This window comes from Calidris pugnax, unplaced genomic scaffold (assembly GCF_001431845.1).
Source record: "Calidris pugnax isolate Ruff unplaced genomic scaffold, ASM143184v1 scaffold41, whole genome shotgun sequence".
NCBI classification, from domain to species: Eukaryota; Metazoa; Chordata; class Aves; order Charadriiformes; family Scolopacidae; genus Calidris; species Calidris pugnax.
In genome coordinates this window covers 4,432,334-4,504,422 of record NW_015094509.1, presented here as the reverse complement: position 1 = coordinate 4,504,422, position 72,089 = coordinate 4,432,334, and the positions used below count along the sequence as shown (strand labels likewise).

The window sequence follows — 72,089 nt, the reverse complement described above, 5'->3', positions numbered from 1 at the left end:
CAGGTACTGGAAGGCTGCTATTAGGTCTCCCCGGAGCCTCCTCTTCTCCAGGCTGAACACCCCCAGCTCCCTCAGCCTGTCCTTGTAGCAGAGGTGCTCCATCCCCCTGATCATCCTCGTGGCCCTCCTCTGGACCCTCTCCATCAGGTCCATGTCCTTCTTCTATTGAGGGCTCCAGACCTGCACACAATACTCCAGGTGAGGTCTCACCAGAGCAGAGTAAAGTGGCAGAATCCCCTCTCTGGACCTGCTGGCAACGCTTCTTTTGATGCAGCCCAGGATGGGATTGGCCTTCTGGGCTGCAGCTGCCCACTGCCTGCTCATGTCCAGCTTCTCCTCCACCAGCACCCCCAAGTCCCTTTCCTCAGGGCTGCTTTCCAATCCCTCACCCCCTAGTTTGTATTGGTGGCGAGGATTGTTCCGGCCCAGGTGCAGAACCTGTACATTCACTTCTTTTCTTGAAATGGTAGCAGATAAAAACTGAAGACTGAGAAGGGGTGATGTTGGGAGCAGATAGATAATGAGTAGGCTGGCTTAGAAGTCTGGGGAGACAGAGGTCATGGAGAAGGAGGGACTCTGGTCCGAGCGTGTGAGAACACGTGGTGGCAACAGAAGAGTGCAGGAGCGTAGCAGCTCACCTTAGGGCGGGAGGGAGAAAGAGAATAGGGTCGTCTAGAAGGCATGAGGTGTGGGGAGGGCATTAAAGTAAGGGGAGGGGAATGGTTTCTTTCATTCTGTTTGTATTTCAGTAGCAAGGTATTTTTTGTATTTTTTCCCCAATAAACGGACGATGAATTTTGGAAAAGAAAATCAAGAGTATGGCAAATTATTTTAGCCTCACCTCCTGTGGAAGCAAGATACATGTTTATTGAGTGTGTGTGCAGTGACCAATTACAGAATCCCAGAATCTTCTAGGTTGGAAGGGACCTTAAAGATCATCTTGTCCAACCATCAACCTAACTGACAAAAATAGACACCCACACAACAAACAAGGAGCATCATCACTAAACCATATCTCCCAGCACTACATCAACCCGTCTTTTGAACACCTCCAGGGATGGTGCCTCAACCACCTCCCTGGGCAGCCCATTCCAATGGCTGAGAACCCTTTCAGTGAAAAAATTTTTCCTAATCTCCAGCCTGAACCTCCCCTGGCGCAACTTGAGGCCATTTCCTCTTGTCCTGTCGCCTGTGACTTGAGAGAAGAGACCGACCCCCACCTCTCTACCCCCTCCTTTCAGGGAGTTGGAGAGAGCAATAAGGTCTCCCCCCAGCCTCCTCTTCTCCAGGCTGAATAACCCCTGTATCTGCATAATAACTTTTTTTTAATTCAATGTCCAGCTGAAAGACTGATCAGTTCCTGCAAGCTTTGAGTAAATAGATGGCAGAGTATAGTAGAAAACTTCTGTAAATGTCCCCTGGAAGGGCTGCAGAGAAAGAAAAAGCTACATCATTAAATTGCACACTGTTAACCACTGGAGAATGGGAAGCAGGGAAAGAAAGAGTAAACAATAAACCAGCCAGCCCTTATAAATGCCTGCCATGAGAGAAGGCTTCGGTTGGAGTTTGCATTCTTAGGCACCAAAGTCAATCAACCATGAAAAACAAATCTTTAAGAGACCGAGCTTCATTAGTTCCAGTACTCACTGGGTGATGTGATTTAATTGCAGCACCACCTAAAGCAATGTTATGCAGCCCATGGTCTGTGGATAGTGGACAGTCAACAAAATATCAAAAGTGAGCTCAAAAGCAAAGGCAAACCAGACAATCCTGCACAGCCATATTCCGCCATACATGCAAGCAAAATGGAAGAGGAGAAAAAAGATTAGGATAAATACGTGGTCTTTATTTTTGTTTATTTCTAAAAGGAGGCCATTGTGACTGCTTCAGCACAGGAAGCGCAAGATGGTCTCCGAGTTGGTTTTCTTTCCAGAGGTGAAGTGTTCCTTCATTAAAAAGGTTGAGAAATATATTGGCCTAGAGACCACAATCAGAGAATCCAGGTTCTGATTGTTGTAAGAGACCACGTGTCCTTTTTCCTTTATTGCCCTTTTTAAGGTAGCATAACGGAAAATGCTCAAGTAGATGGAATTTGTGCTTGTCCTTTGTGAGAGCAGGGCACAAGTGAACCAGGGTCAGCCATCAGTTTGAGCTGCAAGTTACTCTTGTCTTTGCTTGATCCTCCTCTGGGCATTTATCAGAAAAGCTAAGAAATCCCAGTCTTCCACTTGGTATTTTCTGAGACTTAACCATCTTTTTTTTCTCTTAACAATAGAGTGGTTGTTGTAATGTTCATGATTATTCCCGAGCTCTCTGCTCTCTCCTCCTGTGAGACAGCATTTTGTGCATATTGCATTTCTGTGCAGGACTCTTGCCGTGACTTTTTTTTATTCTAAGGAAAAACAAATGTCTTGAACCTCAGCTTTCTCCTCGGCCTCTGTCACCTTTCTTGGATTCTTACCTGCAGGCCTTTTTTTTCTGAAGCTCTAGTATCCTTTTGTCTCTGAAAATCCTCTCTTATTTTCCTGAACTGGAAATAAGAATTAGAATAAGTAACTGTACGTATATCAGTAAATAAAATGCATGCATGTGTTTCAACAACTTCTTGTGAAAGTCTTTTTTTGTCAAGTATTTTCGATATGGTACTGTTTTGTTTCTTTATGTATAATTCTAGTGTTTATTGTAAATTAAATGCATTTCAGTTTTAAGGCAACACACATCCTTGGCAGAACATAGTAATCTTGGTGAACGGTTCCTTCCATGACTATTTAAACTGTTAATAGGGATAGACTAGAGAATGTTTAACTTTGTCACTTTTAACTTTCTTATTATTCTCTGGTTTAATGCATTTACGAGACATTGTCCCCAGATTGTGATTAAATTTTCACTAGCAATTTGGGCGTGTTGTGTATTTTAAAATAAGATATAAAATTTATACTTATGTATACTTAATTTGCTATTTAAATTTTTCTAGGCACAAAAGGGAGTAATAATATTTTTAAGTTGTTACTTTTATAGCTTTTTTTTTTGTTATGACTTATACAGGAGAGTTTTAACCAATTAAATATTAATGTAGAACAACACTTGCATGTTCACTGTAGAAATCAGTGTACTGTTGCTCTTTAAAAGCATTTAAAAATGCATTGCAGTTTTTCCTCCACATTCTGCATATTCAATTTAACATGTAGAATTTTTCACACAAATCTGATGGAATGACAAAAGACACTTTTGAAATAGAGCTGCCCCTCCGCTTTCTTTGGTCTTCTGCATTCACCTAGATGACATCAGTTGCCTTGGTGGCCCAGTCTGTGACATGGTCACTAAAATATTGGCAAATGTCATGAGTAATTCAATGAAGTCTAAGTCAGTATTTCCTGCTGTACCTTCAGTTAGTTGTGGTATAGGGGGGGGAAAGTGAGCTTTTGCTCTGAGTGAAAACCCGTGACTTTTAGTTCAGAAAATACAGGTTTTTCCGTAGTTCTTTCTCTGATGTGAGACTTTGAAGAAGAGGCTTAGGTCGGAATTTTCAAGCGCACATATCCCTGTATGCAAAGGTATGTGGAAGATATATGTGGAAGATAAGCTCAAATAGATGTGTTTTGTTGTGTCTTTAGAGGGTGAGTCCTATCTTGCACATCTCGGTGTGTGAACTGTAGGCGTCTCCTTTGGCTCTCCACCAAGCGCTGAGTGAATTACAGGGCTGACGTGAGATACACTGTGCACCAAAAACTCTGCTTGATGAGTACGGCCTCAGGGATGGCTCCTATTTTCAGAAAATAGTGCTACCCATCAGCCTTCTTAACGTTCACTGAGCGGTTGGTAGGAGAAAAATGAAAGCAGGGTTGAACGGAGAAAGGTAATGGAAGATGGATTGTTTGGAGTAATAGGAATCTGCAAGATTAATGTTCATATACTACATCATCATCACTATGACTATGACTATTACTACTACCATTACTACTACTGCTGCTAAGAATAACTATTCCCGAGTGAGAAACAAATACAACAAAATACATATGGCAATGAAACATAGACCAGAATCCTTCTTTTTAAGGCATGTTGGTTTTCCTCTCTGGAATGAAAAGTACTGCTTTGGTATTCATGAAGGAATGATGAATACTAAAGGGAGTATTATTTACATGGAATTTGTTAAATTTTACAACAAGTGTTGCGTTCAAAAAAATAATAATTTTGTGACACAAATGTTGTGGCTTGTTTTCAGCCCTTTTCCAAAAAATTACTAGGAAAAAAAGTCTATTGAGTGATGTAACACTTTTTGAGACAGCTGATTACTGTATTTAAGTCTGCACTATGTTCAAAAATGGTTTTCCAGCAGTATGCAGTGATGTTTCTTGATACTTGCTTTCAGTAAAATAACAGTTTATTTGAAAATGCTGAAACATTCTAACGTGCGTTGAATACATATAATACAAAAATGTCCGTTAGCAAGACCAAATTCCCTAATGATAGAGATTTTATTGTGAACTAAATCAAAAACTACATTTAGGAAGAGAGGATTAACTTGCAATTCTCAAATACAAGTCTTTTATTTTCTGTTTCCCTAGATGTATCACATTAACTTTGTTAAGGAGCATTCTAGTCTTGCCATATTCAGGGAAGTCACAGACCAATTTTGTTGATTTGTCTTGGGATACAAGTTTATTTTCATATTTATTTTATGAAAGTGAGATGCAAAGAAAATGAGAGAGAAGTTAACAAAAGTAGAACTCAGTGAAACAAGAGAGGTAAAAAATTCATGTAGCGATGGAGTGAGGACTCATATGATTTTGGATACATAATCTTTTTTTTTTAATGGTAACTCACTGAAGGTTCAAGGTCAGTCACTATTTGAAAGGGAAATGGTAAGAAAAACAGAAGGAAGTGGAGATATTTATGCGTAAGTAATATCCCTTCTAAGGCAGAGATAATCCAGAGTTCTTCTGAAATTGCTCGTTCACAGCAAACAACTGTTGGGGCTTTCTGCAAAGTATGGCAATCTGTTCTTGTTCAGTTCCATTAGCCTCTTGGTAGTAATTGAATCAGATTGCTTTCCTAAAATGTTAAGCATAAGAGTGATCCACATACTTAGCCTTTGCTGTTTCCAAGGTATTACTTTTATTTTTTCAGCAGCTGTGCTTGCTGCACTACCAGTGGCCAAACAGCAAACACAAGACTTGGACAACAGCTAAAATGTTGTAATTCCATTTTCAGTCAGTCTGGATTACATTGTAATGGAGATGCGAAGGCATTTTCTTTTAAAAAACAAAGCTTGGATGTATAGATTTAGCATAAAAGTTCAATTTCTTTTCTATTTAAAAGAATTCTAAAGTTTCACTGTCTTTTTTAATATACTGAAATACAGGCAAATAAATAATTGAGAAAAAGACTGAGCTGCAAGCAATTTTTTTTTTTTTTATTGCAAGTAACATAACTGACAAAGCTGGATCAGTTCCAACCAGAAGACTCAAGTCAAATGGTCTTTGGGAAGTAGTTTAATTTTGTAATCATTAGTTAGTGGAGTTGAGTCTTTGTCCCATGATGGTCAGTTATTAAAATCTCTTCTGGTCTTCAGCATTGCCAGTATTTCAGTTATGAAAGGGCTGTTTTCTTGTCCTGCTGACCTGGAAGTTCTGTGTGAGTTTAATAGATTATTTTTCTGCATGGTTTAATGCCAAATCTGCCATCTAACATTCCAAAATGTTTTTATTGTTGTTGTTTTTCTCTTATAATTAGAAAAAAAAAACCTTCAGAAAATCACTGTTAGCAGATTATAAAGCAAGTGTAAAGTGGATCAGGGAAAGTCACTGTAAGGGGAGCTTTTCCATTGAGTTCAGTCACTCACATGCTGAGGATAAGAACTGACTTAGACCTGACCAGTAAACTGAGTGGTTGTAATTTCTCTGATGTATGTGACAGTATAGAATGTTGTCAATTTTATGAAGATTTCTATAAGGAATTATCAACATGTGCAGCAGTAGTGTTTGGTTTGGTTTTAATACAAAATTAGTTTATTCTGGTTTTTTTTCCTTCTGTGTTTTTGCTAGATCACTCATTTTTTAACTAATGTAGTTCTGTCTCACAAGGCACTATCATTCCCAAGTATTTAGCTTTCCAAAAGCCAAAGAGGCCAACTTTAGGTTAAATTCATCAAGTCTTATACCTTGATTGGTACACATACATTTCTAAATTCACTTTTACCCAGTGCTCTCTTTGAGAGAGTAAGCACATGAAATATGATAAAGTTAATTTTTCTTTGCTTTTGGATGGGATCAAGACACTTACAGCTTGGGAGCAAGTCATTAATTAAGTTCATGTGGCTTACAGCCTGGAAAAAAAGTGGGAACAAGATTTGTATTAATGTGGCAAAAAGCAACACTAATTGTGTTTCTTATTATTGATAATGACCACTTATGTCTTTGTACAGGCCATAAATACCTGAATCTTTTATATAGGGAGGAAGTAAAAAATACTTTACTATTGGTTTAAGGAGACCAAAAAAATGTGGTTTGGATTTTGCTTCACAACTTAAGTTGTATCTTGAAGAAAGGGGGGTTGTGCCACAGAAGAAGTTTTTTTTTTCAGCTTAGCAATAACTTTACTGTTGTCTGGTTTTCTTTCTGAGGTGAGATCCCTTCACTATTGACCATGGCTGTGGAGGGCAGGCGGAGCTATATCATGCACCATGAATGCATAGACATATACATGACCATTTCCGACTGTCAGAACTCCCATTGGGTTGGTGGATCCCTTTTGTAACAGGGAACTGATAGATTATTTTCTGAAATTTTGGTACTAGTTATGTTAGGATTCGTCAATTCCTGTGTTGCAGGTAGAGAAGCCATTGAGCTGATTGTGAGCATCATTTTTCTTAGTGAAGGAGAAACTACACCTAAATACATTTGGACAAAATATGACTTGGTCTGCATTACTGCTTATCTTGTAAAAATCATGCTATTGCAGCTAGTATTAACTTTGTCTATGTTAGCAGATACCTCCTGAGAAACAGCTGTTTTTTCCTCAGATTGAGACACATTACTTGAGATAATAACAATACCATCTTCAAGCAAAATATCTATAAAGTTGGACAGTTCTGAGCTGGTATCAGAGCACTATTGGACTACGTCATTTTACTTTTTCAGGTTTATGACAGGCTTTGGTATTGGTCTGTATATTTCTGAATTTCTGATTTCACAGAGACAGACTGTCTGGTTTTCTCTCCGTGGGATTAGATCATTGTCCCCATTCTGGATGCTGTGTGTGACTTTGCCAGAGTATGTCCGTAATTTGCTCTTTTGGTGATTTCAAATACTGTCTGAATAATAATCTGACTTAGTTTACCAGCATCCTTGAGTAGGTGATAGAATTCTTTTGGGAGACTTAAATGCCCAGAAGGATTTCTTTATTTTTCTTTCCGCTTATATTGTGTACTTCATAAGTGCACAAACTGAAATGTTTTGAGAGAGTTTTTAATAATCATTGTGCTCATTAATGTGCCTGGTGCTGTGCCCAAAACTAATCTTAATTGGTGCACTTCAGAAGATGTGTACTAATTGGAAAGCGTCCAGAGCAAACCAACAGATTTTATCAGACATCTAGAAAATGTGATCTACAAGGAAAGACTGAGTTTGTTTAGGCTGTTTAGCACAACGAAAGAGAAAACAGAAAGTCTTTTCAGGGTAGTTATTCTTTGATCATAATTTGACCTACTCTTAGGAGGGTGAACTATGCGTTATTGGTAAGATTATTTGGGAAAGAAATCTTTTTAAAAGAATCTTCTGCTACAAATTCTGAGCTTGAGAAATGTGTGCTCAGTTCTTGTCTCTTTTGCCAAAGTGGCCTTGGGAAATCACTGTTCTTTGATCCGCCAGCACTAACGTGTTAATATTTTTCCACTCTGTGTTGTTTATAGGGCTTAAACCAATTAGGACTTTGGCACCGAACAGAGAACCCTGGCAGGCTTGAAGCTTTTGATTCTAAAATTGCTCCAAGCAAACCTTGTTCAGCTTCTGACTCTTCAAAATGTCTAAATTCACCTGTCATTTGATTTCAGAGTTTTCCAGTTGGTTTGCTGGACTTCTGCCTTTTTCTGTCTTTTGCCCAGTGTTGTCTCAGTCTCAACAAGTCAGCGACTGAGTCTTGCTTAAACTCACAGAGGAGCAGGAACTGGTGCAACTCCAAGTTATTTCCTGTCATGCAGAGTCAATGTGTACATCTGCAAGAAGTCTAGAGACCTAAAATCCCTTGGTTTCAGGGACTACTTTAATCTGGCTTCCAGTGTCTCAGGCTTGCAAGTTCATACTTTAAAATTATGCTGGTTAGGACATTTAATTGAGCCCGGGTTGTTCAGCAGCTAGCCAAAACCGTTTCAGCTCTTTCACTGTTGGCTATAGATAAAGAAGTGGTTCTGGCAGCAGACACCAACCCCGAGATCTGCCTGCTGAGACGTTTAATTGATAAGTTAATGCAGTCGTTGGCATCTATACCTAGGAGCAGGCCTCCTTTTTCAGCATTGGGTAGACCACTTAACGCTCCTGAAAAGTATAGCTGTGCCCTGTGCTTAGCATTTGTGTATGTCTGTCAGCCCAGCGTGTAGGATCCATTTTGTGTTGCTTAAACTGTCCGGACAGTACGTGGAAAGCAATAAATCTGACTCTTAGGGCAGCCTGTGAAGTGGCCGTGTACTTGGCAGGCTTTCAGGTTGTAGCTCTGAGACTGCCCGCTCTGCCGGTGGGTGAAGGGAGTCATTATCTTAGGAGCTATAGGCATTGTAATACAAATTAAAACATACCTACATACCGAGGTACCTCACCTATTTTGTCAGTAAAATCAAAGAGTAGAACATATTTGAAAGCTGCTACATTTTAATTGCTATCACTTCATTAGGATACAAGTGAGTATTGTTTGGTAAATACGTTTTCTCTGCAGCATTTCAGAGGCTCGTTACTTACATGGGACCGTCTTATCACTTGTATGCCCTAAGAGCACAAAGCCTAAGTAGAAGAAAAAAATGTTGCAGTAGTTTAAACCTGTTAGAAGGCAGAGAGCTGGTTCAACTTTGTCCTCTTATCATCCTTCTCAGATGGTACGTTCCCCATACTACTGATCTCAACATTTAAATAAAAGCAGCAGCTGGCTGAACCTGAACCTAACCGTGATTAAGGTAGTGCTGATTATGGCTGTACACGTGTGGATCCTGTACCTCCTTGCCTGTTGTTGCTACTTTAAACTCCTCTTCCCACCCTTCCCAGTGTGTACACCCACAGTTAACTCTTCAGTATTAAGGGTTCTGCTTAAAAATACTCGGGGATATTAAGCCCTATCTGTGTATTTCACATGCAAAAATGAGGGTCTCTGTATTGTTCTGAGCTGCCATTTACAAAATTTAATTGGCTGTTACTTCTCACCAAATGGCAATTCACTGCTTGTCCTGCTGCTGAGAAACCATAGAAACATCAGATGAGCTTAGTTTGCCTAGTGATCAGTAGTCTTTAACTCTCCTGTATGTGGAAATCATGTCTGATAACCATATTTAAGAACAATATGCATCTTCTCATAGCAGTGATTTTCTTTTGGAGTTCGAAGTCCTGGCTGTCAATTAAGAGGCTTCTGAGATTAATCCTTTATGTAGTTCCTTAAGAAGGTAACAGACTTTTTTTTTTTCATTCTTGAGATCATTAGAGCAGCATATGGACTACTTAGTGTCATTCCAATCAATAATGCTCAGTAGTAAACCACTCCTCCCACCTTCAGTTTGCTTTGTGTTGGATTCTAGTATTTGCACTGGTTTTACAACCCTAGAGTTTAAATATTCCACTCCTAAAAATGCATATGCCACCCATAGTTTTTTTCCAGTGCACATGGAGTACAGGAGCTTGCATCCTAAATAGTACTTATAAGAAAGAACCTTCTAGTCTCTTGGTATCCTGTTTGCTGTCCTGTTTTCCTGCTAGGTCTCAAATCCAGTTTGGGGCTGTAGAGTTCACAGTACTCCACATTTTTGAATGAATGGTTGCAATCCGCTCCAGTAACTGAATTTGGTTTTTGGGAGTTAGTTTCAAGAAGCATGGAGCTGCCCACTTCAAGGACAAGACTGGACAGCTGGATGGAATGTTTGCTCAAGGACTGGCCCACACCTCTTGAAGATTTGTGCAATTAAACGTTTGATTTGCTGAGAGAGACTTAGATAAAATAGCATTTAGTGCACATGTGATTAGAAAGAGTAGGTCTGATTGGCATTTTGATCAGTGAGGTAATACTTTTGGCAGGGGTTTGTTTTAATGCAAAACTCGGCTTGTGCTTCGGTAAGGATAAAGTCCTGAGAGATTAAGATAAACTACAAACTATAACTTATTTGTCACGATCTAAAAACCACAGGAGGAAAACACTACTCTGATAGGATTATTGCAGTGGCGTTGGACTAGATGATCTTTAAAGGTCCCTTCCAACCCAAACCATTCTATGGTTCTTTGATTATATTATTACCGTTAGACTGACAGCCTCTTTCGCGGTGGAGGTTGTAAACTGTTACTGCTCTTTTTAAGGGAAAAACATTAAAGCTCACGCCTTTGAATGACAGACTCTTTGCATTAGAATAATGGAAATAAGGCTTTGATATGTAAGTCATGAGATGAACTGCGTCCAGTTCTGGGCTCCCCAGTTCAAGAGAGACAGGGAACTGCTGGAGAGAGTCCAGCGAAGGGCAACAGAGATGATGGAGGGCTTGGAGCATCTCCCTCATGAGGAAAGGCTGAGAGAGCTGGGGCTCTTGAGCCTGGAGAAGAGAAGGCTGAGGGGAGACCTTATCAATGCTGACAAGGCTCTAAAGGGTGGGTTGAGGGAGGATGGAGCCAGACTCTTTCCAGTGGTTCCCAGTGACAGGATGAGGGGCAACGGGCACAAGCTGGACCATGGGAAGTTCCACTCCAATCTGAGGAAGAACTTCTTTGGGGTGAGGGTGGCAGAGCCCTGGCAGAGGCTGCCCAGGGAGGGTGTGGAGTCCCCTTCTCTGGAGATCTTCAAGCCCCATGTGGATGCTCCTGAGTGATGTGCTCTGGGCAACCCTGCTTTGGCAGGGGAGTTGGACTGGATGATCTCTAGAGGTCCTTTCCAACTCTGACAATTCCATGATTCTGTGATTTCATGATTCTGTAAATTTATGCAGTCATTTTACTCTTTAATAGAAGTGGCTTTTTGGCTTCCACTGGTTTCAGTGGCTTTTCACTGCATGGTTTCTGCATGCCTATGTTGAGCAAAAAGAGGAGGGATTGTGCAACTGGCTCCCGATGTACTAAATTGAATAGTTCTGGTTAATTAGTCAGGTGGTCAAAACTCTGAACCGAACTGAAATGCCCCTACTCAGAAGTGCTCTAATTGTAGATCACAAAGACCAGAGAGAGAAGTAGAGATAACAGTGTTGGCAGAACTTCTCAGTTATTGTCTCCTGCCAAGGAGGAGTGTTAAAGAAGTGTGCGCAGAGACATTGATAGCATCAGCTGTCAACACTAGTGCATCTAAGGGTTCTAAGAAAGGGTTATCTTTTTCAGTCAGCTGCTGGGTGCTTTGTGACCTGTGCTGGGCACACAGTGACCATGCTGACTACCTACCTACCTAGCACAATAGTTCTTCTCAGCATCCCGGCTGTTGCGGGGCACTGCACCCCAGGCTGCCACCCTGGGCAGCTCAAAGGACAGGCTCTGGTTTTTCTCAAAAACCTTGTGTATCCAGCTCACTTCACAGAATCTTCATGGTTGGAAGGGACCTTTGAGATCATCAAGTCCAACCACAAAAAAAAAAAAAAAAAAAAAAAAACCCAACCCAAACCAAAAACACCCACCCACAAACAGACACAAACCAATAACCTTGGGCACTAGAGCATGCCCTGAAGAGCCATGTCTACACGTTTCTTAAATCCCTCCAGGGATGGTGACTCCACCACCTCCCTGGGCAGGCTGTTCCAGTGCCTGACCACTCTCTCAGTAAAGTAATTCTTCCTGATATCTGATCTAAACCTCCCCTCCCTCAGCTTCAGACCATTCCCTCTGCTCCTGTCATTATTCCCTTGGGAGAAGAGGCCAACCCCCACCTCTCCACAACCTCCTTTCAGGGAGCTGTAGAGGGCAATGAGGTCTCCCCTCAGCCTCCTCTTCTCCAAACTAAACATGCCCTGTCTTGAAGCCAGCAGCTTACTCACCCTTCATGTTCTACCCCTGCTCCCACTGAATTCAATAAGAACATTGTCCTTTTTTTCCAGAAGAACAGATTAGTGGGCTATCACCTACAGTAGCATAAAAGCTATGTTTTTATATATATGTTTTATATGTATGTATATGTATATATATGTATATACATATATATGTTTTTATATGCTCTTGTTACATCACTTGCTATTTTTTTGTGCCACAAAACAATTCTCTAACATATTGTTTAGAGTAATTTGGAATTTGTTTGTGGTTTTCATACATCTACAAAAGTCACAATATTTGCTATAAATAAACTTCATCTGTTTTATTTTGGCTCCTTTGGCTTCTGCACATTCGTAACAGTGTTAGTCCTCCCTCTTCATGTAACAGATGATAGTTAAAACACTCGTTTTGTAACAGTTCAATCCTATCTTTTGCTAATATATATATGTTTCATTAATCCACTTCTGTCAAAGCCCTGCTCTAAGGGGAAGACTTTTTAAAAGAATCATTTCAGCTTCTTGCATTTTAAAAGTTCCCTTCCTAGGGGCAAAGAATATGTGGCCTCCTTGTTTTTTGTTCCTTGGTTTGTCCAGATAAGGGGCACTTTTTGTCCCCAGACTCCGCCATACTCAAGCTTGTTTGGGTTTTTTGGTTAATGGAGTCAGAGGTTGTAAACAACACTGGCAGAGGGATCAGCTGAACTTGACTGAAGTATCCGTATAGTATAAAGCATTTTTATGAGTTTAGGTCAAGCCTGTAATTATTTGAGTGGTCTTACTTGCTTCTTGTGCTGTATGGTATGAAGAGAATGATCTAAATCAGTTTGGTTGAAAACGCAAAGAGTTTCCTTTGCTTTATAGCGCTTTAATGGCTTTTATTATGAATCTTTCCAAAGTTTTAATTGTTCTTTACATTTTCACTGGAAAAAAGTGTTGTGAAGCAACATTTATTAATTTGCTGTTTATTGACTTACCCAGTGTTGGGTCTCTGAATTTCTATCTGACGTGTGACTCAGTACAAAATTTTGTAGTCAATGCACGTGTGTGTGTGTGTACATGTATGCACATATTACAAAACAGAAGCTTAACGCAGCACAAAAGAAAACCAGTATTTACATTTTCAATATAATGCTAATGAGATAAGAATATTTAGCTTTTGTAGATCGAAAAAATGAGAAAATACGGCCATTATCTTATCTTGCAACTTCTGCCCGCTCCTTTTCAAACTCAGTCTGAGTTTTTGTTCCACGTTAGAAGGAGCAAGTTAGAACATGTAGTGAACTTCCTTAGATTATATTTTTGTTAAATAATGCTGGAAAGCACTGCCGTGTTCCCTGTATCCCTGTGCCTGTGTGACAGAACTCGGTGAGGGTTTCACTGGCTGTCCCCAAGCTGACAGAGATGAATGTGGAGCAGCTTGGGCTGAGGGTGGAAAATGGCACACACAACAAAGTTATAAGGTGCTTCATGTGGAAGTGAGCATTTTCGCCTTGTTAGTGTTTTCTTGATAATAAATAACCTATACTGGTTTCTATATTTTTCCTCTTAAACTTCACTGCTACATGTCAGTATTAAGGTAGCAAAAACAGATTTCAGGCCGGTGACAACAGATTCCACCATTCTCAAGGGCAAGAGCCACTCCTGGGCATGTCATTCGATGGCAGACAATAATTGCAAGGACAGAGTAAAAAACAAAAAGTATTTTAAACAGAAATTCTGCAATAATCACCTCCTTACAGGACTGTACTTTTAAAGTTAGGGCTTGAGGCCTATATCTTCCAAGAAGATAAAGAACTTTAAAGTTTCTTTTTAACAGATGAGTTACGCCATAAAAATAGCACCTGTCATTAGGCTTGTAACTTATATTTATTGCAGTTATCTGTTGCATACTTTCAGGGCAATTAGGTTTTCTGCTTTTTACTCCTGGAGAAGCTCCAAACTAACAGAAAACAGGGCGTTCATTTTTCTGGCTTGCACACTAGGATGGGATTGTCAGCGACTGTGCTCCACATCTGGACTGTTTGCATTAACACTCCCAGCTGAGTTATGTAGTTGGAATATTATTTTTTTTTTTTTTATTGCAAATCCCAATAAATATGGATTCCAAACAGCCAAATGTTTCTCACTCTTGTGTCATTCATATGAAAACTTTTACCTCAGTTCTTTGAGAGGTTTGTCTTGCTGTTTCTTGAGTCCCATTTCTTATTTTCTCTTTGTCATTTTGGAGATATCCCAATATATTGAATGATTTTCTCGGTGTTTCAGATGAGTTTTTGTGCCACGTAAACTGTTTTAACTGCTTGGTAGATATTATTGGCATTTATCACATCTTTTTTTCAGTGCTTTATATTGCACGATTTCTCCACACCCTTTGGTAAAGCAATCCAGTTGTCCAGCACATCATTTGACTTTTTTGTATCTCTTGTTTAAACTGTTATAGTAATCTTCATGCCAACACCTTTGTAATTCTGATGCAAATCCAAATGATGGCCAGCTGTCACTCCCTTTGCAGACTTTGGATCTGCTCTTTTGGTCATAAGTAGACTTGTTGAAGTGTTAAATATTTTTTTATATTAAAAATATATTTTTAGAAATATAAAAAAATATTTAACATTTACTATTTCACACAAGCATGAGGACTAATTTAATGACAAGACATTGATGTAAATTATATTATTTATATAAAAAGCTAGGTGTTTGAGGAGTTACAACTTTAAAGTCCTAATTCCTTTCTTAGTCTCATTCTTAAAATGAATATAATCGACGCTTAGTACGCCCTGTCCTTACTTTGCAAATATCTAGAAAATTGTTTTGAAAAAAGCATCAATCAACACTGATGCTGTCCTTTCCATAGCCTAAAGACCAGTTCTGCTGACAACACAGTCGTGTCAGCTGCAATTCCTGCTCATTTCTGTCTGAACCAACAGTATCCACAGACTGTAGCAATAGCAGCTGCATATCTTCCCTGGCACAGAATGATTTAGGGTGGAGAGCAGATTCTTTCCCCTTCAAATCACTTCAGAAAATTCTTGGCAGAAACCCAGCTGATTTGTTTTGTTCAAGTAGGGAGGTTTGATTTATCAGTGCAGAAAAAGTATTCGTGCCCTGTGCTGAATTGTGTGAAGTCAGTTTCTGTGTCCCAGACCACTTGACTTTGTTATTCTTCTGCTCCCAACTAAATTTTTTCAATGCATTTGTTAAAAGATATAGAAAAATGCACATTTGAGAGAATTACAGCCCTATTGTTTTCTTCACTGCAGTTTGTGATGCAGTTTGTGACATAGGATGCGATATAGTTTGCGATACAGGCGTGAACCAGAAAGTGTTGGTCACAGATTAGACTGGGAAATACAAATTAAGAAATGCAAAGTAGTGAAAGCAGTGCAAGGAAGCTACTGCAGATGCCAGAATGAAATTGCAATCCGCAAATCTTACAGTTCAGTTTCTTTTTCCTTTTTTTCCCCCTCTGAATTACTAGATCAAACAAAGAAGCCTCAATATAGAGATAAGATTTGTATTATTTTCTTATACACCTATTTCTTTTTACTCAGTTTTTCTAAATTGTTGCTAAAGGAAACTCTCTGAAAATATTTTTTCACAGCAACGATGTAAGGTTCTCTGTGATTCACGGTAAAGCAAAATATTAAAAAGTCTTCTCAATTCTCTGTTATATTAGTACAAGAAGTTCTGGGTTATAACTATTAGGTTAAGTTTACAATTTAGGAACCATGCTTTTAGCTATAAAAATGGTAATGTTTTCTATTTTTTATGTTTGTATGCATGTGCAGTTGTGTAAATTTTAGAGAGAGAGATATTATAACTCAGTTCTTAAAACCATGGTGCCTGAATGTTTTCCATAACTCTGAGGTGTTGACATCAGATATATTTTATTTTTCTGTCTACTCAGCAGGAAATTGATTTTATTTCTGTATCGCATTACCGGAGACACAGTCAGCTGAATATTGAGATTTGCTGTTGTGCAGCCTGAAACTAAGGAGTTGTGCAGAAAATCAAGTTACGTATGTCCTGTTTCAAAGATAAGAGGGCAAATATTTTGAACAGAGTAGGGAAGCAGAATGTTGATAGGGCTTTCAAAATCCTTCCTTTTTCTTCGGCAGAATTAATCTTGTCCTGCTCCAATCTGGCTTCAACTGTTCACTCTATTTTTAGTGACTGATCTTAGCCAGGTCCTCAAATAGCTTGGAGTTGGTGTTGTTTGTGTCTGATGTAAAACTGATACAGACTTGGCTGGTATTTTCATTCATGTTTCATAATCTTCCCTAGTGCATGCATGAAGACAGTGTCTTTGGTGTGCTGGGAGGAGACACTTCATTGCTGTGGAGCAGAGTCAGGCATCCGTTGTTTGACACTTGAGGTGCTCCTCATGGGACCATAAAGGAATAAGTGAAAACCTTTTCATGAAAATGAAATTACTCGTTTACATTTAACTGTAGAGAGATGTCACAGCTAGAAAGCTTCTTGAAAGGGATTCCTTAAGGGGAATCTCAGAGTAACCCTAAAGTTTGTCTCTGATTTCTGTGTTGATTCCTTCATACAAGCTCGTATGCCGTGAAGAAGACCATACGTGCAAGATAAAAGTAGCGAGAAAACTGTTAATTCAAAATTAAGCCATTAAAGAGCTTTTCAAATATCATTGATAGAAAGCTTGCTTCCACAAAAAGAGAAAGAATATGTATGTAAGACCTTGCAGAGAGTTTTTATTGATCAATTAAATTAAGACTGGCACAGTGGGGAACAAATCTACCACCAAAAACTATGAATAAGCCCATTAATATTTCCTTATAAAGTACTCATATCTCTAATTACACTACTTTTTCCTACACTACTGTATTTAAGGAGGATCATCAATAAAATTTAAGACATCTGACAAGAGTTAACTTTTGAAATCAGGTATTTCTTCCTTTCTATGAAATCATGCGTCTTTTCAGGTATTGCGGGATTACAAATTCTCAGATTTAGAAAATAGGAATGTAATTGTTAATTTTGGTTCTGTGCCTCTGAGAAATGCATTCAGCAATCCATACGATATTCCTGCATTCTTGCTCCTTTAATTTTACATAGGCATAAAATACCCCAAAATGAAACTGGTTGTTAAATGCAAGCATATTCAGCTTGACCTGTGGAAAAGATGAAACAAGTGTTAGGATAAAACATTAAGGAAGGCAAATGTGATTTTTGTATGGTAGCTTTTATGGTCAAGATCTCTATGTAACTTCACAACCATGACTATATTATACTCTTTGTACACTTTATTATATTTTTACTCTTGAGTATAATTGAATTGTCATCTGTGGATTAATTTTGGTAATAGAGTACAGCAGCATTACAGGTAAGTAAAGGACAGTGGTGAAATACCTTCTTCAGCAGACTATTCAAATGAAAATTCATTAAGGGTTTAAATGAGATGGCTTTTGGATAGGCTATTACAACTGACAGTTCTATAACTAGTTTTCAGAAGAACGTCCAGGGATTTATTTTATTTAATAAGGTAAATCCTTCTATTTTAATTCAGCCAAATGTTGACAGCCATAGAAACACCGTGTTCATGAATACAAAGCTGAATGATGCAGCATAGTAGAATCAAAAGCCTAGGACTTCATTCTTGTTTAAAATGTTATTCCAGTTGGGGGTAACTTTTTTTGATATTTAAGGTTAGAAGCACTTACCTCATGTTCAAAAAAAGCATCCTCTAGTGTCTTTTCTCCAGTGCCACTCCCTACACCTTCAAACACAGCCTTGTATTCCTGAAAGCATAGACAATGACCCAATGGAAATAAGGTATTTTTGCATTCTGTGGAGCACAGATACCTTACATTACTTTATTAATTAATCTATGTTAAGTAGTCCTTCTCTACAGAAGAACTCATGTATAGATTACAGTTCTACATAAATCAAAAGTTAAAAGCAGGTAGTCAGCAAAAGAAAGAAAAATCACATTTGTTCTTGTGTTTCTTACAGTCATTTCCTACAACTTAAAGTAATTGACTGAAGGCACTAAAAGCGACTTGTTGTAGAATGACACGTGACCTTTCACTCCTTTGGACAGAGAGCACTGAACTTCTTGTACAAATAGCATCCATCAGAGCCAGAGCTGTAAACGGAGCCAAAACCCTGAACTCTGATCCTCACATGGCTGCTCATTTTATTTCCAGTAGTCAGCTGGACCTGCTTTATCTGTGTTAATATTGTCTCTAAATCCATTAGTCTGATATGTCAGGCTGGAATATTCTGCGCGGACGTATTTGACTTCATTTCTTATATGTTACATTGCTGTGTCATTTCCTTCTCTGTGCTTTTGGTTTGGTTTTCTTATAAAGCAGCATTGCAGTATTGGTCTCGTGCAACGGTTCCCAAATTCACCTAAATATCCCCCCATCACACGAAGAGACTTGCTCTGTACCACATCGACATGGTGACACAGGCTTCTAACATCCTGCCCATGCAGAGGGACAATTCTGCATCTCCAGCTTTGTTTCTTCTGTGGAAAAAGCAGTAGCCCAGGCATCATTTTGTTTGGCGTACCTACTTGGAGGTGGCTTAAATATAGGTAGTCAGAGTTAATTCGTAGAGCAAGTGTTGCATATCGATTCGTCTTTAATAACAGCACCAGTCGCATCAATAGTAACAATTTCATCTACTTCTTTGATTCAATCAGTGATTTAGAGATAACTTTTCAGAAGGGTTTTTTTACGGTACGCTAGCAATGAATCAGGTTTGCACTTATCTGAAATGGATTGCTCGGTCAGATCATTTTAAAATGACTTAATGCTTTTGCTCCAAAATCTTGGAGGCAGCGGCTGTGAAGTGAAACTCAATTTGGGGAGGGTTAATGAAGTAGGAAGAGTTTTGTTTACTAGCATGTTGATTTGGTCTTAATTTAAACATCACTGTACGAGGAACTTTGTATCACACTAAGGTAATGATAAGTCACAGAATCACAGAATCACATGGGGTTGGAAGGGACCTCTGGAGATCATCCAGTCCAACCCCCTGCCAGAGCAGGTCCACCCAGAGCAGGTTGCACAGGAACTTGTCCAGGTGGGTTTTTAATGTCTCCAGAGAAGGAGACTCCACCACCTGCCTGGGCAGCCTCTGCCAGGGCTCTGCCACCCTCAAAGTAAAGAAATTCCTCCTTATGTTTAGGTGGAACTTCTTATATGTCTTCATATCAAAGTCCTTTGATTACATATACATTGTTGTGGGATCTTTCATATCTTCACTGATTTTTTTCTCTCTCTAATGCTTTTATCTTATGCTTTTACCTTTTGCTGACATCAAGAGATGTTAAGTGTTCGTATTTTGGCTTTTAGCTTTAAGAAATTAGGTTACATACTGCATAGTAATCTGCAACACACTTCACTTGCTCGTAGTCATCTGCGTTGGCCAACAGGTGTAAGCCTTCTGGGTACAGTTTTCCACAGGTTGGATACAGCTTCTCCCGGTCATCCTTACTCAGCTCAGTGCCAAATGAATTGATGGTGATGATAAAGGCACGTCTGTCTGCCTCAAACTTAATATGCAAAACAAAGAATAAAGAGGTGTTATTAGAGATCTTTTTCGAAATTAAGGTGGGGATACATTTTTTTTTTCAGTAAGCTAAACTATGGAAACTTTAAAAAAAAGTGGACTTCTGAGCATATAGAAACATAACTTATTTTAAAAATTGTAAATCCTTATTTGCAAATGCTGGTTAAATTTTAACTAGAAAATCAGTGTTTTGCAAGCACAGCTTTTCTACTGTGATTTCTTGTACTGAAAATATCATCACTGCTGCTTCCTCATTTCTCTGCTTAGTTACCCAGATGTTGACAACAGAAAATCTCCTCGCACACCCTTCTGAAGTTATGAAATAATGCTTTTATAAACAATAATAATGTAGGAAAGGACCAAGCATCAATAGTACTGTTCTGATATAACTCAGAGTGTTGTTCAGAGTAAAGGTTGAATGGAAATTCTGGAAAAAAAAAAAAAAAGATTGTGAATGCACATATTTAAAACAGTAATTTAATAAAGTGGAGGGGGCTGTTTACTTGCCAAGTTAAAGTTTTCAAGTGTTTCAAATGACAGTTAATTTTTAACGCATAGAATCAAAGGCTTTATTTCTTCTGCCAGGTTTAGATGCCTGTAGTATCTGTATTTTCCCTGCAGCAGCAGACTGAAAGTCATTCCCGTGTCTAGATCTCAGGTTGTTCTTTTGTACAAGGCAAAATTTCACTTGCCATTCTTACAGTACGAATTAAAAATGTAATGGTAAATAAAAACAATCTTACTCATTTCTGTCTGATGTAAATCTGCTCTTCTGTCTTGAGATCTAACCTAGCTGTGGTTTTATTTTTTTTCCTTTATTACTTACTTTCATGTTGTAAGAACAGCAGAGCCCTTGCTAATTGCAGGGATTACAGGGGAAAGTCTTCCAAGTGAAGCACATACAACACATGCACTTTTTATGCAGCTTGCGAAATTTCTTACGCTGTGATTTTTTGAACTGTTTTGAGCAGAAAGGTACTCTTCTCTGTTGAGTAAGAAGACTGCGGTTGCGACACAATTCTACAACTTTAGCAGTTAAGCACATATTCATAGATCCTACTCCCGTGTACTGGAACACACTGTAACAGGGACCCAGCTGCCCTCTGGCACTGACTTCAGAGTAAGGAAAATGAGTAAACAATAGAGAAATAATGAGAAGAAAATAAGTGTGCTTGAAAAGATTTCTAGCTAATGAATAACAGAGCCAAATTTCACTTGCCTTATTAACATGAACAGGCAGATCAGCCCTAGTGAAACGGTTTTGGAAGGGCAAATGCTTTTTTTTTTTTTTTTTTTTTTTCTTTAACTTGTTAACGCCGTGTAGAATACAGCTGTTAGATTTGTAATATTTTGTCAGGGAAAAAAAAGCATGCTCAGATGCAATTGCAACCAATGCTAGCAGGTTGGGGGACTACTTCTGGTGGCTCCCAGGTTGGGTAAATCTGCAGGATCAGTGCCCTCCATACAGACCTTTCAATTCATCAGATTATTGGCGTGTGAGGTTCTCCATAGTAAGGCCAGGAGGCAGTTCCTTGGTGACTTGGGCCATTTGATTGCTGCAGGTGGTGGTGGAATCATAGGATGCCCATTTCCTACGTGCTTTAGTTCCCATATGGGAACTTGAAGGAGCATGTCTGCTGCTCAAGGATTAACGTGGGGCCCTAAGAACAGGTACAGCACTAGCTGCAGTGCAGTCCTGCAGTTTCTTGCGAAGACTTGGACAGGCTAGAGGGCTGGGCAAAGAAGAACCTCATGAGGTTCAACAGGGAAAAGTGTAGGGTCCTGCACCTGGGGAAGAAAAATGTCAGGTACCAGTACAGGTTAGGGGTGGACCCGCTAGAGGCAACTACTGAAGAGAAAGATCTAGGGGTCCTGGTGGACAGTAAAATGACAATGAGTAAACAGTGTGCTCTTGCGGCCAGGAAGGCCAATGGTATCTTGGGTTGTATAGGGAAGAGTGTAGCCAGCAGGTCAAGGGAAGTCATTCTCCCCCTCTACTCTGCACTGGTGAGGCCACAACTGGAGTACTGTGTCCAGTTCTGGGCTCCCCAGTTCAAGAGGGACAGGGAACTACTAGAAAGAGTCCAGCGTAGGGCTACAAAGATGATTCAAGGATTGGAGCATCTCCCTTATGAGGAGAGACTGAGAGAGCTGGGACTCTTTAGTCTGGAGAAGAGAAGGCTGAGGGGAGACCTTATCAATGCCTACAAGTATCTCAAGGGAGGGTTGAAGGAGGAGGGAGCCAGACTCTTTTCAGTGGTTCCCACCGAGAGGACGAGGGGCAACGGGCACAAGTTGGAACATAAGAGGTTCCACTCGAATATGAGGAGAAACTTCTTCACGGTGAGGGTGACAGAGCCCTGGAACAGGCTGCCCATGGAGGTTGTGGAGTCCCCTTCTTTGGAGATTTTCAAGACCCGCCTGGATGCTCCTGAGTAACATGCTCTAGCTCTGGGCAATCCTGCTTCAGCAGGGGAGTTGGACTAGATGATCTCTATGGTCCCTTCCAACTCTAGAAATTCAGTGAAATTCAGTGAAATTAAGGGTTAAACATGCCACATTTGTTGTCCATGGTGGAAGAGAGATCATCAGAAATTTTACTGTGGGAGGCTGGCACCATGGTCAAGGAGTTGAGGAGCTAAATACCTCCGCTTCATTCTGATAGGGTCAGGTTGGTAGTCTTACATATAAGATTACAGAATAAATGGCAAGTATTCTTTTGAATAATTAAACTTTGGCTTTTTGTGAATTCAGCCATTAGCAATCTGCTCTATGTGTGTCTTCAGATTAATAAAATGTTATAGAAAATGAAATCTTTTACAGAAAAGTTTATTCTCCTAGATGATTGACATTAGATAGGGATTTTAAAGCAGTTTATCAGAGACCAAACTGTTACCACTGGTTTAAAGAGCGTTTTACAACGTGCTTAAACTAATGTTGTAAGTAATCTGCTCCCTCAACGTGAATTTCTAGCTAAAAATGAACTTTCTGAAAAATCTGAATCAACTTTGGGAAATATCTTTACCCCTGCCAGCCAATCTCTTGATTTTTATTTTTCAGAAAAGAATAATCAAAGTACTTAATTTCTGGTTAATTTAACTTGATTAAGAATATTTTCTTTAGAACATAAACTAAAACATTATGACCTGGTTAAATAAAATATGAAATTGCATTCCCTCTTAGGACATTGTTTTGTAGGATGTAATTTAGGCTCATTCTTTCTTGGGTGTGAGTTCCCAGGGTTATTATCTCTCCTCTGTAATGCAAACTCTGATGTCATCAGAGCTCAGTAACTTTTGTTCAGTTTCCAGGGTGTAAGTTTTGCTTATCCAGAAAAAATCTTACCCTGAGAGCAAATGGGTGACCTGGCTCTGAAACTGCAAGGAATTGTGATAAACCACATGAAAAAAAAAAAATGGACCTGAATGCCGAGAACTCAATTTTAGAAATTTCTGCACATTTTATTACAATAACAGATACAAGAATATCATTCACTATTCTGCTTTGGGGAGGAGGATGTTAGGAATTTTGCATGTCATGGAAAAAATAAAAATAAAAAATATTAAACTTTTCTCAGTTGACACAAAAATAAAACATGGAATGTTGGACTTTTCTGAATGACACTAGTTCCAAAGGTCACTCAGTTCTAACTTCAACCATTAATTTTAATAGCAAAGTAAACAAAGATAGTAGTGCCACAAAGCTTAAAGATTATTGATTAGTAAATATACAGCTATCCCAAATTTAATTTTGAGCTAGGATATGCAAAAACTGTCCGCTTTTTTAGGTTTTCTGTGTAACACAGAAAACTGTCAAGGAGCAACAGTTTGAAATCAGTGAACCATTTGTTCTGTTCTGATCTCTGTTACAGAAAAATATTAACTGAGGATAACTCCTCCCTGGTAATGGACTACCTGCTTCTCCAGTCAAGAGGTAAAAGTCATCCTAGAATAAAGTCTTCATTGCATCTTAAAAACAATTATTATTCAGAGGAGAAGCAGACATTTGACAGTTAACTTTTCAAACAGAGAGAGAAAGAACAGGAAAAACAATCGAGTATTTTCATGTACAAAACCCGAATTTGTCTTACCTCAAGAATAGGTCTCATTATTTCTGCTGTAGTACCGCCTTGTTTTTCACAAAACTTATAAAATGCTTCAAGATAAGACTACATGAGAGAAGAAGAAATGCTACTTAAGAGTTGGACAAGCACAGCACATAGTCATGAACCTCATTTTAAAATACTTCCATTATTATATATTCCATTATTATAATTCTACCTATGAATTTAAATTCAAGTATGTGCTTAATTACTTTGCTAGATTGAAAGTTAAAATGTTAAAATGCAAATGCTTGTTATTACCAAAAATATCAAAAATTGTTACAGGACAAATATTATGTTTTCTTTACTCTCTAAAGGTGGGACTCCTGGAGCTCCACTGAGCTTCCACTGTATAATAAGCAGATGGCTGAAGGAAACTGCATTTATAGTGTGGAGGAGGGGATTTGGGAATATGCCATGGCTGTTGGGCCTGCACTATGAGGATACACAAATTAATCCCTACTGCTCTACCCTAAACCCTGGATTAGGAGGGAACAGCAGACAAAGCTTCTGTAATACTGGTCTGCAGAGCCCTCTGGTCTATTAAGGATTCTGGCCTTTGGAGCCATTTAAATATACCTGTGCAGGAAGCACCCTAAATATATCAGATATGTTGTTCCCCCTGCCTCTCCACCCTCCAAAATACTGTCTTATGGAAGATTTATGTTATCAAAATGCATTTGCTACAGTTGCACACAATCTTGTTTAAAGAAGCTGTCACTAGCTATGCAATTAAGTGAATTTTAAGTAGAGACATCTCAAGGGGGTTCTGCTGTATGGGATTATGCATTAGGTTCTCTCTAGTGCTACCTGATAGTGGAGATGAAACGTAATTGATCACATTGCCAGCTGAAGCAGAGGAGAGAGGATATATTAATAATTTAGAAGTGTTTTCAGAATGATCCCCTGATATTTAGAAGAGGGAGAAGAAAAAAAATATTTTAATAAGTGTAAATGTATGGTCATCCTCATAGGATATAAGAATCAGATCTGTATGTTTTCAAATGGAAAAAAGTGTCTATTTAAGTATCACTGTGAAAGAATTAAAATATGTGGCCATAACTGATGTTGTTTTGAATGAGAGAAAGCAGTAGAATACTTAAGAATCAAATATTGTCTTGGGAATTTATAAATATCATTTGTAAGACAAACAGAAGGATTTTTTCCTTTCCCTCTAGTGCAATCATATCACTGTAAGAATTTTTCCTGCAGTCTGGGGCATCCACTGTGGAAGACAGATAACAAAGAATTTGGAGAGAATGTGCCAGGAGGAACCATTAAGGAATGAAATATGTATAGCTGTTAGAGAGACCATCCTAAGAGTATTGACCTGTGAGCTAATATTTGTAAAGCAATTTGAAAATGCAAGCACATGTTAGATGCATGTCTTCCAGCAGTGTGCTGTAGCAATACTAAAGAAAACTTAAAAAGAAAGAAAATTATACAAAAACCTTAAGTAAAAAAAAAATGTTAGCTAGACTCAAAGCAATTAGACCTTTTCTAACCAGATTTACCTTTTATAAATAAAAATAAATGTTAGCCAAAAGCCTGTCTAGTCTCACTTAGGGGCTAACAGTTCCGTGGCATTTGGTGGATAACTGAGTTATTCATAAACAAATGGATCTGGATATTAGCATGACATCTAAAACATTTTCATTAATGAGATATTAAATTAGAATTTGGCTGCAGACCTAAAATTTGAAAACTCTCCAAGCGGCGGAGCAGAAATGAAATGAGCTGGATTTGATTCCTGGACTTGTCATTATGCAGGTGACCTTAGACAGCTTGCTTTATCTCACCATGCTTCTGTTTCCCCATCCATAAAACAGGGTTAATGATACTGACCCCCTTTTCCGAGACACTTGGAAAAACCCAAAGTCTTATCGTTACGTTGCAAGAACTTGCCTTGTACAGTTTGTTGCGCATTATTTCAATGTTCATTTCGTCCAGGTCGTTTTCAGACAAGCAGTCTTGAAAGAAAGCAGCTGAAAGCAGAGTTTATTATATTGCAGTGTAAATCTACAGGCTGGTAATATGCAACCCTTGTCTATTGCCATTCACCGGTGCATACTCATGCATCTGAGGTTTCTGGTGTACAACAAAGAGTGATATAACGGAGAGGAAGAGAAATCCTCTTGATTTTCCCCTTATCCCCCTACTCCCTCCTTTTTAATGAGAAACTGCTGTAAAGGGAATCAATCAGTGCCGCAGCCAGAGTCCACATCTCCAGAGAAAATCAGATGGGAAATGCTAATGAAAGCCTTAATCTTCTCTGAAGTATATGGTTTGGGCATTAGGGAGATTTTCTAGTGAGGAACATGAAAGATAATTTTCGTCTTAAATCATGCAGGTGTTCTGCAACTGTTTAGGAGAATCCTTTTTCCTATTTTCCCTCTAAACTCTTCGGGTACGTCTGTAGTGGGGGAAAGGCAACAGGTTGCAGTTAGTAAGGGGCACAGGCTTCGACCTTGACCATCTGGGCTTCCAGATCCTCTGCAGGACTGGGCAAAGAGCAAGCTTTTGAAGAGGGAAGCAGAGGATGAAGTTCATTTGAGCAGCTGGACCACTTAAAAGCACTGTATTCATGGCTGACCCTCGCATGCCAGTCCCTCACTGTTCCTAAGCTGTGCCAGTCCTGCGTGACAGAGAGCATTGTCTCAAACAGTGGCAATGGAAGATGGTATTTAGGGAGAGCATGTGAGGATGAGCAGGTTTTGTGGTCTTCTCCCTTCCTACTCTCCCAGCATCCAGGTTTTGGATGAAGAATGTTAGAGGCTATAGCCCTGACAGTTCCCTTTAGTACCTCTTTGTAGATCCATTGCCATCAAATTTGTCCCATATTTTAAAGATCTGATACTGCTCTCTGCTTTTACAAACTTGTTTAGCAGAAAAAAAAAAAAAAGAAAAATCCAAAAATTTACTCCCAGCTGTGTAAAATCAGTGTTTCATTCTACCTGTTTTAAAACTATTTTTTCTGCTGGGATTTGGTCTTCTAAAGGATTTGGTGAGCAACAGTTGGTAGCTCACCATGGACAAACCGCTGTCCTCAGGACTTCGTAAACATCGTCCGTATCTCCCCTCAGCCATGTCCTCTCCAAACTGGGGTCCAGGCATTTTAGTCCATCCCCAGATGGCAGTGCCATCCCCTTGTTCCAACTGGTTCCAACAGACCCTCCTCAGGGCACAGCCCAGCCCCTCAACCGAGCTGGTGGTGTCCTGGGAAAATGTATTTAAGAAAGGGCAAAACCCGCAGGATGTGGAGAGGAGAAGGGAAGAAAATTTTGAGAAATAGCAGAGGGAACACCAAGGTCAGAGAAGGAGGAGTAATCTCTCCATAGCTCTGGAGCAGGTGCTCCCTGCTACCTGTGGAGCTGGAACAGAGGCTACTCAGAACTGCAGACCCTGCAGGGCCCACACTGGGGCAGAAGATCATTATCTCCTTGAAGGGACTGAGCAGAAGCTGTGGTGACAACAAGGGGGCAAAGGAGAGAAGCCTGGAGGAAGCAAAGGAGCAGCAAAGCAGGAAGGGAAGGTGTTTTCTCTAAGTGTGTAAGTGCTTCTTTCTTGTTTGCTTCCTCATGGCCTCAAGTTGCACCAAGGAAAGTTCAGATTGGATATTAGGAAATTTTTTTACATGGAAAGGGTTATTAAGCATTGGAATGGGCTGCCCAGAGAAGTGGTTGAGGCACCATCCCTGGAGGTGTTCAAAAGAGGGTTGACATAGTGCTTAGTGACGTGGTTTAGTGATGGTTTTTATCAGAGTTAGGTTGATGGTTGGACTAAATGATCTTAAAGGTCCCTTCCAACCCAGAAAATTCTATGATTCTATGACTCTAATGCCTGGATCAGTAATTACTTATATATGCATTAGTCCACAATAAATCAAGTCAGTTTTCTCCGAGTTGAGTCTGTTTTGCCTGCAACAGTATGTTGTAGGTGATCACAGCCCATGAGCTCCTTTTTCCCCCTGTTTTCTCCCCAGCTGTGCTGGGGGTGAGCGAGTGGCTGAATGGTTTCTGTCTGGGACCAACCAACCACAGCTTCTTGAGAAACAGAACCCAAACCCACTCGCAGTACTCAAGACACGGGCACGCGGTGGTTTCATATTTGTTCAAATCCATCCAGTTCCATCTTATTCTCAGGACCCTTCACAAGGGTGCCCCAGACCTTGTTAGTTTTTGTTTGTGATGTCTGCTGCAGCACATTGAGCAGAGTTTCATCCCAATTTCAGAATGTGACATTCCCTACCTCACTGTGTTTTGCTTTTAGATTTAGTTCTTCAAAATGGGGATTTTCTTTGTGTTAGAGTCACGCCGAAATCCCAAGAGGGAATCTAGATTCTACCACAACATCTAATATTTATTAGTCACTGTCTGCTTGTTGATCCTTAGTGAGGGATAGGCAAGATTTCGTCTTACATTTTTTAATTATAGATGCGGGTGTTGAAATAAAATTCTAGATGTTCTTTATCAGTGGCTACTTTGGTTATAAAAGATATCCATTACACTTCTTGAGTAGCATGTTTTCTGTGTGTCTGCTACCCAAGGTTGATATAGAAACTGTTAATAAATGTTACTTGAAAATGTCCTGAACATCACTTCAGAAGTGCTTGGTCCACACTTGATGTTTTGTGCTACCAAAACACAGCATACCCAGTGGAAAACATGCTACGCCACCTGAGATGTTCTTAAGAATACGAGATGAGTAGTTTCAAGAAGCAAATAAGAAATAATTTAGTGTTCCTACCTAATGGTGTGTCAACCAAAATTGCGTTGAACAGCTCAGTAGGGTTTGAGGCAATGCTGACTGCTTCCATTTGCTCAAAGCTCCCCAGTGGATGGCACTTGGGAACAAGTTCAGCTATGGGCCGCTGATGTAATGTACCAGTTATTAAAAGAATTACGTTGTCAATCATATAGCTGTATCTGTATTTGAAAGAAAAAGTAAAAGAAATTTAATTTTAGAATTAATTTTCCTTGGAAAAAATACAAACCCAAGATTTTTGAAAATTAGTAATAAACCTCAAGTCAGAAATGACGACAGTACTTGCAGATACTTTCATTCTGTATCAATGTCTCAGCAAAAATAAACTGAAGTTTTTAAACAGCAAGTAGGTAACACCATGCTGGTTTCAAACCATGTGACTGTTTCCTGTTCTTTTTAAAGAACAGGAAACTGAAACATGAATATAATAAGCATAACAGCTGTGAAGTGTAAATTTTCTATAATCAGTCACAATGAGTGGTATCAAAAAGTAAATAACCTGAGCTAGCATCTTCTCTAGTTTGGGATTTTTTTATTCTATATAGACCATCTGGACAGAGAAGAAGTAGGTGGGAATCTCGGTACTAAAACTGCAGAGTTCATGCAGATGGACCAGTCTTTGGGCTTTCTTCTCACTCAGCTTTCAGCATCCTCCCGTGAGGAAATTAAGAATAGGTTCTCACAGATTTCTTCCTTAGTGCTAAAAGTTTTCTTTTCAGTAGAAGTTTTCTATCAGCTTCTTACTAGTGTTACTGTCAGAGAGGCTGAAAACCGTTTTGTTAGTGACTTGGAAATGTGAACCTATTCTCTTGGGATGCTTATGACAACGATGCCAGTCTTCAGCTTGCATTATTGACTCAGAACACAGCTGGAGACATATAGGGATTAGTATCTCACACAAAATCTGGAAGAGGTCTCAGGGAAATGCAGTTCAATGATGTAATAAATGTGTTAAGTATGTTAAACTAGTGTCTCCATTATTAAAAAACAACGGAGTGCAGGGACTGTGCATATGATGTGACACATGCATGTCAATCAGTATGAGAAAAGAGCTGTCATAATTTTCAGTTTTTCCACTTTCATTTCTCTGAAGCAACAGGTAAACACTGTATGCCTCAGGTCACAGCTGTCCTAGGGCAGTCTTTAAGAACCTGTTGATATATTCACCTAAAACTGGTCAGCTACACTTGGCCTCCCTCCCCCCTGCCCCCCCAAAAAAAAGAAAAAGAAAAATTATTACAGAATCACAAAATGATATGGGGTTGGAAGGGACCTCTGGAGAACATCTAGTCCAACCCCCTGCCAAAGCAGGTCCACCCAGACCAGGTTGCACAGGAACATGTCCAGGCGGGGTTTGAATGTCTCCAGAGAAGGAGACTCCACCACCTCCCTGGGCAGCCTCTTCCAGGGCTCTGCCACCCTCAAAGTGAAGAAGTTCCTCCTCATGTTTAGGTGGAACTTCTTATATTCAAGTTTGTGCCCATTTCCTCTTGTTCTGTCCCTGGGCACCAGTGAAAAAAAGACCGGTCCCATCCTCTTGACACCCTCCCTTTAAGTATTTATAGGTGTTGATCAGATCCCCCCTCAGCCTTCTCTTCTCCAGACTAAAGAGACCCGAGTCCCCCAGCCTCTCCTCGTATGAGGGGTGTTCAAGGCCCCTCATGATCTTTGTGGTCCTCTGCTGTCCCCTCTCCAGCAGTTCCCTGTCCTTCTGGAACTGGGGAGCCCAGAACTGGACCCAGTGCTCCAGATGGGGCCTCCCCAGGGCAGAGCAGAGGGGCAGGATGACCTCCCTCCACCTGCTGGTCACGCTCTTCCTGATGCCCCCCAGGATGCCGTTGGCCTTCTTGGCCACAAGGGCACATTGCTGGCTCATGGTCATCCTGTTGTCTACCAGGACTCCCAGGTCTTTCTCCTCAGAAAAGCATCTCTGTTTTTCTGATTCCTTCTTTTGCTTTTGTGATAAAAATACTTCTTAAAAGTAAGCTGAACAGTCTAGTGTTAAAAAGATCAAAATCAAATATCTTGCTGATGTTTCACTAATGCACATTATAGTGTTATAAAGCAGATTCCTGTTCTTAGTGTTAAGCCATTTACAAGTTTTATCTGTTTATAACTGTATTGAGATCAGAACTTTCTCTTCATCTGGCATCAAACAGCATTTGTACTTTTTAAAAAAGCTACTTGGATCTCAGTATCTTGCTATGTGCAACATAAAGTTTTTCTTTTTCTAATGTTCAAGTGGTATAAAAAGTACAGTAGGTGTATGATATGTAGCTTTTCCCCCTTTAGAAAAAAGTCTAGAACTTGCCACACGCCTAGGAATTAAAACACTGCCCTGTAAATCAGGAAATTGCTAATCTTGCATGAGTCACCCCCCCCAAACTTCAGTTTTGCAAGTTCTTTGACTAAAATGATGTTTGAAAATGATAACTATTTTTTTCAATCTTTACCACTCCTCCTGCCACTGTCCACAGGAAAAAAATCTGCCTGTGCTCTTTAAAATAAACAGTGGAAAAGACAACAGCTCTTCATATATATATTTTCAGAACTTCCATGAGCAAATAAAGTTCGTAAATGTTACAGTATAAAAGTAATTTAGCTATTTTTGAAACAGTAGAGATTCAGGTACAACACATTTACGTTGTTTTAACTTGCAGCTGTGCTTTTGCTTTGAGTTTCTGGGGTCAGCTAGGGGGTAACATTACTCACGTGATAAAATTCAGAAAAGTGGCAAGCGGCTCAAAAGCATGGTTTCTGAAGTAATGAAATTCCGTGACCAGCTTTGCTTTCAGTTTATCATCGATGGTGGAAATGGTGAGAGGGCCGGTTTCGTTGGCCAAGAAGTTGCCATAGTCCGTAGTCTGTAGATGCAACTTGAGATCTGAAATTATTCAAGGAAGATCATGGGAATCAATTGTCATTATATTGTCTGCAAACCAAATCAAAAAACTTTTTAAATGTTCATGTCTAACAATATATTTTCATATTAAGAACATGATCATAGTTCATACTCTATTGAAAAGGTTTTGCCACAGATTTAACGTAGGGTAAATGCCTAATTATTGCAAATTTGTGCTGCCTTCTATCAGTAAGGCTTTCTGTGTGCCGCAGGAAAGCACAAATAATTTACACCTTTGTCAGAAGTTTCACTGGCAACTTTCATTTCCAGCCACACCAGGCACAGTGTGAATTTCTGCTGTCCTGAGCCCCTTCCCAATAAGGTTTGTTCAATGTTTGGATTTCTCTGATTTGTTCAGGGTACCACTCTTGTGCCACTAAAATAGGTCAGCGGTTTTGTCTCCTGCATTCCTATGGACAGTTATGTATCAATAGGAATTATCCTTTAACTTTGTTAAGATCTTGAATTTTCATATGAAACATTGAAATCTCAGCCAGACTATAATCTTATGCTATTAGGCTGCCTGAAGAAGAGGAGAGAACATATCTTGCCTGGCTGGGATTCTGGACTCCAAATGGCTTCTGCGGTGAAGCACTTCAAAGGGCGTAGTTCCACTCCCAGCAGTTCTGGTTTGGCTTTGTCTGATTTATGGCTTCTACTACCAGACCCTTAAGAAGCTGTTCCAGAAACTTAGGTTATCATGACATATTCTGCCTGAGCTGCCGACCCTGATAACTAAGGAAAATAGGCTGATGAGACAACAAAGTTGAAAGAAGCTTTTGTAATATCAAAGAATACATTTGACAAATTTCCTCCGCTGGCCGCTTTCCACCGTGAGGCAAAAGTCAGGATTTGAATCAGTTCTTAGTGCTCAAAGCAGCATAACATTTCCTGCTATATTGCATAATTGTGTTCAAATGCTATATCAAAACTACTGTAAATTATAGATTGGCATAATATTATATGGTTTGGGCATCCATAATGATTAGATTTCCAGGTAAAATCTGAAGTGATATTTAGGGAAAAGGACAGCCTCACTCTCACTGACTGGAGAAAAGGTCTACCTGGAGGGGAAATTGATAGGCAGTTAGCAAGATGGGCATTTATCAGTATGGCAGCTACTCTTTCCTAATTCCCCATGTGTATACTTTCTTAGTAGGCAATAAGGTTGCCTACACTGAGACTTAAAGCAAAAGAACTGGTATATTGCAAATTCAAACTCCTACGTCTAGCACACTGGCTTACTGAGGGAATTTACTGAGTTACCTTCAGAGTTTTCTATGCAGTTTAGCTGCCACTCAAGCTCATTTTACCAATTTCATCAACGAACAGACACAGGACAGCCGTGCTTAGCTAGCTCTCTGGAGCTGGTAGCATTTATCTGGATCTTCCTGCAATAGACTGAACTTTTCCTACCGGTGTAAACTAATTGCTTCTTAAAATTGTATAGATGATCGCAAAGCTATCATTGTGATCATTGTGCCAAGAAAGCCAACAGCATTCTGGCTCGTATCAAAAATAGTGTGACCAGCAGAAGTAGGGAGGTGATTATGCCCCTGTACTCGGCACTGGTGAGGCCACACCTCGAGTGTTGTGTCCAGTTTTGGGCACCTCAATACAAGAGAGATATCGAGGTGCTGGAGCGGGTGCAGAGGAGGGCAACGAAACTAGTGAAGGGCCTGGAAGACAAATCATATGAAGAACGGCTGAAGGAGCTGGGGCTGTTCAGTATGAGGAAGAGGAGGCTGAGGGGAGACCTCATCACTCTCTACAACTACTTTTCACCGAAAGAGTGGTCGGGCATTGGAACAGGCTGCCCAGGGAGGGGGTGGAGTCACCATCCCTGGCTGTGTTTAAGGGCCGTTTAGATGCAGTGCTGAGGGACATGGTGTAGGGGAGGACTTTGTAGAGTAGGGGAGATGGTTGGACTCGATGATCCCAAGGGTCTCTTCCAACCTCAATGATTCTATGATTCTATGATTCTATGATCATTGTATAGATGATTGCAAAGAGGTGTAATGATAGGACAAGGGGATACAGTTTTAAATTGGAAGAAAAAAGATACAGATTAGATCTCAGGAAGAAATTTTTTACTATGAAGGTGGTGAGACACTGGAACAGGTTGCCCAGAGAAGCTGTGGCTGCCCCATCCCTGGAGGGGTTCAAGGCCAGGCTGGATGGGGCTTGGAGCAACCTGGTCTGGTGGGAGGTGTCCCTGCCCATGGCAGGGGGGTTGGAACTTGATGATCTTTGAGGTCCCTTCCAACCCAAACCATTCTATGATTCTATGATTCTAAAGCTGCTGACAAAAGAAGGCGAGGTCTTTCAATAGTCAGAGCCAGATACCAGGAAACGGTCGTAGTTCCAGCACAATCTTCCATATAGGAAGAAGATAGAAAAAGGAAAATGACTTAATTTAAGAAAGAAAGAAAGGTAAGAAAGATTAAGAGATAAATAAAAATGCAGAATTATGCACATAAGTCTAAATATGTAAGACCAACTTTTAAAAAAATCACTAGTATTTTCATATCACGTACATTTCCTATGAAAACTGATCATTTTTACTTTCTCTTTTTATTGCAAGGGTAAAAATACTTGGCATATGGTGGGATTAGATAATACTGCCTTATTATATGCAGAGACTTGAATTCCAGCTTTCCTCAATTCCTTTTCAGACGGACCACTGATATCTACCTTGAGTCACACTCTGTAAATGCATTTCAAACACAGTGGTTTTCAGGGGTTTAGTACCCAGAGCAGACTGCAAACCCCAAATATCAGCCCCAAGTAATAACTGGTCTGAATTGTGTTTAACATCATAATGAGACAAGCAGAAATCAAACCAAACTGATGGAGAGTAGTTGACAAGACTGTGTTACTTTTCTCAGTTCTCTTACTGACTGAGCAGCTTCAAAATCCATGCTCTAACATAAGGCATGAAAAATATTAGCTGTATCATGTTATATAGCCCTACCTGGCTCTCAAAAGCTGTGGAGGAAATGCTATGCCTAGAATATTTGATTTATGACCCTGTCACTTCCATAACCTAGTTTAGAGAAGTATTTCTTCTAAACAATTTAATAAATGCTAGTATGCACGCGGTGTGTGAGAAACAATATTCAACCCTGTCTCATGGTCTTGGCCAAAACCATTGAGAAAATAGTCACCCACAAGCTCCAGTACCACATAATATCAATGAGGAATGTCACAATCAAAGGTCACGCCGTGACAGGGTTCAGTGCAGCTCAGAGACTGCTCTGCTGGTCTTAAATTATAGTCTTCTCATGGCCGTTGGCGTAAATAAGACCTGGGGACTAACACAGGCACTTGCTGTAGTAACATGACTTCGTGATCTGGCAGTAGATGAGTGAGCATTACAGGGGCTGGGCTGTTCACCAAAACTCTTTCGTGATGGTGGCTGCTTGCTTTTTTCTCAGGGGCTCTTGGAGGCCTATACAAGACTCTGGGTTTTTCAGTGTGTCCACAACATGCCTAGGGAAGAAGATTCCTGTATTCCAGCCGCCACTATTCTTGCCATCCATCTGCATTGTGTGTTTCCTCGTGGAATTGCACGCAGGAAAATCGTATGTAGGGAATGCATGACTTTAAACAGTGTGATTTTAAATCACATGATTTTATTCAAACTCGAGCAGCGACTAAACACAATCAACAGAATATCTAAAGGGGATTAACGCTCAGAAGGAGACCAGTTTAAGATGAATCCGGTTAAGACAGGAATGATGCTGATCAGAAAGAAGGAGTATTGTGAGAACTTGAGGAGAGCATTAACCTGTTTGCTGGGCATCAAGGACGCAGAGTCCTGCCTGACTCCTGGCTTTGATGGCCAACTGTCACAAGTCAAGCTGTTATTTAAGCCACTGGGAGCTGGCGTGTCCTGGCTCTGGCCAACTGGGTGAACTGATTTCAGTGGTGGTGGTGGTGGGAGCAGAGCTGGGCTGCTTGTCCTCCTGTGACCTAGTCTCTTGTCTTTTCCACCAAGCAGGGAAGCGGGGAAAGAATAAAGTGCTGCATTTACACACCTCCCCCGTGATTCTACTGCCCAGACTCTCAGCTAGGTTCCTCTGGGGATCCCCTGAAAGAGATGGTGCCACAGAACCAAACTAGTAGCATCCCATGCTGCAGAGGTTTCAGCCAGCGTTGCAGCCCACAAGGTAGCTCCCTGGAAATGAAAGTAATTCCAACAAGCCCCAAAGGATGTCTAAGTTAAGCTGAAGGCCTCTTCTCTCTGTGTGGCCCTGAACTGAGAGGACACAGGCGATTAGCATCCTCCTCCTTTCTTTCCCTCTTACTGTAATACTTAGTCTGTGATTATCAAGCAGATGTAAAGCACTATCCTACAGTTTTTTCTTGTGGTTCTTCTGTACTGACATTATGGTTTCCCCTCTGGAGATATCAAAACCGCTTTGAAATTAAAAGATCTTTTTGATTCTATTTATGGGTTACTTGGGGTGGTTTTGAATTTGTTTCTGCTTATTTGTTTTAGCATATTTATAATATTTTTAACTGAGGCCAGTTTTTGTGGTCTGGTGCTATGCCACAGAATGCAGAACGGGGCAAATTTATTACCTTTTAATGTGAAGACACAAACTGAAGGCACTATTGGACAAGCACAGTAGTACTACAATACAAATCCACATGCTGGATCTTTAATTTGGAAACAAAATACGATGTATGCATAAAGCTCCATTTTTTACTTTAGAGCTAAGGGTCTGTGGTTTCGGTGCAGAGTACACTCATGGTCCAAGTTCAGTGTTCATCCTATATGTGCAGAGACATAAGTGTATTTAGCCTTATGTGCGAATTCAACACTTCTCATATTTTCTGTATAAATAATACATTTGGTAGATAACTGGTGGGAATCTGGTTTAGCTGCCTAAAAGAAGTAGAAAAAGTTACAGTGGAGAAAGAGATGTAGCTGAACAGAGAAAAAAGGGAAGTGAAAGCTGGTAGTAGGGATGTGCCTGTAGGCGGGTTGATGAAGGCTGCTGCTTCTGTTGCTGAAATAATTTGCAGTCTAAAATTGAATGAGCATTAGAAAGAAGAAGGTTCAAAAATAAAAAAGTCATTGTTCTTTCTACAATAAATCTTTCTTAGAAAGTGATTTTATCTCTCCATTGGGATCTGTTCATCTGTCGCATGCTCTTAATGATGTTGAAGGTTTATATATCTCAGAAATGTTTGAAAACTACTTCCTTGTTGCAAAGAACTTTGTTGTAGCATGACTTAAAATTTTTCTTAACTATGCTTAATTTAACATGAGCAAGTATTTTTCTGGGAAGTATGAGGGAAATTCTTTTTTCTGCCATGTTTTTAAATATATTTAAACCTGTGTATTTTCATCTTACTCAGAAGTAACCGGGATTTTATGGTGTGGTTTGTTGTTTTTTTTTTATGGAGCCTTTGATGACAATGTTTATTGAGCTCCTCTGCGGAGTCAAGTGGGCTAAGAGCAAGGTTTAATAACAGCATCATTCTGTCCTTTCTGTCTTTTATAGATGTTTGAAGCTCTATTAGTTTTTTCTAAAGTCTGTATATTCATGGAGCAGGACTTCTTGACTTGAACACTTCAATATCAATATCAAGAGCGTCTGTACAGTCTTTAAGTTGCATAAATCACAAACGGGCTATAGAAATCATTGAATTTGTCCAGCTCACATAAGAAATGGATTTTGGTTCTCAGAGTAAGTGTGTACAGGTGTTGTGTGTGCCATTGTATGAAATAGGGATCCCACTGACTGTACTGAGAACCTCTTCTTTAACTATGAGAGGAACTTTATCCTGCTGGCAGGGAAATGCCTGCATGTATCTATTGAAATGTACTTGTTTTAATCTGCAAGAAGAATGGCAAGCAACCTTCTCAGACTTTTGTTGTTATTATATTAGTAGTTTAGACAGCCTCTAAACTCTGTTGTATATGGGAATCATCAGGCTCTGCACTTCTAATTTCCCCAAATCCATCACTGCATACACAAAGCAACCAATGCTTCAGAGAGAGCTTATTATTTCTCCTTGTTCCTTTTTCAAATTAGTCTAATATACTGCATGTTATAGAAATTATTTCAGTGTACAATCATAGCTTTCATTTTGGAGTCAGGGAAAGAAACTGTATGTTCCTTTAGAAAGGTGACTTTCTGTTGCATTTTTTTTCCTGCCAAGTGTCTAGAGGTATGTCATATGATTCTTTGTATGAGTCTGTCTTCATCAGGCTGTGACCAGTCTTGGCCACAGAAAGCTGTTTTGGAAACTAGTGTGTATTCTCTTTATTACTGTGGCAAAGTCACCTTGAAAAAAAAGCTGCTTTTTTTTTTTTTTTTTTTTTTTTTGTTGTAGAATATAATGCTTTCCTTTATCCCTTATCATTTAATTATTTGTTTTTCCTCTCCGGATAACATTTGTTCAGTTTGGGGTTTTGTTTCTTGCCTTTTTTTTTTTTTTTTTTTCCTTAAGCTTGAGAATAGTTTTATCTTTACGAAGTCTAGTTTTCTCTTCCTGGTAAGCAGAATGTCCCCCACTGCCCTAAAACTCGTGAAGTAATAAAGTACTAAAATTACATCTCTTATAGAGAAACTCCGAGCCAACTGGTAAGCTTTTAATAAGATCTTGGGAACTATTTTATCCAGCTGAAATGATATGAAACTTCTATACTTGAACAGTTCTGTAGAATCTGTGAGAAGGTTACCAATCTCCCTAGGAACTCTGTGGATGAGGCTTCCAAACCTTATCAGTAAACTAGAAAAACCCATCACTTGGATTGCTTGGCAAACCACAGTCTGTCCAATCCTAGGGTGATTTCTATGGGAACCTATTAACTTAAATATGAGAACAGTTCTTCAAAGGACATCAGGGTTATCTCTGTTTTTTAAGATAAGCTTTCAGTGCTTCAGTCTTTTACCTCACCTTCTTCAAAGCTCTAAGCAACAGTATTTCTTTCTAAAGAAAATAAACCAGCAGACTTACCTTCTAGCGTCTCGCACTGTGCTAAATTGACATAGTCCGCACTTGTCAAGATCCCAGCTTTGAACCCTCGGACCAGACCCTCCAAGTAGCCATGGTCCACATTGAAGTAAAACTCTGAGTATCCAGGCATGGAGAAAAGGAGATTAAATCTCTTTGCTGGATACTTGATGGTGCTGAATATCTGCCACTCGCTGTTTTCCTCCTCTTTGGAAGGAGTGACAAATAGTCACTGGTTTCCTGCCAGCCTATGATTGTATTTTACCAACTGGTTTCTTCCTGTTAACTTGCTCCCAGTAGAGTTCCAGTACAGTTGATGCTTACACAACAGAAGCCAGCAAATCCAACTCCCTCTTGTAAGAACCAGAAAACCTATTATTGTTGAAAGAGAAGCCAAAAAGGAAGTATACGATTTAACCACCGCTTACAAGAACGTTCTGTACTGATTGGAGAATGAGAAAGCATATTACAAAGCTTGATATCATGGTTGCATTTATTATATGTATTATAAACAGGAAGTTATCTGTGAATAACTACTGAAAAAATACTTCTGCACTAAAATGGTGGGCTGTGGTAGAGCACACCCTATTCAAGGAACTTAGATGTTTTTTCAGTGTTTCTGTATACCTTTTGTTATTTAACACTGGAAATTTTCTGCTGCTCATCTCTATCAAAAAAATTTGTATGGCCATAGGTGGAAGATCTTTGGAGTGTTTCATAAGCCTTTAAAATGAGTATCCAGAACTTACCTCAGAACTATTGTTGGTCCAAGTTCAAATCAAAATACTCTGGTTATATACACCAGGATGTGAACATAATTCACATTTTTCCCTCTTACAAAATAAAGATTATACAAATAGGAACCCTCATTTTGATAATGCAAATTTGGAGCCTTTTTTAGACTTCCTGGTTTTGATTTAATTTAAACTCAACACTGCTAAGTCTATCAGTGACTTTTATGCTGAACTGTCAAGTCTGCTGCCTTTCAGATTTAGGTGCCCCAGAGCTGATGGTTCAAAGTGGGCTATGCTTCTGCAATCAACACAAAAAGTCCTTTTTCTCCCTAAATTCCACTGTCATATGTAACATGTCGGCAAACTTTGCTGGAAGTCTTACAGCATGCTACGTGATATTTAGATATATAATTAACTGGAGCTTGGGGACATTGCAACGAGGTGTCTGAAGACTGCTGCCTGGTTGCAGGGATAGCATCTACGGCAGCCATCTGCCATCCCCAACTCAACACTCGGACTCAGTTTCCAGTGCTTTGGACACATCTGGGGTGTTATATGGACTGAAGGCAGGCGGCTTGGCTTGCCTACTGATCCATTGTGCTGAAACGTGGCTGCGGTGAGAGCTGCGAGTCGGCAGCCCCAGGGGCAAGGCTGTGGCCATGGGACTTTCTCCCCTGTCCTGGGAGCTGGTGACAGCTTGGTACTGGCCAGGTGATTCCTGTCTGTGCTGCCTTGCTCCTGGCACAGCGAGGCTTTGCAAGACATGCAAGGAGCCACCTGGGTGTTTGCTGCCAAAACCCAAACCTCCTCTCTGGGAAGAAGGTCACTGGCTAGCTGTCTTCTTGGCTGGCTGGTCAGGAGCCTCCAATAGACAAGTGCCCGTGAGCTACCTTGGCCAAGGGAGTAATACTACTGCACCTTGAGGGTCAAATGAAAATTGTCTCAGGCTGGTTATGGCCATGCCTGGAAACAACTGCAGGGAGAATAATGACAGCATTGCAAATCGCATGAAGTTCAACCAAGCCAAGTGCAGGGTCCTGCATCTGGGACGTGGCAACCCCAGGCACAAATACAGGTTGGGCGGAGAATGGCTGGAGAACAGCCCTGAGGAGAAGGACTCAGGGGTGCTGGTGGATGAGAAGCTCAACATGACCCAGCAGTGTGCACTGGCAGCCCAGAAAGCCAACCCCATCCTGGGCTGCATCAAGAGAAGCGTGGCCAGCAGGTCACAGGAGGTGATTCTGCCCCTTTGCTCTGTGCTCGTGAGACCCCACCTGGAGCTCCGTGTCCAGCTTTGGAGTCCTCAGCACAGGAAGGACATGGACCTCTCGGAACAGGTCCAGTGGAGGGCCAAAAGATGATCAGAAGGATGGAGCACCTCTGCTGTGAGGACAGGCTGAGAGCTGGGGTTGTTCAGCCTGGAGAAGAGAAGGCTCTGGGGAGACCTTAGAGCAGCCTTCCAGTACCTACAAGGGCCTACAGGAGAGCTGGGGAGGGACTCTTTGTCAGGAAGTGCAGTGACAGGACAAGGGGTAATGGTTTTAAATTGGAAGAGGGAGGATTTAGATGAGATACCAGAAGGAAATTCTTCCCTGTGAGGGTGGTGAGACACTGGAACAGGTTGCCCAGAGAAGCTGTGGCTGCCCCATCCCTGGAGGGGTTCAAGGCCAGGCTGGATGGGGCTTGGAGCAACCTGGTCTGGTGGGAGGTGTCCCTGCCCAGGGCAGGGGGGTTGGAATTAGATGATCTTTAAGGTCCCTTCCAACTCTAACCAATCTATGATTCTATGAAAAAATCACATGCTTTGATATGCAAACTTTAATTAGTTGAGAGTTCAAATGATGAAGTTTGCTCCTTGTGAATTGGGCTTACAGTTTTAAGTCGGTCAGTTCTTGGCATTGCAGAGTTAACCCAGCTAAAGAAGAGAGAGACAGATTAGGGCTATCAGACAACAGAAATAAAACAGCTCCCTCCCACATACACACAATTTGGTTTTGTTTCCCAAGTCTGTGTGCCAGCAGCACTCTGAACCTCCTCATGTAAGAAGTTGTCTGAAGTTTGTTGATGATGTTTCAAAACCTGTCAATGCTTCCTTATTGGCACTTGGAGAAAACCACGTTTTAACTTAAATCGATTTATTTTTTGTTCTTGTCCTCCCCATTGTTCTAGCATGTTTTGCTCAACAGCCTCTGATATTCATTTTTTTTTCAAGGAAAAGAAATGAGAAACTGATTCCACGAGGAATTCACGCTGGTGTACACGAAGGGCAGTGTTTGTTTTTAACCCACACGTCTCTAAAGTGTGTGTTACATAAACAAGCCGTGTCTCCCAGCAGCTGAACCCAGGCCTCTCCCAGCTGCAATCACGGAGTATCAGGAGGTGGCACGTGTCCAGCTGGTGTCAGGCCAAGGTTATGCTGCCGACAGGCTTCCAAACTTCAGGCAGTAGAGCCAGAGCAGAAAGGGCTTTGCAATAGGTCCTAAATTTAGCGAGGTCTGGGGTCATGTGAATACTGCCTGGCAGGTGCAAATACCACCACTGGGGATCCTCCAGGGAGAAGGTGCCACCACGAGATCCATAAATACTGTCAGGACCATCGCCTGGAGCATTGTCACTCAGCAAAAGTTGTTTTGCAAAATCTGTGTAATTTTTAAGTGATTTCAGAAAATAGAGAAATCAGGCTAAATCTGTGTAATTTTTGAATGATTTCAGAAAATAGTGAAATCAGGCTAAAGCCTGAAGTGATTTTACTTGTTAGGGGGCAGGGTCTCACAGCATGTGACCCACGTTAACAGGCTGCTTTCAGTAACATCAGGAAATGCTCAGTTCTCTGATTTTTTTTTGTTACAAGAAAAAATGATGAAAAAAGATAGCTTTAGCAACTTTTTAGACACAATGCCCGTATTTAACTAATACACTACATTTGTATATAAAAAATATAAAAGAGCAAGTTCAGTTATCTATTGTTGTAATTCCTTATAATGAGGGGCTAGTATCAGATGATTTCTTTAACATTTTGTAGTCGATAAGGTTTTATTTCAAGAATATACATCGTGCTCTTTATTAATGAACTTATTTATGTAGGGCTGTGAATTGTGTTTAGCAAATCACCACGTGAGTGAGAAGAGTCACTACTCTCACCTGTTCAGTTTGTGGAGTGCAAAGGCTGAGATATTTTTTAAAGAATTTTTTAGCAGTGAGCTAAACAAATCCCGCTAGCATGTTTGGGATGAGAAGTTAATTCAGGTTAAGCAGAATTAGCAACACAAAACCTATTCAGATCTAAAAGCAGAATTTAACCTTTGACACTGACAATTTCTGAGAAATTGTGAAACAAAGTGCATATATTATTTAACCACAAGAGGTCATCAGAGCACTGCTGGAAACCCCTTTTCTTCAGTTTTTTTCACCTCCACTGGACTAAATTTGGAAAGAAATATTTTAAAAGTCCTGGCTTTTTAAATTTGTTTTCAGCTAGTCTAAAGTTTGCAATAAAAACCACACATAGTGATTATTTCCTCAGAAGTAGCAAACAAAATATTTCCCCTTTACCTATATTTTTGCTATATGCACAGATTTTCTCTGAGCTTCCTCTTTTTTTTTTCCTTTTTTTTTTTTTATTTTTTAACAGTGCTGACAGCTCCTACCCACGAGGTTAGTAATGAAGAACAAATGACAAAGAATCAGCAGAAAAGTGAGTAAGTGGTGTTATACCAGTGGAATGTTGACTAAATCACATGAATTCAAAGTTACTCTTTTTTTTTTTTTTTTCTTCATTACAAATACTTAAAGATGCTATCTTTTTTCAGCTTACACATATAATTAGCGTTCTGTCTGCCAGACTCACTGTTATCAGCATATAGTGCTGCTTTTATGTGGGGGTGAAACATCTTTTTTCCTCTGTGTAGATATTGACTTTTTGCTTGGCTGTGGGAGATTTTTGACCTTACACTGCTCTATACTACCTATAGTTTCAGTGAAAAGCACACCACCCTCACTTAAAAATGAGAAGTGTTTTTTAAAACATAACCTGGTCTTTCAGCTGCAACCCCCCAGAAAAAAAAATATTTTTTTGAGATCACCTAGGTAAAAATTGATATGAACTGTGCGCTATACAAATTAAAACTATTTTAATTTTTTAGTGCAACTTAATAGTATCTAAATTGATCTAGAGATTGTTGGAATGCAGTGTTGGGTTGGTTTTTTGGTTACGTGTCTTTTGCACTGGCTTTGAAAGCCAACTACATCAAAAGTCCTTAAACTTTGTAAATTCTGGAATGGTCTGCTGTAAATCCCTTACGGGTGCGACCCATTCCTAAAAATCTAGCACAGGTAGTAGAAGTTCAACTATAGCCAACACAATTGTGTTTGTCCCAATTTCTGAGCTTTGCTGAACTGCTCTCAGTCCTGAAGAAACAGCCTAAATGCAGTTATACCTTTGACTGCTTAAAAACAAAATACGTGAAAAAAAATAACATAAAATATGTAATATTTTCATAAATTATATGAAAATTGAGAATGATGGTAGGCTATACCTGTATAGACACAATCCAGCTATCATGCTTTCTACCTCTTTTTAAAGCATGGTAAATATGTGTTCCCATGCAGATCTGACATAGCTAAGCCTTTGCTGAGTCTTCACGGCAATTCCACGCACTCAACTTTCCTATTACTTGATTAGTTTTTGACTGAATTGACATAAAATACGTCTTTTACTCCTGTTCCATGTTAGAAGCGTTATTTTGATACTGGGCTCAAAAACATCATGTTATAAAATATCAAAGAGCTTCCTTTTTCCCCTCCCTTGGTTTCAAAAGATAATCTAGCAGCTTTGTAGGTCAGCAAGCCTTTTGGTTTTTTGGTCTTTGTTCAAGGAATTACATGCCAGTGTAATAAGAAGGATTTTATCAGAGACTTAAAGCGGTAAGTCTGTGGAGAGAAGCCAGGAGAAAATCTTTATCAGTAGATGCAAAGCAAGAGAAAAGCAGATTTGAGAGAATTAGCAACGCTCTGGAATGCTTTCAGAAGTGAAACTGGAATTTTATAGCATTTATTTTATAAAATTTACTTACAAAATTGGACTACTTTGGTGTGAATAACTTGTATGTTTGGAGGCTGACATTCACCTGACCTTTTGGCCTTCTGCTCAGGACTGAATTTCTGGCTGATTCTAAGGAGGATGGCAAGAATTCAGATATTGTGTTTATCTTTTGGCCCTTAAGCCTTTCTCTGGACAGTGTCAGGTCTGTTATCTTAATTTTTAGTCCAGCCCCTGAGACGTTTTTATGCAGGTGGGCACCCTTTTCTTCATGGATCTGTTATTCATTAACTGTCACAAAATTCAGAATTAACAGGTAGTATCTCCAGATTCCTTCAGGTATCATGGAGGTTTTTTCCTTGATACATTCTGAAAGCAAAATAAGCATGATAAAACTTTAAAATATGAAGTACAAAAAACTCAAAGTGAAGTGCAAACAGTCCATTACTCCTCCAGTTACAGTTCTCTGCTGTACCACCTCCCCCACTCTGAGGACCATAATTAGAATGGTTTCCTCATCTCCCTGATGATTTTTAACACAGATATAAATTCTTACAGCTTTTGTTTTTCATTTGCTGGTAGACCAATTTGCCATTAATATTTCCTTTTTGACTGTCAACTTTATCCACTTCAAAAAACAGCCAGAAGATGTACATGACTGCAAAATGTAGCATTCTGTTAACATGACATTAAATTCATTATAGATTGCAGAAGAATCCTTTATTTCTTTCTCTATAAAAATAGCCATTAAGCACTCTGAAGCAACGAACATGACTGTGACTGTATGGTGTTACCCCATGGATCATGCCAGACATTTGCTAGCTGTCTTTTTATGGTAGATAATTACAAACCTTATTGGAAGACAAATGGAATTAGAAAAATAGATTTTACTGAACTTTGAAATGGTAGTTCCTTTGAAGGGTAGTGTTGCAAGATATGAACTTTTGGATATAATTTAATACGTTATATAACAAAAATCTTGATTCAGATAAAGTAGTAACATGTATTGTCAAAATTCAAGTTTAAACATTGAACAAATGTGTAATTGCTTTGAGTGACACAATGGTCTTTAGTGTTTCTGAGCTCCTTCCGTCTTAAACATTGATATAAGGAATTTACTCAGTGCAGAAAATTCTTATTGTTATTATGATTTGTTGTTTTCCTTTCACTAGCTGCCACCACCACCTATTTTAATTCATATTCTTGAAAATAGATTCCAGATAAAAACTCAAATTATAATATGGATCTGATTATGACGTGAGAGAAGAGCTGCAAGTGTGAAACCTATTAAATATTCAGATCCAGAATGGAAGAGAATAAAATTAGAAGCATTAAATTCTTACTTTTGGCTGCATTCATATTACTCTGTCACTTTAAACTTGGTTTCAAATCTACATGTTCATAACTACTTTGTGTCCTTGCTAAATAATTGTTAAATGGGAAAGAGCAGCTGTATATTCCAGACAATTAAAAGAGACCTCCTATTATTTCTTCCCTCGTGAAACCTAGGCTGTTGCATCAATTCTCACAGCATTTTATGTGATTTTACATTCTACAAACATTGTGTCCAAATGGACAATGTATAATGCATCATGTAGAAAAAATGTGCACAAATGCAAGATGAGTCTCATCACACGGGCTGAAAAGGGCTGTGATTTAACATGTGAAACCCAAAAAGACTTTCCATGAATAGGAGATGCTAGATAGGGTCCAGGATGAATGTGCTGGGTTGTTTGTTTTGTGTTGTTTTTTTTTTTTAATTTCACTATTCAATGTAGAAGGAACAACACAAAATGATATTTTGAAAATCAACAAGCCATGAAGCTATTTTTTCCACTTCCTGACCTGACTGGAAATGGAGCATCTGAGGAAGAAAAAAAGAACTACCATCTTCCTGGAGGGAATGGTTTTGTAGTATTTTTAGCTCTGTTGACTTTCTCACTGCTTAGTAACTGAAAATGATATGAATGTGTATTGCTGAAAATGAAAAAGCACAATTTAAGAAAATTAATATGGGAAAAGGACATTGAGAAAGGCTGTTACTAAAAATTGTGAGGAAAACTTGAACAGGGTTTGAAAAGGAAGAAAGTTTCTACCAAAGGACAGAAAAGTCAATACAAATTCTCAAGAACAACCACAAGAATAAAGTAGAAAAACTAGATGAACAGTTTTATTGCAAGAGGAGGAAACTGGAGATGGGATGGACGCTGGGATGACTTCAGTCATTTGAGATGGAGAACATCTCCTACATTCTGTTTCTTGTAATCCTCATTACAGTTCAATTTTCCATTTATGGCTTCTATCTGAAAAGATTGTAAATAAAGTCTTAAACCTGTGACATACTGCAAAATGAGAACTCTCTTTTAACAGAGGGATGAATAGGATTTGACTCGAAGATTAATACAATTTTTTGGGCTTCATGAATCAAGTAGATTCAAAAAGTCTGTTGTTCAGCCTCAGACTTGAAGCCTGATGTGGTACAAATTTTTCACTAGATGGAGCAATGGGATCCTTCTTCAGATGCTGGCTGTTCACTCAACCGCTGCACCAGGAACTTTAAATACGTAAGGACAGGCTGAGCTAAATCTGTATATGTTGTAAATGGGGCATTTAAACTTCGTACTATCTTTTTATTCATTTTGAATATTTATTTTCAATTTCTGATAAGCATTTTTCTACCTCTGATACCTGTTAAGAATCATTCAAATGTATGATTATTAATTTTTGATTCTGTTTTATGTTAATCTTCGTGTACAGTATATAACTGATGGAAAAAGTAACACAACTTAAAGTGCAGATAACAACTTAGTACTTAGATATTTTTAAAAATTTTTGGAAAATTCAGGCTCATTTGTTACATATATATTTGTGTGGTTACAATTCTCCAAAATGTCATTTTACATAAATGCAAGTTTTTGCAATTCTTTCTGTACATTTTGTTCAAAAATTTATTTCAAGGTAGATGACTTTAAAAGATAGTGATACTTAATAAATTCAGAAACCTATTTTCTCGAGATTTTGGATTGAAGAAATATTGGCGTTAAGTCTTAGAATGTTTCAACATATGGCATTTATGGCAAAGAGATCCTTCTCTTGGTACCTGCACGAACAATGATTCTTTATCAAACATTAATTATTCTTTGCCACAGGACTATATTTTCAGAAGAAAGATGGCAACATTCTTTTACAAGAAAATGTCAAGATGATACATTTTTAATTTTTATTCAATGCTGAATAGTATTTATTTTACATTTCAATCCCTACATTTCAGTTCACAGCTTGATTTGCTCCTGTTACATTGTCCTGGTTCTTTGGCTTTGGGCCTAGAAAGTAATATCTGAACGTGTGTTATTCTGATGATTTATGAAATGACTGTTATTTTTCAATCTTGCATTTGTTGGGTGGCTGATGTTTTTTTTGAAAGAGCAATTGCTTTCAGTAATGGCAAGAATTAATTTATAAAATCATATCAATATATCAGACACTGATTCACACCAAGGAAGGAATTTAGTCTGATAGTGATTTGTTTACTTCGTTTCCTTCACATGTAGCAGAATTATAATAGTGTTTGTTTAATTATATAAAAGGAATAGAAAACAAATAGTCATCAGATACAAAAAAGGCAGCTTAGGATTGCTGCTGGAAAGGCTGATGAAATAAATCCTAAATTTAGAAAGAAATCACATAGAAATTACATTCCGTTACATTTTATTACGTGCCTTACGAAGTGTGTAAACTCTTTTTTGATAGCTTGCTCTCTCTGACACGCTGGAATCTCGTTCATAAATTAATTTCACTCTTCAGCAAAATGGCAGAGTAGGTTTTAAACAATTACTGTGCAATTTTGAAACCTGGATGTTGTTTGAGCTCCTTTATTCATTCCTGGTTAAACAAAAGTGTACGTCAGGGCTCTGCATCACAACGGGTGACCGAGCTGCCAGAGCACACCCTCCTAAGGGCTTCAACACTAGAAGAAATGCAAATACTATTCCAGATAAAAGTTTTTTAATACCACATTTTCCTACAAACCCAAACAAGCACCTGAGTCATGCGAGAGGTTATTTCAGGACGGTGAAGAGTATTATATTTCAGTAAAAAAAATGCAAAACTATTTAATAGTAATAGTAATGCAAGAGCAGTAAATATTCTGACGCTGCTTCCTTTTACTGAAAAATAGCTTCTAAACCTTCTTTAATGCCAGGGCCTGATTACCCATGTGAAGAGGGACCCATGGGGCAGGAGGGAGAGACAATACCAAAAAAAAATTAACCCCATTACTGGGGCAGTTAGGATCTGATTTAGCATTAAGAAGTACAAACTTGGATTTCTGTGGCTCCAGTGCTGGGAAAATTGGATGAAACATCCACAAGTTTTGCATCTTTGTTTCTCTTAATCCCAGTCCCAGTGCATCAGAAAACAAAATATAATGAGTTATCAAACTTTTCACAGCGTTAGCAACAGGGTGAATGGCAGCAAACAGGTCAGAGTTTTGCCTGACTTCAAGCAGAGAAAGAAACTATGAAACTTAAAGATACTTGTCTCTTTCTAAATATCATCATTTTCTTACTTAAATTAGTAAAGTGGCTGATGTTGTCACAACAGTAATTTGGAACAAATATGTATGAAAATCTTAAAATAATTTGAAAGTAAAGGATCTGCTCCACAAGACGAATAGCCAGGACATTCCTGTCTACATAAATAAAAAGTCTCACCAAACTGAGACTTTAAACTGTGTAGCAAAATGTGATGATTTTATGCAAACAGGTAAAGAACATGTTTAAAAATAATGCCATTAAAAGCCTGGTTAATTCCCTAATCTCCATGTGGTCTATATATTATCTTCAGCAAATTACATTTGCAGTTCCTTGCCTTTGATATTATGAACAAAAGCAGAATAGGTGAAGGTTTAAGCTGGTACTGTACATACAGTCTTTTCACTGCAATTGATGCATGTGTGAACAAATGATTAGATATGGAAAGAATTCCAATTATAGAGAAGATAATTTCCTGGAAAAAAGGTTAGGCTGGCTTTCTCACAGTAAAAATTGCTTTAACTTACACTTCACTACATCTTCTGCTCCTGCAACTTCTGATAAATCTACTGATTCCCAGAGTCACATAGAGTGCTTAAATATGAAACATGTCTAACCAAAAGGTGCTGCTAAACAGCAGCTGGTTATTGTCTTGAATTTAAGATTAAATTCACAGAAAATAGGGATTTTTTCAGCATAGTCTGCTAAATTATATATTAGTTAGATACATTAGTTTTGCTACTAGATTTTTGATTTAAGGAATTTAATTTGATTATGACCCAGAGAATTTCCAAGTGATATTCACAAGATGATACTTCTCAATTACTTTTAAAATATTCATGACTATAAACCAAGACACCATGCTAGAAATTACCAGGATTAGTTTTCAAATGATTGTAATTTTTACTTTGTTTTTTTTAAAAAAAATCATGTTTTCCTTCCTCTCCCCTCCCTTCTCCTGCAAAGCAAATAAATCTTCTAAAGTGAGTGTTTCCTCAGTGCTTTTCTGCTCAGTACATATTCTCTGGCAGGTTTCTGTTCTCTGGTTCTCTTCTAATTCATGATGCTGTGCATTAATGCCTGCAAGGATTCTGAGAGCTGTCTTTCTATTGCTGCCATAGTTCTGTCACATCTGAGCGAGTTTATCATTGCTTTTGTTTTTAAAGGTTCTCAAATAAAGGGAATTTGTCCCACTTTTGTCTGGCTTGTATAGTGTCTGCTCATAGCTGCCAAAGACATTAGTCCAGTTCATTTTTAAATGAGTCTCCAGGGACATCATAATGTGGATTGGCCTCCGTGCCAGTTTGTTGACTTCTGAACTGAGATTCAGTGTGAAATTCCCAATGTCAGATGTAACTCAGAAGGCAAGTTGACAGAATATCCTTAACTATAAAAATATTTCTTTGTACTTGGACTAAAATTCTGGGTAGATTTTTCTGCAGAGCTGAGATTTTAAATCAGATTCACCTGCTGGCAGACTCTTTAAAGGCTGAGTTTTTCTCTTACAAGTTTTGAAGAATGACAACTGTCAAGGAATGTACAATTATAATTGTGTGTTATATTAATTAGAATAAAACACACCTTTTCATAAAAAGAGTTTTAGCATAACTGTATTTTAATGAGTTACTTCATAATTTCATAGTTTTGCTTTGCAATTAAAACAAAGACCTTATTTCCATTAAAGATACAAACACTTTAAGTGATCCCTCTGAAGTCATTGAGTCTGTTCACTCTGTGTTAGCAGTCAATTATTTGAACCTGATTATTTACGCATTAAAAGAATGAATTTGAACTTTGGGTTGAATATATTTTTTTAACAATTAAAAATTGAGCTAGGCTAGGATTTAAAATTGCAAATTGAAAGGAGCTTGTAAGAATCTGGGGAGAAGAAACACCTTCCTTTCTAACCTGGTCTGTAGAAAACCAAACCATAGACTAGACAACTATTTCAGAATGATTTCAGATGCCTATTTCAGTTGCCCTAACAAAGGGCAGAGAATCAAAACTTTGGGTAAAATGAACTAGATTATCCATTAAATATTTTGCAACTCTAATGTATATATAACCCAAATTTTCCAAAATGGTTACTCATTTTTCCATTTCACAAACCTAGTTTATCTGTAGGTACTGAGAGCTATAAAAACTAAATGCCCTTGAAAATCTGATGCATGAAGGATGGTTCCTAGGCTACAGGAGGATGTAATACAACTGAATCCCAAATTACATTGGTGAGACTGATGTCCTAATTTCCACTTGTCTCTGGAAAATATGCCTGGGTGTCTGGGATAGAACGACCTCAAATTAGTGGCCTTTTCTGGAAATTTTTGTGTGATATTGTGGCTACATCTGCCTCATCAATCAAATCAAAATACAAACTACTGAGTAAAACATAGAAAGACTCTATTCAATTGGCAGCATTTCATATCACTTAAGTTACTGCTAGTAGTATTGCCAAAAGTGCCACTAGGGATAGAAATAAAAAAAATGAGAAGAAACATTAATTGTCATATGAATGCTTTGTATTTGAGAATTAGTTGAATTATCTCCTGAAAAGAGAATTCCTGTTATAACAGCAGCACAGTCATTGTACAGAGGTCAAGCACACCTTCCATGAACTAACATCTGTATGCAAATATGCAAACATGCAAATACATGGAGCGCTTCTGTAGAGGGAATCTATACAAATCCTGCAAGACTAGCTCAGAGGAAAGAAGGGTTTATTTCTAGAGTTCTTATTCTGTTCTTCTAGCTCTGGAGATGACATCACATTCTCCCCTTTCGTGTTAAGAGGCATAAAAATGTTGCCTTCAGTTAATGAAAATACCAGCAAGTTTCTTTTGTACAATCTTTAATTGTAACTATAAAAACATTTCTGCTTCGTCTTGTTTTGTTTTGTTTTAAATTTTAGCTTTTTATGGGAAAGTTAACATTTGAAAGGGGGTAAGCACAGCTTAGTTGTGGAGACTGAAAAAGCATCTAAGCTCAGGTGTACCTAACCTTGACTAGCTGTCTGCCTTTTAGCATCCTGATTTTTAAGTTAACATTTTCTTTTGGCAGAGTATGGCTTATTGGTGGTACATTCATAGATGATGAGTGGACTTATGTATAAACTTTCTCAGTAGCAAGAATTGGGGTAAAGTAGCCTTTGCATGAAATGAAATGTGTTCAGACCTTAAAACTAGACTGGTTTTGTGCTGTGCTCTGATTGCTAAAGGAATATCTGCAAAAATACAGAGTTCTCTTACAAGCACTTTTGATATTTATGAGTGCTTTTAGTCTCCAGCTTGATTAATGTTAGTTTTCCACACTTTTTTTTTTCAAGTAATACAAAATAAAGCACTTATATCTTTTTTGAATTACAACTTTTAAAGAATGCCCTAAACATGTAAGTATCTAGACAAGGAGAGAGAGAGCAAGTTTAATTTATGTTTAATCTCTAAGGTTTAAGCTCTAGTGAATGCAACTGAAACTCTTTTCCTTGCCTGTTCTCCCCTTGTCTGTCTTTGTGTGTGTTAAGACTTCTGCTTTGATCAGTCTCTTTGGCCAAAATTATGTTTAGTTGCCAGGGCAGAGACCTAAGGCTTCAGTTCCATCGTGTATACATCATCCAGTTGCATCACGTGTAAACTGAATTAACAGAAAACATTCCAAAACACTCTAGCTTGAGCAGTGTCAGAAAAATATCTGCAATAAATGAATGGTAGCAAATGGGCTAATTTATAATATTTCACCTTTTCATCAAATCTATAGAATGTTGTCAGGATGCTCAAAAATGCAAAGAATCAACTTTGATTGAAACATTAGATATTTATAAAAAACATTTGAAACTGAATGCCCATTTTTGTTTTAATCAAGCCCTGGTTAGAAAAGTACTTTCATTTTACTCCAGAAAACACAGGGGCACATAAATGTAACCTCACAAAATTCCCTTCTGTAATAGTACAGCAGAGCTGGGAGGAACCTGGAAAGATCATTTGGACCCCTCCCTCTCAGTAGGATCAACTATTTCTGACAAATATTTGTTTGCCTTACTCCTCAAAACTTTATAAACAGTTTGCTGCTGTGTTCCACTGACCATGGCCGAGCTGTCCACAGAAAGCTTGTCTTAATATCTAATATGAATTTTTCTTACTGCGATTTGAATTTCTTGCTTGTTTGTCTCATCCAGTATAGACAGGTAGAATAAATATTACTATTATTGTTATGTAATTATTTATATATTATTACAATAAATGTTTTTTAGACCTCTGATCATTCTTCTTGCTATTCTTCGGATTCTCTCCAGCTGCTTCATCTTTCTTTTGACGTGCAACAAAACTTAAGTAAATGCTTTGCCTGTGTCTGAGCTAAGATGGATTAAGGTACGATTAAGTGTACTCCAAAGTGAAGTTTTGGATTTTATAGATGGTAACCTTCTGATAAGACTGTTTTTATGATGCTATTATACACTTTTGTTGCCACAAGACACTTATTGTCTTGAGTCTTTGGAGAATATTCAGGCTCCAAAAATTGACCTTTGACCAATTGCAATATTCACCAGATAAATTGTTGTTATCTCTGCTTCTCCATTCCAGAGCTGTGTTACAGTTCATGTAGACATAAATGAGCTACCTTAGCTACCAAATACCTTCTGTAGAACACAAGCAGCACGGGCTTCAGCTGCCACAAAGCTTCATATCATAGAATCATAGAATGTTTTAGGTTGGAAGGGACCTTAAAGATCATCTAATTCCAACCCCCCTGCCCTGGGCAGGGACACCTCCCACCAGACCAGGTTGCTCCAAGCCCCATCCAGCCTGGCCTTGAACCCCTCCAGGGATGGGGCAGCCACAGCTTCTCTGGGCAACCTGTTCCAGTGTCTCATCACCGTCAGAGTCAAGACTTTCTTCCTAATATCTCATCTAATTCTATCCTCTTCCAGTTTAGAGCCATTACTCCTCATCCTATCACTACACACCCCTTTAAAAAGTCCCTCCCCAGCTCTCCTGTAGCCCCTTGTAGGTACTGGAAGGCTGCTATAAGGTCTCCCCAGAGCCTTCTCTTCTCCAGGCTGAACAACCCCAGCTCTCTCAGCCTGTCTTCACAGCAGAGGTGCTCCATCCTTCTGATCATCTTCATGGCCCTCCTCTGGACCCATTTCAACAGGTCCATGTCCTTCCTGTGCTGAGGACTCCAGAGCTGGACACAGTGCTCCAGGTGGGGTCTCACGAGAGTGGAATAGAGGGAAAGAACCAATTCCCATGACCTGCTGGCCACGCTTCTCTTGATGCAGCCCAGGATGGGGTTGGCTTTCTGGGCTGCCAGTGCATGCTGCTGGCTCATGTTGAGCTTCTCATCTACAAACACCCCCAAGTCTTTCTCCTCAGGGCTGCTCTCCAGCCATTCCCTGTTCAACCTGTATCTGTGCTTGGGATTGCCACGTCCCAGGTGCAGGACCTTGCAATCAACCTGGTTGAACTTCATGAGGTTTGCATGGGCCCACCCCTCAAGCCTGTCCAGGTCCCTCTGGGTGGCATCACTTCCCTCCAGCGTGTTGACTGTGCTACACACCTTGGTGTCATCGAAGTTGCTTTGCTTTTACTACTTCATCTGAACAGTTGTTCATCCTCTTTGTATTGTGTTGTGGATATGCTCTAATGTCAGGTTCCAAGGCAGGACAGTAATCCCCAATAGATTCTGCAAAATTTTTACATGATTTGAAGATCAGGGATTTTGGGGTTTTTTTTAATATATTCAGTTGTAATCAGAGGTGAGAAGCATGTGCAAATCTGTACATTTTTTGATCCTGCATGTGTGGTATGATTATTTTTTTCAGCAAACAATGATTACCTCATAATTTAAACTAGATTATGTCTATTTAAGGTTAATTTCAATGAGGATCTTAAATCTTTTTTGCTGCCTTGTAAATGTAGATTGTTCTTTGGGCTGTCTCCTCTCTGACATTTAGACAAGCAGCACGCAAGTTTCAGTTTGCTGCCTGAGTGAAATGAATCCCATTTTAGGCTACTTACAGCCTGAAATAAAAGAAGGAAATAACTGTTATTAGAATTGATAATGGTTTAATCTATAAAATCCAAATGAAATAAAAATATATATGCCTTGCTTCAGATGGCAAGTTACAGACAAGCAGTCTGATGTTATTCCCTGTGGAAGGGGCATTGAAGACGTTTTGCATAGTCAGATTCCGGCGCTGCTGGAGAACTAGACAGGCCTGTTCCTGGAGAGATAAAAATAATTCTCTGAAACTATTTCCAAAAGTTGAATAGATGGTATTTCAGATTAATTTAAATGTATATAAGGTTAGTTTGTTTCGCTATCTATCTCCAGATAATAATGGTCTTAATCATTGTCCACACACTCGATCATATATTACAGCAGAAGTTAATAAAAAAAATTATAGTTTTATTGCTTTAATTTATTGTAGCTATCAAACATGTTGATTCAAGACATAACTGCTTAGGTGTAACACTTCTGATCCAATGTGAAACTTCTCTAGTGAAGCACCTTTTTCCATAACCTTCTTATGGAAAGCCTGTGGTCTGTTGTGACTTGCCTACAGAGCTGTCTTTCCAGGTTGACTTGGCACATAAAATTGGCTTCATTAACTCAAGGAGAAGAAAAGAGTATTATTTTCTTGCTGAGAACCTTATGGTTTAATGACAGAGATGGGGAAATATTAGGGTACTTTGCCTATTAATTTATACAGAGATGGGCTTTATTTCAGTGCTAAGAGGCTGAAAATTATCATAGTATACTTAGCACTTAAATGGCAATGTGTGTTTTCAAAGCTAGTAAACGAACTTTAATTATTTATTTCTCACAGTGCCACAGTAAAGTAAGTACCTATTAGCAACCTTTTCTTTTTTTTTTTTATAATGAGAGAAAATGCTAATGAGAGAAAGCTAAAGAGCTTGATGAGGGCAGGTGGGAACAGTTCTCATATTTGGTGTTTATATAAGGCTTCCCACCTGTAACCAGTCGCATATTTTACCACCATCACTGAAAATACACATTAAACAGTAAACTTTGAAAGTGTCTGAAAACACGAGGGTTGCAGTATTTTATGTTTCCGGATCTAAATGACTGTTTCAGACAGATGTCTCTAGGTTAATAATGGTTTTTGTAGAAATTTCAGCTCTTGGCACTACAGAATTTCACTAAAATGAAATTGCCTCTTAGTCAATCTTTGCTAGTCAATCTTTGCTTAGTCCATTTGTATAAAAGCTGTGTATGTCCTCGTGTACTGTGTGATTTTTCAGTGGGTTCAACAGAATTCAAATGTTTGAGAATATCCATACTCTCTCTCATTCTTCGAAGGTCTCTTAAAAGTCTCCCATAAACTTCTGAGAACTCGACATTCTCATGAATGTACAAAGCAATTACATATAAGATGAACAATAAAGAAGCCAAAAGGAACCAAAACTCTAAGTTAAAGTTTTGTTTTTCGTATATTTTTCTAAAATAAAATTTTCCTATGTAGACAAATTCCAGTTTTATGTTTGGGGAATGCAGAATGTGTTTTTTGTAGCACCTTAGATTATTTTATTTTATTTTATTTTATTTTATTTTATTTTGTTTTGTTTTGTTTTATTTTATTTTCAAGCAAACCACACATAGTCAGCAGAGAAATCCAACATAGCAAGGGGAATCTACTTGCGGTCCTCAGCAATCTAATGGGAATTTATAGAGAAACCAAGACCAGGCTCTTCTCAGAGGTGCACAATAAAAGACAAGAGAAAGAGTTACAAATTACAACCAGACAAATTCAGCCTGGACATAAAGAAAAAAAACAAACCAGCAATTCACATGTATAACCAAAAGCACTGCAAAAGCAAAGGAGACCTTGACTGCATCTGCTCTGAGTAGGTCAAGCCAGTACGGGCTGGAAAACAAAGAAGTACAGATGAACCCTGTTATGCAACTGCTGCTGGCTTCACATTTTTTGTAGCATTCTGGGGGCAGGAGATCAGAGGGTAACAGAATCCCTAGGGACAATCAGTAATTGGTCTGAGATAAGGAGAAAGTCAAAGAGGTTGGCCTGGGGCTGTGTGATTAGCAAGGCCATTGACAGTTTATGTTTGCAATCTAATTTAGAAAGCAATAAATAATTAAGACAACAGTCCCTAGTGGCTGGGAAGAGAGGGAGACACCATGAAAGGACACCCCCCGACATGTAAAAAGCAGGGACTGAGGTGGAACAGTTATGTGATAGGACCAAGCTGGCAGCCAGGAGCCCATGCACCGAGTGGTCAGAGTGTTCCTCTTCCAGCCTCTTCCCCTGGTTCATGGTGGGGGTCTGTGATCCTGGCCCCAGGGAGCTGGGATCTGATTTGTGTGTGATGTGTGCCTGCCACAGAATGGAAACGTTGGAACAGAAATCATTGCACAGCTCCTACATCCGTCGTGTTAACAGGAGAGTTAATGACTTTAGGGTTATATGAGATGCATGGTGTTGGTTTTGTGGTTACCCCACCCAATTCCCCTCTAACACCATCCTTGGAGGTTTTAAAAACTCAGCTGGAGCAACCTGATCTAATGTCAGGATTGGCTCTGCTTTAGGCAGGGTTTCAGTATAGGTAGTCTCCAGCAGTCTATTCCAACCTAAAGGATTCTGTCACAACTACAACTTACTGCTAAAACTTCAAGAATTTTGTGTTTCATGGTGTTTTAAAATCTTTGGCATCTGTTATTGCAGCAACAGAAACTACAATTTATAAATGTCACAATCCTATGATATACAGGTACATGATGACCATGTCCCATCACGTTCTATGGCTGTCGTATCCTATTATGCACATTGTTGAATACAAAATAATTACTAGTTTCTCTAAGTGTTGAAATGTTATTCACTGAGGAAGATAATGAAATGCTAAAATACATGTGATTCTGTGATCTCTAAGGTTCCTTCCAACCCAAACCATTCTTTATGAAATCAGTTTAACCTTCAACAAAATAGTTTTTGCAAACCTTTGGATCCCGGGGGAGTAGATAAATAAGAACCACAAAAGAAATGTCAGTAAGTGATGTCAGTAATGTCAAATTCCTCTCCCAGGCTAGTATGTCAATTAGTGCAATTTAAAGATGGATGAGAGATCAGTAGTTGCAGAGCGCTTTTTGACAGAATCGAGTACTACTAATACCTTTGCCATTTATATATATATACTATAAAGTTTTGCTGCCCTTCATGAGTTTTTCTACACAGCAACCTCTCTACTTTTCTTCTTCTTCAATATGTCTCCGATCATCCACTCTGGACTCTTCCAGAAGACATCGGATGGAAACGTAGGTACATGCACCATGCAGGACATGGAGAATGGATCCAGCGCATCCTGTATCTGTCAGACCAGCTGCATGTAAACACCCAGCAGAGTCTGACACATTCTGTGTGTGTCGGACTCAGTGCTTATATACAAGTGAGAGATGTTCAGTGAGTCCAGAGAAATCTGAGCCTGGGATGCAGAGTCAACACAGGTCTAGAAATGGCTCTTCATCTAAGATTTTCAGTAATTTTGTAGCACCATCGGAGAACCTGCTCCAATCTGCAGTGTCTGGCTTTGCCAGCAAATTAAATTCTCTTTTTTTTTTTTTTTTTTTTTTTTTTTTTTTTTTCTGATCAGACAAAATTTCCAGGTGGAACAAAAAAGGAGCCATCTGAAGAAGACTAGTTGCACATCTTTAATCTTCTGTTTATTTCATATTCTGGGAGTGAGTAAAGGGTCAGTGAATGTATTCACCCTGATGACTTGAAAATAGCGTGGTTCTTTGGACGTACACAAATCAACCGAGTACTGGTCCAGGCACTACCATATCATCTGTTCCAGAGCTTCCAGTAGTTCATGAATTTTGCTGAATTTTGACACGGAGCTTGACGAAGGCCTGTGCATCCGTAACACAATCTTTTATGTTCTTTATCAGTGAACCCTTCTGATTGTTTTTAGACAAATTTTGACTTGGTTGGTGTATCATCTAGAGTAACTTCTCCAGTGGAGGGAGCTGTAAAGCAATGATGAAATGCAACAGTCAAGCAGTTATTCTTTGTGGTTTCTTTTTATTTCACCTAAACTTGCTACCATGCTCCACATTTTGCTTCTGAACATAACAAGTAGGCATCTTTGTTTTATTTATATACAATAGCGAGTTAAAAGAGTTAATATCTGGCAAGGAAAAATAACTAGGAAAGGAAAAAGAGGTGGTTACTGTTCCTTTTTGGTTAGAGCTGATCAGAAGATAAAGCAAGACATAAAAACTAGGAAATAGGAGTACTATGGATGATGTAATTTTGTCGCTAGGCCAATCTCTCTCTGTGTGAGGAGATCAGGAAACTATTCAGGATGCTCTGTCCAGAAACTGGCATGAATGACAATAAAAAAGGATGTGAAAGATTATCTGTGCAGATCAGGGTTTAGGTCAAGAATGACCCTATGTTCTTTCATTATCATAGTTTCCTTGGTCCCAACAGGGTATGAGTGACCTGGGACTTTTTTTTAGTAACTATTTGCCACACTGCACCTCCTGCAGTGACATTATGATGCAAAAAAAAAAAGTCATATACTAGTGTCTGATGCAGGAATATTTCTAAATTGCCTATGAATCACTTACAAGATAACCTTGTGGGACACGATGCAATCAATACCTTTAATGGAACCGTGGTGAGGGAAGGGATTTAATGTGATTTATACCTAATGAGTCCTGATGATAATGAAGTTTTTATGAAATGAAGTAAAAGGCTTGTGGGATGATAAAGCATCACAACTGGTAACAGACATTTAAATATTTTATACCATACACAGTATATAGTTGTATAGTAGATTGTTTCCTTCATCTCTAAAAGAAAGAGGTAGGGGACATGCATTTTAGATGGAAATGCTGAGTTAGTGCTCTTTTGAAGTTTCTTAGCTTCAAAAGTTAATCTTAACTTTAAGCTTCTTATCACTTAATATCTTTTGCTTATTATGTTTTGGTCACATTGCTACGGGCTTTTTGTGATACTCAGTTATTTCACTAAAAATGCTAGCTTCCCACAGTACCCTCCCCTACAATTTAGGTTAGGATAGGATTGTGTTTTGCCCTAAAGATTCCATTAGGTGAATATATTTTCCAAAATTGCAGAAGGTACATTTTTCTTCCACCACCACTCAGCTAAGGGGATATGAACAACTGTGGACCCAAAATCCAAAAGGGAATTGACTGGTTAGAAAATAAGATTTGCCTCAGACTCTGTGCATGTTAATACTTAGCAAAGCAAAATGTCATGTAGCTATATCGAAGTTTTCAAGTAAACTATCTGAGTCAATATTAAAGATTTTAACTGAAATCTACTTTAAATAGTCTCTATTGTTCAGTCAGCTGCTTTGCAGCAAAATTACCAATTTCTGGTCCTAATTATGCCTAAGTACTGACAACATTGCTCTCTGTGAGATAAAAGTGCCTTGTTATTAGAAGATCTATCCACTGTGAATGATTTAATTTTCTGCTCCTGAAATCATCTTAAATTATGTTCTTCATAAGAAAGTCACTGCAGACAGAGGGGTTTTATTTGGACAAGCCTCTATGAATGAAAATTCAATGACCAGACTCTCATTTGTCTGCCTAAAGATGCTGTTATGTTTTAGGTTCACTTCATGTTGGAAAGTTTGATGGTAACAAAGGAAGACAGTCTTTGCTGAAGCTTGTCTGGTGTAGGGAGGTCCAACTTCCATCTCCCTCATCTAGCCTGACAGAGAAAAGTGTTAAAACCTGCTGAACAATGGCAATGTTTGGCTTCTGCACAGAGAGACTTTAAATAGGGTTCTTTACAAAGTTTTAATGGAAGTGCCTTATGCCTGACCGGTGTTCAACTGCTTTTGAAGCTGCTGGTGGACTCTTCCCTCACACACACCTGATTTTGGTTCCTACGAGTTCCTTGGTATTGTGACAAGGAAGCCTTTAGGAAAGGCTTAGCCTGTGGTTGACTCTGCAGTGGTGAGTGCACAACTCAGCTGTGCAGAAAAGGACATCTCTGGAAGCAGAGAAGGTGCTTTCAAGAAGAGTTTGCTAGGTTGTGCGTGGAGAAGCAGTAGCCAACATTTCTCCACAGGTGAAAAATAAGGCCCTGCAAAGGGATGGCATTGGGAAAATACAGTTGAGACTGGAGCTGTGAAGGCATCAGTTCTGCAAGGTGCACAGGAGCTTATTAGGGTGGTGAGACACTGGAACAGGTTGTCCAGAGAAGCTGTGGCTGCCCCATCCCTGGAGGGGTTCAAGGCCAGGCTGGATGGGGCTTGGAGCAACCTGGTCTGGTGGGAGGTGTCCCTGCCCAGGGCAGGGGGGTTGGAACTTGATGATCTTTAAGGTCCCTTCCAACTCTAACCATTCTATGATTCTATGACTTTTATGCATTTTGTTACATAAAGCAACCATGCAAAGTTTTGACCCAGTGTTACAACTAGAAACTAATTCCTGGAGACTAATTCTTCCCAGATTCCCGGTGTGTGTCCTTGGTCTGTGTGTGATGTGATAGCACTTTTCTGATAAAGGAGAAGAAAAGGTGCCAAGTGCTTCTCAAATGCTTGTCACAGAAGGTTTCCAAATGTGATTTATTAGAGAGTGTTAAGAAATGAGGAAATTCTAACACATTTTTCATGTTTTATACCAAAAAAAAGAGGCTATTTGGAAGCTTAGATGAAATTAACACTTATGACATGCCTTATGTGGCAGCATATATTTAGGCAGAAGTAATACCTGCAGAATAGCAGTACCTATCTAATGGGCTGTCTCTAATGCACTCAACCAGTTAAACATATTAGAAAGGATTACAACTAACAATTCAATTTCTGGCCACCTTCAAACAGCAGATTTTTTTTTTTCTGGTTTTCTAGATTGCTGCAAAAGGGCGGATTGAAAGTAAGAAATTAGTGCTAGCTGTGTGTAGGTGTCTGCTGAAAACAGGCACTGGTTGATATCGTTGACAATTTGCCACCGGTTTGAATTTGCATTAAAAGCTACAGGTGGCACTGAAGTATTTTTTGACAAAGAGTAATTCAGAATATTCTGCCTAAGAAACAGTGCTCTTCCTGCGGAATGCTGTTAGCAGATTTGTGTTGTCTGCCATTAGGGTGTTGCTGTTCCTTTCACACGTTAAAGAGTGCATGGCTATATTTTTTCAATATTTGAGATAGTCAATGTACACGTGCTTAACAGCAATGTTATATTTCCTATGTCTTAGGACAGGAGTTTTGAATATTTCTGTATTAATTAATTTATTTCTATTAAACATTACTCAGAAATCTTAGTTTCTTATTGAACAGAAGCTCACAAAGCAGTCATATGCAGTTTAAAACAGAGAAGAAGAACATTCATTCTTAGTGTGGCATCAGTTTAAGAAGTTTCATCAAATTTGCTTCATTCATCTGTACTGGCACTCCAAAGCAGATCCTAATTGGGAAAGTACGTGCTGTTCATCACACAGTGATGCAGATGCAGTATCTAGGTCTCTGAAACATGTGACTCCAGTGAACACTGCACGGGTCAGTTGCCATTTAATTTCTGTTTCACTAATAATCATAAAGAATGCCATAGGGGCTTTTAGCAGGCAGGGACAAAACAATGGCTTTTGAAATACCACTCTCAAATCTGAATGAAAATGTCTGATAATTGAATTTAGCTATCTCAAATCTTGGCTTGGGTTTCCTGTGTTTTCCTAGTTACATTCGTCCATGCTTCCAATAACATGGCAATTTCTATAGAGTGTGTTTGTGTGTGCAGGCAGGCGGCTCCCTGATGACACTTCTCTTTTGTCCCTGCAATACAAAGAGGGATCTATCACTCAAAGGACCAATTGTACTAAATCAGCTTGTGGCCTCATTAGTGGACATAGCAGTTTGCAAAATTTGATCAAAAAAGATTCACAATCGCCTCTGCCAAATATTATTAATTATTAGTTTTCTTTATTATACACCTTTTTAGATAATCTAACTGCTACAGATGCATGCATTTATAGGATATATGGGTTTAGTTGTGATTAATTCATTATAAAGGACACAGTGATAGTAAATCTTTTGAGTAACTTTTCTAGATCATTTCCTTACATGTGAATTCAAAAGTTTTTTTTATCACAGTTCAGTGGGATTCTTTTTATGGGCATGGTAGATGGGTTCAGGGGCATGAGCATATACACAGTTTTAATACATTATCCTCATTTAAGAATATTAATAGCTGATATTAATAACTCGTTACAAAAGTGTGAAGAGAAAGTAGACATGATAATAAAATCATTATGGTATCTGTAATCCAACTAGTGAATTATAAACTATTTAGGATTCATGATACACTGATTCCAGTTACTGTCTGGTACTTCAAAATACTGGTGTACAAACTAAATTGTATGTGTTACTTGCTCTTTCAACAAAACTGAGATAAAAGCTACTAAACGTGTTGCTATCCCAGCTCTGTAAAAAACAAAGTACTTCAGATGTTTGGAAACTAGTTTAAAAACTGCACCTGAGACAAGCATGGGATGCAAGCAAGGCAGAATACCACTTTGAGATGGAGAAAAGCTCAAAATACAAATGTATTTGCAGTGTGTATTCAAACAGTTTTTAAGTTTATGATTTGCAAAGCCCTCCGAGAGAGTTCTCACACTCCGTGTGCATTCCACCTGGGAAACAACCCTGTTACTTGAATCAGAAGGGGAGCTTCTGAATCAGTTTTAGCATGGAGGGTCCAGCCACACTGTGGAATACGAGCTCTTCACCCAGACGTTTGCAGGGTTTTCCTGTCTGTCTACAGCATGATGTCCCAGCTCGTGCTCTCCTGTGAGGTCTGGCTTTGCAAAGTGATGCCTAGAGATGTTCATATTTAATGTAAACACCTTTGAAACTGCGATGACCAAGGATAAGATTCTTGACTGAATTTTGATGATACGAATTCTTTTGAATATATTCTGTTGTCTGTTGGTCTTCTTCATTTATCATTTAATCCTCCATGTTAATTCATATCTCCTAGAATGGTTTTCCGTGAAGATAGCTGTATGTCATGGCTTGCCTGATCATGCAGTTCAAAGTGTAACCAGATGGCTTTTGTTAGGGTAAGGCCCCCGTGCAGGCAGCAGGTTTAGTCGTTGTACCTGAAGGCTCAGTGTTACAATTTATGGCTCAAACCAGAGGGCACAAACGTGCAGAACCACCAAAAGTCTGCACCTGGAGACTGTCAGTTTGCACATGCACATGAAAATCAAGATCCATGTCCAAATTGTTTCGATAAAAATAATTTTATCAAAATTCTTTTGCCTCCTACATCCTATTTACATAAGTGTGATAATGTCCTTCATTCACAGAGTAGGCTTTAGGGCATGGATGTTCACGTTACTGCAGTCAAATTATTTGGCATAATCCCAGCTCTTGTTCCTGGTTGCTGGTATTTCCCATGCTGCTTTGAACATAGGAGACTATATTTTTCCATTATGGAAACATTGCTGCAAGTTTCAAACTTTCCCCAGAAAATGCTCTGTGTTTAAGGAAGTTTGTATAAAAGTACAAGGCCTTTCCAGCAGCCTTTTGTTGATAGGGAACATTATTTTGCTGTAGCAAGTAAAATAGGTTTTTACGGTAAGGGTTATTCTGTGTGTTCCTAATACAGTCATTTAAATTTGTTTTCAATATTTTGATTACATTAAAATTTCATTTCCTATTAAAGTATTATATGTTCATACATGGTCAGCATTTCATTTAGTGTCTTTTTCACAGCGAAATAAGTCAATTAATCATGAATTCAAAGTGAAATAAAATAAGGCCAGTGGTGACAATATTTTAAAACCTCAGCTATAGTGTTTGAACACTTTAATCTTTCAAATTAGAGTGAGTTAACTGACAGAACATGAGCGAGAGTCAAAGCATATTTTTTAAGCTTAAACTTGTTTACGTCTCTCCTGCTCAGATCCAAACTGACTAAGGATTTCCAAAGGACCAGTGGGGTTGGGATATCAGTAACTCTGGATTCCTCTCCTCTGATTCTCTCCTCTTACCTGGCCCAGAAACTGTGATCATCCCTCGTGGTACAAAGTTGGCAGCAAGATCACAATCTTCATGGTTGGAAGGGACCTCTGAGATCATCAAGCCCAACCATAAAGATGGTCCTGGGGAGTACATTCAAACCAAATTCATCTAAACATTAACTATGTGGAGAGGGAAGAGAAAGACTGAAAATTTGAATGTCTGAACATCCTCTCCTATATAAGTCCAGCCAGATGCTTGTGGTTAGTGGGTAGTGCAACATCTCTTTTAATTTTGCTGTTGGAAGTGTCGTGCATTTAAATGTAATTTATTCCAAGACTTGCTAGCATATCCGCTGCAAAAAAAAAAAAAAAATTCTATAAAAATACATCTTCCAGTTCTGACTTCATGTTCTTAGGCAAAGAAGCACATTGAAGGGATCCAATAAAATGGGAGGAGGTGGGAATGTAAGTTTATCCTGTGGTTTTATGTTTCATTGCATTAAAAGAAAAGGTGGTATGTGTGCAAGGCATCGAAGTTTAAGCATGTTGCACTAATATTTTAATGTGTAATTTCTATTAATTATAAGGTACTTAGCAATGTAGCAAATTAAACTTGTATTCTCATGAAAGTTATTTTACATACAAAATCTAAAGTCCTTATCATGCAAATAAAATCGTGGAGTCTGTCCCCCCAATTTTTCAACAGCAGAAAAACAGCACCTTCTTTAACAATCACAGGGATATACAATATGTCATATTAAATTATTAAAATTTCACAATAACATAAATTTACACAATTTTCTCATTCATAGGTACTAATACAACCACTCACCATAAGAAATTAAATTTTAATAAAAGAGAAAATTATTGCAATAATAATCCAAAATATTCACTTGTTAAGGCCAGGACTCGCTCAGAAATATATGTAGCCTTTTTGATGGGTGTGAAATTCCTGACTAAGATTCACTATTCCTAAAGTAAGAATTGCTCCTAGCTTGGAGGACCTGACTCTTAAAGAGCTCTGCCTGTTTGTGTTGGAGTAAATTTAAGACTTTACGTCCCCAGCCCTGTGCTCTGCTGTGGAGGACACACTTCCAGCAGAGCAGGGCCTCCTTGGGATCTCCTTTTCCAGGTCACCGGCCTAATGGCATTTCTCAGACGAAGGTTTTATTCCTCAGGATCCAATAAAAAATACTTTCTGCTATTGGTGACAAAGGCTGACTTTATAGCCTGATAGATAGTGTAGACACTTGGCTGAGAATTAACTAACTTTTGGGTTTGTTCTTTGACAAATAGTTGCTTTTACCTTTCTCACTTCTGTAAAAAAGACTGAATGTATGTTTTTGACATCAGCTGTGTGAGCATGGTTCAACTCGGAACTGATCTCCAAATTACAAAATTATCTTTGGAACAATTCACAGACATTTGAAATAGTTCATACCAGCTTTTAAACATCTTTTGAAGAAAAGAACATGGGAAATGAAGTGTGAGGAAGAGTATGGAATGTTTTTCTATAATACTATGATTGCTTTGACATGCTGTATCAGTGACTATATTTTCCTCTGTACAATTTATTGAAAAAATATGCCCAAACAATACAATGAACAGAAAATTGATGAGATCCAATCCCCTTCATTGCCAAGTCTCATTGACCCAAGAAGAAAGTGCAACCAGGGGTAGGGAGGAAGGCACCACAGAGGGGTACAAACAACTATATAGTATCACTATTTCTACATTAAGTTTGCAATGAATAGACTATTCTGCAAGCTGTGCTAGTGAAAAAGTGTTGAAACCTAGTTAAATGGCAATACTGAATAATATTTTTGAAATTGCAGGCATGCTGCAAAATAGCTTTGTGTCCAGGCAACTTCTTGTTCAAAAGAAATAATTCATATGAACGAAATTTTTAACTCAGAGCTCTGTCTTTAATCAGCAGCACACAGTCTCACCGGCAGTGAGAGCTATTGTTACAGTGAAGTTAAAATGATAAAATGATAGTAAAAATCTTGGAGAAAAATGCCTGAGCATCAGTTATGATGTTAGTAGGTGGGATGAGCTAAGTTGTAGAACATGGATGGTGCTAGATTCTGTCCGTGTTGGATGACAACTGCAGTGGTGGCATTGGTGGCAAATTTTTTTTTGCTTTGTTGATCGTGTGATTTTTATACCATTCTTTTTTCTTTGGCAATGGTGTCGTGGTTTCAGCCGAAATCACCGCAACCGAACCAACAGATGGCCCTTCCCCCCCCCCGAAAGAGGAGAGGAAGAGATAAGGAGATTGAAAAGTTTAGAATTAACTAAACTACTTTAATCAAAAATAATATTAAAATAAAAGAGAAGAAAATAATGAAATAGATACAACATATATACAAAACCGTATCAAACTCCCAGGATGACAGTCCCATCACCAGCAGGCACTGGGGAAGTCCCAGACTGGACTCGGTGATGGACAGGAGCAGGATTCCAGCTCTGGAGTCAGGGACACATGGATGGGGATCAAAGGCAGATGAACAGACAGGGTCCTCCTTGGACGTTGGCCATTGCAGGAAGAGAGTTGACCCTTTGATCCCTCATCTTTTATACTGAGCATGGGGCAGATGGGATGGAACACCCTGTTGGTCAGGTTTGGGTCACCTGTCCTGTCCGTTCCTCCCCACAGATGCGACCCCTCTACGTTCTTCCGTTTCCGACCCTCTAAGGGGCAAATAACAAAAATTGGCTGCCCTTGGTTGTTATATCAATAAGTATAAGCAAGGGCCTCTCTGCTCACCATTCCCTGGCATGTAGCACAAACATTGGTCTTATCACTCTGAGAAGGAACAGTTTTCTCCACAATATGCCGTTAATTTCAGAGAGTTAGAAAAGGCCTAACTAAAATGCAAAGTTACAGAACACAAAATTGATCCGGTTTTACCTCAAACCGGGACAAATGGAAAAAGACATCATTCCGGTGGTACACTTTTGTAGTACTATGTTTGTGCCACGCTAATAGCAAAGTATGTTACGTGTACAGTCTAGGTTTTATTTCTTAGTTGTAAGCTGATGGAAAACGTGGGTTCTGCGTTTGGGGCTGCAACAGGGGCTGTTCAGATGAGCCCCAATGCCCCTGCTGCGCGGTGAAATTCTCTCACACTGTATTTGTATTTCCAATCGATAGCTGCCCTGGAGCCAAGGTTACTGTGACGCATCACCACAGCCAGGGGAGAAACGGGATCTCAGAGCTGAAGTTGGTTAGAAACTGGATAGATCTGTGGTGCATTTCCTACTGTGGGATATAATCAACAACATAATGAACACTTTACTTTCATGTGTGTGTGTCTGTAAGGAAATAGGTATGAAAACATGATGTGTTACATTGATCCATGTATAGGAAAGAGTAGGACTAATGACATTACTAGTTTTGATATGTTTTTTTCTTTAATATTTTTTTTCCTACTCATATTTGTTCCTTGCCATTCTCTTAATCTTCCATTTTTTGTCCCTTCTTCTTTGCAGACTCTCAAGGCTACTTGAGGCTTCACTGCTTTCAGTGTGGCTGAAGCTCTCAGGACATTCCACCTCTGGTACATTTTTAGGAAACTGAAACAAGAGTCGATGTTCAGATAAACAGCTGACTCTTGGTAACACCATGTTGTTGCACAGCTGTTTTGGTTGCCAGAGTTCCAGAGTGGACTCCTAAGTGGACCCCTATTATTCTTCCAGTCTTGAGACCATGAGAGCGAATGGTAGCATTCTTGTTAAGAAAAAATTACCTACCATAAATGCTTGAAAACTTTTCGCTTGTATTTCTGCCTTCTCAGGAGGAAGGGCTGGTGTTTTTTGTGTGACGACTGAAATATGCTTTGCCCAGACTTCATTTTATGTTGAACATGGACTCAACAAATGCTCCACTGCTTTTCAGGCTGGGATGTTTAAAATAGTTCTCAGTAACTTTTCAATGTGACATTTCAATTTAGTACTTATTTTTTTAAAAGCAGAAGCTTTCAAAGAGTAGAGCGTTACTTGTAAGAAGAGCTTGGAAGACACTTTTTTCTACTGAAGAGGAACATGTGGTGCAAAACTATTCAGCAGCTTTTTAGAAACATGATGAAGATAATTTTGCCTCTCTTTTCATCAGAGTTGTTGGAAGAACATCTTGCTTTTTATGACACCACTTCTACAGTAATTTCATACTAATTTTTTCAAGTCACTGATGTTTTTCACCTGATCCCTGGGCAATGCAGATGGAAGAATAACACAAAAAAGACCAAAGAAGTTGTGTACCTCGATACTGTATACGGCAGAAAGTAAGAATATGTGAAAAGTCTGCGTTTTTGAGTTTGGCTGAAAAGAGACTGTCACCCAAACTTCTCCGAAGAATTACTTCAATGCCAGGTGTAGGCAGTAGAAATAACTAGTCTTTGACCAGATGGATTTTGGACTTTGGTGTATAGTTTTCAGCTTTAGTCATATCTACCTGCTTTTTGGTAGATGTCAAGGGATGACACTAAGGATTTCCATCTACTTTTATTTCTTATGTTTTCTTAGCTGTTGAAAAACAGTGAGATCCTGTATCCTGGATGTGGGGAATGCAGTAGATTCTTTTGAGGTGTTTCCTTTTTTTTTTTTTTCAGTTTAATTTCTTCATTTTACTGAAGAAGTTAGACACGTGCCTGAGCAGCATGTGCCTATATCTGAAACCAAATAAACACAGAGCTCACAATCCTTCTGAAAGGCTGTGGGATTCAAGCAGCCTGTAAAGGCTGTGCCATACCAGGAGAAAAGAGCTGACAAAGGGCTGTGTGCTTTTGACTGTGGGAATGGAATGACAGTGGCACTGACTGCTTCAGTTCATACACAAAGGATGTTTTTTTAAAAATGCTTATTTATAATTGTCCCAAGTTTTCAAAATTATCATTGCCGTGGAATATGGAATCTATATTTTTCTTAGTGGGCAACATTTGAAGGTGCATATTGGAGATTTAGACCAGATATTTTTGTAAGTGAACTTTTCTCTATTCTTTTTGCCTTTAAATAAAGGGAATATGTAGCCTCTCATAGATTCATTTTGATCTTATACAGGCTAGGCCTGGAAATCAGCAGAAAGGCAGACATTAAGTATACTGTTCTCAAAGGCATAACAATGCATTTATTCTTTCTGTTTGCTGTGACACAGTTTTTCCCAGCCCTGGACTTGTGTGACTCCTGATCAACCCCTTGCAGCATTGTGGAAAGCACATGGAATATTCCTTCCCTCACTATTGAGGGATGGCATTTGTCAAAAAAATAAAGATAAAAGGAATTTTTTACAAAGCCTAACTTTCCTTTATATTTCCAGGGACTTCCTTGCAAATCTCTCCCAGACAGCATCTTCAGTAATTTCATTCTCAAATACAAACCATGGAATGCATTAATAATAATACTAGAATGTATTTACAAACATCTTTTTTTTTTTTTTGTTGGAGTATGCCAGTATATCTTGTCATTTTACTTGTAGTCTATTTATTAATTTTGACAAAACAATCAGGGGGATTTTTATGTTCACCGATAGAGTAATGAACCATATCCTATATCTAGCATACCAGGAACTTTTCTTCAAAGAATTGTGAAGATAAATAATTTGGTTTACAGACAGTAAGCAAAAGTTCTTCATGTGTCAGTAATGCAAAGTGGTTTATAGCTGTAACAAACATCCTGCAGATAAATAAGAGAAAAAATGTCTTTACACCTCATTGATATTTGTAGTTCATGTTTCAACTTCAGTGACATTTAGATTTTTTATCAATTAAAATATTTTTTTTCTTTTGCCACAAAGCAAACAAAAATCAGCTGTCAGTTGAGCTTGTTCTTAGTTTAATTCTCTGAGCCAACAAAAACTGTCTCCAACTTCTTTCCAGATTAAACTGTATATATAGAAAGGTTAAAGGTAATTTTTTTACTTTTCTCCATTGTAAACTATAATCACATTAAATATACTTTTTCAGGCTAGGCTTTAAAGAGAAATTCTATGGACATAAAACCATAAGAAAAAAAGTGTGGTGGTGGTGAAATAAACAGAATTCAGTTTCTAAAGAGATTGAATTTGATTCTTTTATATATGCTAAGATGTCCTTCATAAATGGGTGTCAGATGAATAATGCTGTAATTCTGTAATGTGAATGTAATCCATCATCTCAACTTCAAACATCTTCTCTCACAGGACTTATCTATCTGATATATGTACTGTTCCATTTATTTGAGAGTGTGATTGTAAGTTAAACTAGACAAATTGACTTGAAGTATTACTGTATCCTCAGATGGAAGCTACTGCCCCATCAGTGAGCGAATACTGAAATTTAACTACAAGTCAGTAAATGGCTGAGCACCTTCTTCCCAAATGAGATAGATCAGGTTCACTTCAACCACTGTGGGAAAAATAAGCTGAACTGACAGTGATGTCTCAAGTCCCTCTACCATGACAAGAGGTATTTGTCACATCATATGCACTATAAGTAGCTTTATCTTTTACCGGATGTGAACTCTCAGTGGAATTCAGCTGGGATGCACAAATACCACAGGCAATTTGGAAAACATCAGTATTTCAGTTTCTGTTTTCGGCACATTTTCAAGAAAGTATGCAGTGTGTGAAGTATATAAAATAGCATATGATGGGGTGAAGTGAAAAAAAATGGTGTATTTTTTTGGAACCGCCTGCCCAACATATTCAAGACTTTCAAGTTTTATTATGTGGGCTGTCCCATGCTTCTTCCAACTGAATATACATATGCTCTTGTAAGAAAAGTAAACCACTGCTTTTGAATGTTGCCAAATTTGGAGCAAGATCTAAGCAGGAGTTGATAATTCTCTGCATGAAAGAGCCACAAGTTCTCATGAAGTTATTCCATATGGTCAGTTCTCTTCAGAACTTTATGTCCCATGATAAATGTGTCCCTGTTAACACCTAATTGTCAGCCATATCCCTGAGACTCAAGATATGTTTAAAGTGGCTAAAAATAAAACATTGACAAAACACGTGTACACGAATTTGGTGGATTTAGCTGTGTTTTTAACACTTCAGTATTTAATTTGGAGTCTTCAGGCCCCTTCATTAAGTCCTGCAGCGAAGCTGCACACAGCAACCTTTCTTCTGTTTCTCCTTTGGCTTCCCCCTCTTCTCGTTATCGTCCTTAGGAATTGGAAAGCCCTCCAGCTTTCAAGGAGCTGGGAAAAACTATCAGAACTGCAGTGGTTTAGTGTGTTGCCATCCAGCCTTCACAAAATCTGCATGCAATACATCTTCTATTTTAGGACATACGAGTTCTTCCTGGAAAAAGGAGGAAAAGTGTTTTTTTGCAGATTTAGGGCTGTCAGTACAGTAGCAGGAA

At 38.9% G+C, this 72,089-nt stretch overlaps 1 protein-coding gene across 1 annotated transcript; it reads right to left on the bottom strand.

The window, feature by feature from the left end:
- Window positions 1-16,826: 16,826 nt before the first annotated feature.
- Window positions 16,827-38,605, bottom strand: ATP6V0D2 (ATPase, H+ transporting, lysosomal 38kDa, V0 subunit d2). The gene is made up of 8 exons (XM_014965359.1): window positions 38,476-38,605; window positions 31,308-31,479; window positions 28,578-28,756; window positions 25,737-25,816; window positions 23,820-23,897; window positions 19,536-19,712; window positions 17,869-17,946; window positions 16,827-17,319 (listed from the first exon to the last, which is right to left on the bottom strand). The coding sequence occupies exons 1-8, from the start codon at window positions 38,603-38,605 to the stop codon at window positions 17,158-17,160; spliced, it is 1,056 nt and encodes a 351-aa protein (XP_014820845.1). The 3' UTR covers window positions 16,827-17,157.
- Window positions 38,606-72,089: the final 33,484 nt, after the last annotated feature.

Coding starts and splice junctions, on each gene's coding strand:
- ATP6V0D2 (XM_014965359.1), bottom strand. CDS start 38,605: ATGCCTGGATACTCAGAGTTTTACTTCAATGTGGACCATGGCTACTTG. Junction 23,898..25,736: donor TGCGCAACAAACTGTACAAG/GCAAGTTCTTGC, acceptor TCTCTCATGTAG/TCTTATCTTGAAGCATTTTA. Junction 17,947..19,535: donor GTGTTGCAGATTACTATGCA/GTATGTAACCTA, acceptor CTATGCTTTCAG/GAATACAAGGCTGTGTTTGA.